A 72,089-nucleotide genomic window follows, 5' to 3' on the forward strand; every position below is an offset into this window, starting at 1 on the left:
GGCACTCAGAGAGCAGAGGGTTAAGGTGTTTGGTTGGGTCCATCGGTTACGCAGACAAGGTGAGCAGGTTTATTTTTTCATCCACCAAACAAGCCTGAAATGACCATCCAGAATTTCTCAGCAGTTTTTTTTTTTAGTCCAGTCAGTTAGTTTCAATGAAAATGATGAAAATATAGTTTGTTTTAAAATAGGTGTGCACATGTTTTCTCAGGAAAGAACCTCCTGTTTATTGTGCTGCGTGACGGAACTGGTTTCCTGCAGTGTGTTCTCACAGATAAACTGGTACTTTTGTTTGTTGTGTGTTTTTGTTGATATTTTACAAAATTATTAGTCCTACCAATCCTGCTGGTTATCAAAACAGGTAGTTATTTATACTTAAGGCTGGGCAATTCCCTAATAATAATAATAAAAAACTAAAAACTAAATGATAACTAAAATTATATAATTTTTTACATTTTTTATATATATATATATATATATATATATATATATATTAGGGGTGTAACGATACGCGTATTCGTATTGAACCGTTCGGTACGACGCTTTCGGTTCGGTACGCGGTACGCATTATGCATACCGAACGGTTCGTTGGACTAATTAATTATATTTGAAAAAAAAAAAGAGAAATATAATGATATGCGTTCAACAAGGTAGCCCAATAACCCAAACGACGTAACAGGCAACGCCCCTGACACTCCCGAAGAAGAAAAAAACACCAACTTATGTTTATGTTATGTTATGACTCAGTCAGGCGCTCGCTCACTCAGTACGCGCTGAAGGCTCGTTGCAAAATGGCCAATGCGTTTAACAGACTAGAAAAAGAAGATGACTCTCAAACATATTGTTTGAGATGCATGATTCCATCTATGAGCTGCTCGATCAGAGTGACATGAGAGCCCCTCCTTAGAACAATATTTGTAAATCCATGTTATGGTAAGTGTGCACGTGAAGTCTTTGCACACTTTCTGAAATCCACACTGTGGTAAGTTTGCACACTACACTAGTGCTCTGCATTCTTTCTAAAATCCTATATAGTGAGGGCTTCGCGCGGTTGCTTCATTGCTTTAAAAAAAAAAACACCAGCGTGAATACTTGAAACATGTCAACTCATTTACGCCGACATCACCTTATTGTGTCAGTATCTGGGAAAAGACGAAAAAAATGAGAAACATGCACGCAACAAACTATGCCTGCAGCATTTAGACACCAGTATTAGCTTACAGGGAATCCAAAGTGCACCCAAACACCAGACCTGTTGGTTATTTTAGGATCTTATATTTCTGGTCTGTTAAATGCATTAGACATTTTGCAATGAGCCTTCAGCGCGTGCTGAGTGAGCGAGCGCCTTAGGGTCCGTTCACATATCGCTCCTAAAAACGCGTGGAAAACGCTAAGCACGTCTTTCTCCTCCTTTCCAAAGCGCTCGGGCAGAAGCGCTCATGAGGCGTCTGTCTTTGCTAAGCAACAATGACGTGCTCTCTCCATGAGACGCGGAAATTTCAGCGAAGGATAAATGGATTTGCAGCTCTAAAAATCGCTTGCAGTAGCTCTGCTACTAAATTTATTTCAAAATTGCAATCCATATACAACTATAATCAGCTGTTCCTTCATCTTGGCTGAGTTTTCAACGTTGTTATGGGAAAGGATGAAGCTGATTGGTTAGTTCTTGTCACATGACCCGCGGTGCGCTTGCGGCATTCTGAAAAGTTGAGATGTTTTTGCATTTTGCTGTATCTAAAACGTACCGAACCGAACCGAACCGAACCGTGACATCAGTGTATCGTATCGAACCGAACCGTGAATTTTGTGAACCGTTACACCCCTAATATATATAGACAGTACAGTCTAGCTAAAAAAGTCTCTGAGATGACTCTGTCTTGTTTGCAGTGTCAGTGTTATAATGGACAGGTGTTGTCTACGGAGAGCACTGTTGCTCTGTATGGAACCGTGAAACCTGTTCCTGAGGGCAAACAGGTGAGAAAAAATGTAACTGATTAAGTAATTAATATTAATATGATTTTAATTTAATGTGAGTAATATTAATAACCTCTAGTTCATCTAGGAATTAAGTTTATCTCAATATTTATTTATCCTCAAATCTTCATCATTCCTATATGATATCTAAAACTAATTTATTTTATTTTTGTATTATTATTATTTATTGTTTTCTGAAAGGCTCCAGGCGGCCATGAGCTGCACTGTGATTTCTGGGAGCTGATCGGTCTCGCTCCGGCGGGCGGCGCTGATAACCTCCTGAACGAGGAGTCTGATGTGGACGTGCAGCTGAACAACAGGCACATGATGATCCGTGGGGAAAATGTCTCCAAGATCCTGAAAGTCCGATCTGCGGTCACGCAGTGTTTCCGGGATCATTTCTTCAGCCGGGGTTACTGCGAGGTCATTCCTCAAGCTATGTGTTAAAGCAGCAGTTCTTAGTCCTGGTCCTTGTGATACTTTACATGTCTCTTTTGTTTAATACACCTGATTCAGTTACCAGCATGTTAGAAGAGAGTTTAATGAATGAATGAACTGTGTTCCGATTGGCAGGGTCCCTACACAGTTTTCACTGCTCTCTACTCCCTGCACAGAAGAAATTGGCTGAAGTTTACTTTACTTAAGAATACGGATTAGAACTACACCACTGCCCGCAGTGTCTTAACACACAGAAATAGACTTTAATTCCCTAATGAACCATCTGCAATCTCATTGGCTGGTGTTTCTCTGATTTCAATTTGAAATAACACTGTGGGCAGTTGGCAGAATTCAGTAAGGAGACAGCTGTATGGAAGTCTGCTGTTCTTTGTCCAGAGGCTCCTGAACTGCCTCCTGGAGGGCAGGAGGTTTAACAGTCTATGGTCAGGGTGAAAGGAGTCCTTAAGAATGTTGTGAGCTCGACTTAGACAGCATTTCCTCTGGATGTCCACAATAGCAGGAAGTGGTGTCCCTGTGATGAGTTGGACCTTGCGGTCAGCAACTGAGCATTTCCCATACCAGACTGTGATACAACACTAATATAAGTGCTCTCTTTCACGCATGCTCCACTTCTTCAGTTCTCATATAAATGTCAGTTTTTAGGGCTCAAATACACACACAGCAGTCCAATCGTTTAGAGTATCTGTTACGATCGGAACCCAGAGAAACGTAGTAGACGAGAGATCCAAATGCAGAGTGGTATTTAATGGGTAATCCAAATCAGAATCCAACAAGCTGGGGTCAAAACCATAAATCCATCCAACAATAAACAAAGGTAATGACTATCAAGTGAAGACACCTGAGTGCAATTAACAGGAGTGCAATTACTGTGATGAAGGGACAAGGCTTTGTGGGAATTTTAGTGCCTGCGGTGAGGTGCCTATGGGCAAGTGAGACCACTAGGGGAGACTCAGGGAAACAGAGACCTGACAGCGTGACAGTATCTTACGTAAAAACACTGGGTTATCGATTAAGTGAACTTAAACTTGTGGGTGAAAATTGAACATGTCAGTATTACATTAATGCCTTCCATCTTAAAGGGACAGTATTCCTATTTAAGTACCTATCCTTGTCATTATTGTTAACCAACAAAAGATGTTAAATAAATTTACAAAGGTTAAGTAAACATAATGTATCTGAAAAACTAGTTTAATTTGTATCTCTTTCGTATTTGTCTTATTGTGCTTCTTTTTCAAAATGTATAAATTATTTTTTATATAATCTATATTATATATGAACATCTATAATTTTTATAAGTTGATCCCTTTTCACTACTGTTAAACAGATAATTCATACAAAAAATGAAAATTTATTTGGTTAAAAGAGAGAATAATTAATGACTATTTTTGCTTTTAAAAAACTACATATAAAATACCTACCAAAATAAATTTTGGTAAATGCATCTTGATTAAATAAAAAAAAGTATTGAGTAAAAGTTGACATTTCGTAGACTAAAACTAGACTAAAACTATGAAAGATTCAAATGACTTAAATTACTAAGTGACTAAGACTATTAAGCATTTTTGTCTCAAGATAAAGACTAAGACTAAATAAAAAATGCCTGTCAACATTAACACTTACATGTGCATCCATATTAAGATGTGCCTAACAGGGCTCTGGAGGGTGAATAGAGGCCTCCTGTAGCAAATCCATTTGTATTTGTAAGGAAAATTTATATATTTCAAACGTCCTTTTCTCTCACTTCTGGTTACACATCCTCACATCCTGTCATATGCAGAAACCATTCCGGCAGATGACATAGGACGTATGTGTAGTGTACGCGCCTCTGAGATATGCTTGTTTTGAGAAACATTCATGCAGAAATATAGAAAATTCTAAAGGGTTCACGAACTGTCAAGCAGCACTGTTTATATTTCAGTCTGGCGAGTAAAGTGAAAAATGTACTAGCCAATGGCAATTATATATAGAGGGTTGTATATGGTGCTTGATTTCTGCATATTTCTCCCCTGATTCAGACCAGATGACTTTTTCATTGGAGGAAGTGATATTATGGATGGAGGCCTCGTATTGTTGGGTTAGAAGTTAAACCTCCAAAATGGTGGATTTGTTTCTTATAAACACAGCTTTTGGCTTCACAAGATTTTAACTGATGGACTGCAGTCATGTGGATTATTGGGATGTTTTTATCAGCTGTTTGGACTCTCATTCTGATGGCACCTGTTAACTACCGAGAATCCTTTGATGAGCAAGGGATGTAATGCAAAATTTATCAAACATCAAAGAAACAAACATCAAAATCTTGGAAGTAAATTGTTAGCTAATTTTCATTTTTTTTAGGTCAACTGTTTTTATTTAGGTATTGAAAATTCTCATTCTGAGCCACAGGATGCTTATTAAACACAGGTTTTTCTGTTGTCATCGTCAGATAACTCCGCCCACTCTGGTGCAGACGCAGGTGGAGGGCGGCTCCACCCTCTTCAGTCTCAACTACTTTGGTGAGAATGCGTATCTCACACAGTCTTCTCAGCTGTACCTGGAGACCTGCATCCCTGCACTCGGCGACACCTTCTGCATCGCCCAGTCATACCGCGCTGAGCAGTCGCGCACCCGCAGACACCTGTCTGAGTGAGTCTGGCACCATTGACAATATTCATTCAAACAGGCAGAATTATGCAAAAGAGTAATGTGCCTCTGTGTATGCATGTGTTTGTGTGTTTTCAGGTACACCCACATTGAGGCTGAGTGTCCCTTCATGACGTATGAAGACCTTCTGAACAGGTTGGAGGATCTGGTGTGTGACGTGGTTGACAGGGTCCTGAAGTCTCCTGTCGCGCAGCTGCTCTACGACCTCAACCCGGTACAACCCCTGGCACACAAGGGCATCATATGTTTGAGCATCACAGTCATGGAAAACCTGGAATTATCATATTTATATTTTTAGGCCTGGATTATGTTGTTCAGGCATGTAAAATTCATGGAAATCAAACTCATTATAGAGGATTTTCATTTGTATAGTTATTGTAGAATATATTGATCTTGTGTCAAGTAAAATCATCTCACTAAATCACTCAAACCGGTTCATTAATTGGTTTGATTTAACTGAAAAAAAGAACTCATATTATTTTAGTTTATTCAATGTACTATTACAGTGTTTAAAATGTTTAGAAACATTTTTTTAAATTAGTTTTTGAGTTCCAAAACCTATTTCATTTTAGGAATTTTAGCTCTTCTGCTGTAAATGAATATTAGAAATGTTACCATGGCAGCTAACTGAAATAATGTTGTTGGTTTTTTTGTCTTTTATTTTATTTCAGTTTAGATTCATTTTATTTTAACTAATGTATATATTTTTTTGTTTTAGTTCACGATAACACTACTGTCACAATTGACAGGATAGGTCATGGAAATTCATCAAAATATGGAGGCTCTGGACATTTCGTTTTTATAAATTTTTATTTCAGTCTTTCAGTCTTTTTTTCAGTAACATTTTAGCACTTCAAATTAAAATAAGTAATGTTGCCTTTGGCCTCTGACTAAAATAAAATAATAAAGTGGTTTAAAAATAATAATTAAATTCGTTTAATCGTCTTGTTTCAGTTAACCCTTATTTTAATTTATGTAAATATTATTAAAATTATATTTAGTTTTAGTTAAGTATAACAACATTGTCACAATGACTGGAAGGGTCAGGGAAATTCATAACCAAGTATGGAGGCTCTGGAATCTGTACAATACAATTTCTTTTTTTTTTTTTTTTCTCTAGGACTTCAAGCCTCCCAAACGACCATTCAAGAGGATGAACTACACTGAAGCCATTGAGTGGCTAAAAAAGCACAACATCAAGAAGGATGATGGGACATTTTATGAGTTTGGAGAGGTTTGTTATATTGAGGCTCGTACGTTATTGCCAAGAGTGCTCACTTACAAATGCTTGGATAATTGGCTATTGTGTGTCATTGCTAAAGGATATCCCAGAAGCCCCTGAGCGACAGATGACTGACACCATTAATGAGACCATTCTGCTGTGTCGTTTCCCTGCTGAGATCAAGTCCTTCTACATGCAGCGCTGCCCTGAAGACCGTCGCCTCACTGAATCGGTCAGGAATTGTCGTTAATCAGCCACAAAAAAAATTGCAGTAACAACAGTATTTTTTATGCAATCACAGTCAATCAAAACATATATTTGGTGTCTAATCATTCAGTTATGTGGACCAATGAGATTCCACTGATGTAAATAAATATGCAAAAGGACAAAAGCCCTGTAACAGTCTCATAATTAAGAAAGAAAACATTAACAATTTTTTCTTACTTTAATTAAATATAAATAAGCCTTTAGGAAAATGTTTTCACATTCCGGCTGATTTTATCCAGGTCTTTATAAATTCATCTGTATGAGAGCAGTATTCAACAGAATTGTGTTATAATTGGCTCATAAGTTTTTGTTTGTCAGGTGGATGTGCTGATGCCCAATGTCGGTGAGATTGTGGGAGGCTCTATGCGTATCTGGGATGCTGAGGAGCTCCTGGAAGGGTATAAGAGAGAGGGAATCGACTCCACACCCTACTATTGGTACACTGACCAGGTAACAGCCTATTGGCTATATTTCATATGCATTGCCATTCAAAAGTTTGGATATACGTGTTTTATTTATGACCACTTTTATTCAAGATGCAAGGATGCATTTAATTGATCAAATGTGACAGTGAAGACTTTTATGAAGTAAAATATTTCTATTCATCAAAGAATCCTGAAAAAACTAAATGTATAATGGTTTCCCCCAAAATACGAAGCAGGACAACTGTTTTAAACATTGATAACAATCTTAAATGTTTCTTAAGCAGCTAATCAGCATATTAAAATGATTTCTGAAGAATCATGTGACACTGAAGACCGGAGTAATGAAAAATCAACTTTGATCACAGGAATAAATTACATTTTTATAATAATGTAGAAAAGGGTCATTTTAAATTGTAAAATTAGTTGTTTTTACTGCATTTTTGATCAAATAAATGCAGCCTTGCTGAGTAGAATATATATATATATTTTTAAAAACCTTAAAATGATCTAAAAAAAAATTCAAAATAGACAGATTCAATCTAATATCTAAAATAATTGATTCACAAGTAAACTGTATTAAAATAATAATCAGATAGTCCATAGTCATGTTTTCAGGAAGAATAGTAAATAATTTTATTTTACATCCACATCCACCAGTACAATACATAGAAATAAGCAGCAATATATACATACATGTTTTTACTAAAGTATTTTAATTTCGACACATGACATTTTTTGTGATGATGCAGGCATATTGCTCATTAAATAAACTGAACTAAATGAAATAAATTGATAATTGAAATAGTTTGAAAATGCAATTGAAATGCTAACATTTATCATCTTGGATATTTGATATATTGCCTAGCTCTTTGTCATACCTTTTATATATTCTTTGTCATATTCAGATGTTCAGAATGTAAGCATGTTAATGTTTGTGTGTTGCAGAGGAAGTTTGGCACGTGTCCTCACGGTGGATATGGTCTGGGACTGGAGCGATTCCTTACCTGGCTGCTGAACCGACACCATATCCGTGATGTCTGCCTGTATCCTCGCTTCATTCAGCGCTGCCGACCTTAATGTGTGGATGCACACACACACACACACACACACACACACACACACACACACACACACACACACACACACACACACACACACACTATAAAATCTAATCACTCTCTTTCATAGCCAGAGACCTAATTTTATATCATGTTCAAAGATCTAATCACAGAGACCTAATTTTATGTTTAATAAAGATCTAATCAAAAGACAGTTTGAATGATGATTTAGTGTTGAATTATATCTCTTTAATACTAATCTGTGGCATAAGTAGAGTGCACTGGAAACTGCTTTTTACTCTACTAATAAACTTTAATAAGAACAATAAATGAGTCCATGTTGTTCCAAAAGATAAAATGTGTGTCTTCAAAATCTTTTCAGAATTTAATAACCTTCTCTTCGAAAGGACCTTTCATTTTAGCTGATAGCAGCAATTCATCTTACTTTTCAACCACATTTCGTGGCAACACTGGCACATTTACTTGCAGTTTTCCTGATAACAGTGGAAACTACTTAAAATGTGCCCATATGCAATAGCATTTTTTCAATAACCAAGTAATTGGAATTATAATTAAATTTGTTTTAAAAATAACTAACTGGGTGATGAACCCCATCCATCCAAGTTTGAAGGAGACCTGCCCCGATCTGACTTGAGTCCACTTGAGGCATGAAAGGTTTGTCAAACTGTGGTGCCACTAAGATCGGAGCAGAGGAGAGCAAAAGCTCTATATTTTCAAAAGCTTGTTGGGAACCTGGAGTCCAAACAAATTAAACGGAACATTTCAACAGATTAGTTAAGGGGCCAACAACAGACGACATTGAACACTACCTCCTGCTGAAACAATTAGGGCAGAAAGAATTGCATTGAAGGCAATATAAATGGAACTAATTAGATCAGAACGGCTTTGGAAAAAGAGAAAAAGGAGACAGAAAGCTTTGAATGGATAGTGGAACAAAGAGCGACTAATTTTCAAATAGTTCAATTATATATTAGTCCATCAGTACAATTACAAACAATTCAACCACATATACCTCCTAACACCACAGTAGATTTCACAATGTTGCAAAAGTACAGTAAGAATAGAGAATATATTTTCAGCTCATATTTCGATTAGTTCTATCAGAATTAGCTTGTTAATGCATGCAATATTTTTTTTTTTTTTTTTTTTTTTTTAGTTTAACATGCATAAAATATTGGTAACACTTTACACTAAGGTTCCCTTTATAAAGGGTTCACATGCTTGCCTAAGCTGCTACCAATTGGCCCCATGTGTGCAGGGGCCTCGGATTGGTCAGATAATTTTTTATTATTATTATTTTAAATTTACTTCATTGCAAAAAAACATCCTCACTGCCCCAAAATAAATATTAAAGTAGGATTAATTGCAGAGCATCTGACAAAATGTATGAATTGTATTGTAAAATGCATGCTCAGAACCGCAGAGAATTGGTATGATCTTTAAATTAAAACCGAAACTAAAATGCTCACATGCCTTCAAACCTATTTTTCAAGTTTTGAGAGCTTCCTGATGCACTGGAGCGATTCCTTACCTGGCTGCTGAACCGACACCACATCCGTGATGTCTGCCTGTATCCTCGCTTCATTCAGCGCTGCCGACCTTAATGTGTGGACGCACACACACACACACACACACACTGCAAAAGACCCACTATAAAATCAAATCACTCTCTTTCATAGCCAGAGACCTAATTTTATATCATGTTCAAAGATCTAATCACAGAGACCTAATTTTATGTTTAATAAAGATCTAATCAGAAGACAGTTTGAATAATGATTCAGTGTTGAATTATATCCTGTAATAATAATCTTTGGCATAATAAGAGGGCACCAGAAACTGCTTTATACTCTTATAATAAATCCATCTGCATATCAAGATGCTGATTAGACAGCATGATTATTACACAGCCTTTGGCTGGCCACAATAAAAGGCCACTCTAAAAAGCTCAATGCCACAGATGTTGCTAGTTTTGAGGAAACATGAAATTGGCACGGCCGTGAATTTAATGTTAATAAGATGTAAAATAGGCTGGACTGGTGCCTAGCAGATTCAGAATGTTAGTTTAACAGAATAATGCAAAAAAATAGAAATAACATTTAAATAAAACTTTAAAAATAAACACAAAACAGCGAGGCAGCCCCTCACAGACGACTGCAGCACACAAATAAAACCAAAACACAAAATAAACTCCAGGCCTGGTCCCCTCTCATCCTTCACTGTCATACAGTAGCTCCTCTTTTATCCTTCCGATCTCCTCTGTGGGACTCGAGACCGGTGAGTGGCACAGGTGTCGCTCATTTCCAAATCACTCCACTGGCCTCACTCTGTTCCCACAGCTCTCGGTCCCACACCACTCGTCACATACCCCCATCGCCCCTCGCATCTCTACTTCAATCACGGCGGCCGTGGGTACCTAGGGGTAAGGACAGATAGACGAGGCAAGAGAAAAGGAGATGGAAGGATGAGGAGCGACAAAGATGAGAGACGGGAGAGAGGAGAAAAAAAATTAAACATTTGCTTTCCGGTTCCCAGACACACTGCTGCTCGGCCCTCCACCAGCTGGGTAAACTCTTCCGCATTGCCTGGCGGCGGCACTGGATGGCCCTTGGTGGAAAGAACGACACTCCTCCGCCAGATGGCTCCTCCAGTTTCAGGCAACCAGCAGGAGTCCCCCATTCCCTGCTCCTTCCCATCATGGCGGATGGCAGCAAGCTCCAGCCCCAAGCGAACTGGGGTGACTCCTCTGCTCCCTCACGGATGGCAGCCGCCCCTCCATGTCTCGGGCAGCCAGCAGCGAGCTCGTCCGTCCCCCCAGCAACTCTCTCAAACCCACTGCTTCATGTGTCCACGGCGGCAGACTGCTTCGACATGCTCGATGGCACCACAGATTCACCACAATGGCGAGGGATCTTTGGCAGCGTGTCCATCCTTCCTCTCTGGTTTTGGCACCAATGTAACACAATAAACTTCACAATCACGGGAAGAAGGAGGCAGGATCTGCCGGACATTTAAATAAGACTTTAATGATAAAATAAAGACAAAACAGCACGACAGCCCCTCACGGACGACTGCAATGCACAAAAAAAAAAAAAAAAAAAAAAACACAAAATAAACTCCAGGACTGGTCCTCTCTCATCCTTCACTGTCATAGCTCCTCTTTTATCCTTCCGATCTCCTCCGTGGGACTCTAGACTGGTGAGTGGTGCATGTGTAGCTCATTTCCAAATCACCCCACCGGCCTCGCTCTGTTCCCATGGCTCTCTGCCCCACCCCACTCGTCACATTGACTTTTTTTCAACTTCTGTCTGTCTCCATAAAATATAAACTTCCTCTTTCATCAGCGGAGAAGGCCAATTAGGCATTTCCTCTTCTCTCTGCAACTGTGTCTCTACTCCCCCCTTGAGAAGACTGCAGTCTGTTTGGTCACATCTGAATCAAGAGCACTCAGAAAAATAAAAATGTACTTTTGTGAATTCTGACCACAATGGTGTTTGAGCATTCAGCTCTTCATCCAAATTCCAATTCTTAACCTTGTCTACATTTTATAATCTCAACTGGTTGACAACAGCAGTTCTCCATTCTATTTTAATTAGCAGATCTTCTTTGTAGAAAAAAAAGAAAGAAAATTGCTTCTTAGCAAAAATGGAGAAAACAGCAGTAAATTCACTAATTAATTCATACAGAATCATGTATATGGTGTAATAGTAAAGAATTATTGGTATTTCCTGTTTATTAGAAACAGATTTTACTGTGAGATTGGAGGAAATTCCAATCAAACGGCGCTGCATACACAAAAGACTTCTTCAGTTCGGGTAAAAGGAACAGAAAAAGTATAAAAGTTTTGCGAACGAAGAAAATAATAATTGATAATTTTCTGTTGCATAAAGACAACAAAGATAAGAAGGCCACAATCCCAAGATGGCTTCGTAAATAATTAAGTACCAGTGCGTTTTTCTTCTGGTAGACAGAGAAGGCCAACCTACTCTGTGATACAAGGTGCAATGATGAGTTGAGGATTTACAATTTGATATAAACCTTAGAGCACCATGATAAACGACATCTAAGGAAGAGAGAAGATAAGAATGTGCAAACTGATATACAACATCACCGTAATCAAGGACAGGGAGAAAAGTAGCAGAGACTAATTTCTTTTTTACATACAGTTTATTCTTCAGTTGAGTGACATGAGAGCTAAAAGATAGGGCATCATCAACTATGATGCCTAGATATTTGTACTCTTTTACTAATTCAATCACTGTACCTTCAGAAAGGTCTGAAGAGATACTAAATTATTTTCAAGTTTTTTTTTTTTTGGATTGGAAAATAACAAGAAAATCTGTGTATAGGGAACGGCGGTACTGCGCATATCGAAGCTATTAGCACTTGCCTTTACAATAATTTGGGTTAAAAAGAACTTAAATGTTTTATTAGTTTGCTAAATACTTACTTGTTAATTCTGATGATTGATTCAATGGACGAGGCGAACTTGAGCAATGAGCACTATTGAGGGACGAGAAAGTGATGAGGGCACTGATTTTTCTTTTTTTTTTTTTTACATGATTGGTTTCCGAGGGGAAGTGGGTGTTTCCTGGAGCAGTGAAGGACTAAAATTCAGTCCAATATGTACCTTTTTTTATTTATTCGTTTTATTATTATTATTATTATTATTATTATTATTATTATTATTATTTTATATATATATATATATATATATATATATATATATATATACGTATATATATATATATATATATATATATATATATATATATATATATATATATATATATATATATATATATATATATACGTATATATATATATATATATATATATATATATATATATATATATATATATGTATATATGTGTATATATATATATATATATATATATATATATATATATATATATATATATATATATATATATATATAGGCGCTAGGGGCGCCAAAGGACGACGTTCTTCTGGAGTTCAGCTGGTTTTCGCTGGTTATCAGGCTGGTCTCTTCTCCTGACCATGACTAGCTAAAGTGGTCAAAACTCATCTAAAACCAGGTAAGACCAGGCTGCAGGAAGACCATCCAAATCTAGTCAATGCAATGGGATGAAGGATTTTTTTTTTCCTTTTTTTTTTTTTTTTTTAGCAGGGAAATTATGATAAAAGAAATAATCCTTGTATTTAAGTTTTAATGACATAATAAAAGCAGGTGTATCATCTACAGCATGATCAAATATAATTTAATAGTTTTGCCCTTTTTATTATTACAACGATTGTACTGTATAGCTATGAAACTCGGTTATGGGATGCTCTTTGATATTTTTTGTCATTTTTGTTGCATCTTTCTGGGTTAATATTAAAGAGATCCACTTTAATTTGCAATTTATGAGATGTTTCTATAGTCCACTCTATTTTGCTCCTCTTGATTACAAGACACAAGCACATGTGTCCACAAACAGTCTGATATGTGTACATTGGGTGTTTGATGAACAGCTTGGAGCTTCTCTGTATGGTTTCATAGGACTTTCTAATTAAAACCAGGGATTTACATTTACATTTAATCATATTTGCGTGATAGATTGTGCTCATCTGTGTATGTCCAGTCTCGTTACCTAGTCGTGCTGTTGTCAAACCTTAAGACAAAGTGTTTAAACTTTAAGACTCGGACAGTTTAATAGTGTGGCCAAGCAAAGACCGAAAATGGTCGAAGAGACTTAAGAGCTTCAGCACCACGGACAGCACACCAGTGACGCCACATACTGCAGCCACCGGTCAGTTTGGTGTGTTTGTCCTGTCATCCTTTAGATGGGAAGAGGGTTTGAGGGGGCATGATGCTGATGTGTAAGAATGAATAGGCAAAATTAAAATACGTGTTAAGCAGCTGATACGTCAGTGTTAGAACTATTACAAGTAATACAGGGAAACACAAGAGGGCACAAGAGAGAAAGACTTTAAAAGAGAGGGTTTCTTTTAGGTTTAAAATATTTTTAATGTGTCACACGGGCTCATACACGTGATGTAAAATATAATAATAATGACAAAACAAATAAATTGATTAAAATGCAGAAATAAATCTTAAAAGGAAACTGTAATAAACTGTAACTATCCCAAACGCATTTCTAGTAAATCTCACAAACAGTTTCAAACAAACAGCGAGTAATGCATTGAATTAAACGTCAAAATCCGAAGTAGACTGACACATTGGTGGTCACATTGTCAAGTATTTTGTTACACGTTTAACTGTAAGTTAGAACATGCACGTCAAAACTATGACAATAAATAAATAAACAATCAAATAAATAAATAAAGTAAAACATTTATGCTAAAGAGAGTGAGTGGGTCAAAAGCATATACTTCTTCGAACTTAAAAACACACCATGTCAGCAACAACCAATGCTGAAATAAAAATATTTTACTCTTTATAATAGTTTAAACTGTTTTAGTGATGTAAATGGCGTCACAGTGTCACATAATTCTATATTAAGCGTTTGACTTGCACCTGTTTAAACATTTGAAGATATGATAAACACTTATAGATTTAAGGAATCTTCACAAAGCATGGTGTCTTGTCATCTTTGTTCTAGTATCTCCCTGATCAAGTGGTCCTAAACATTTCACAATTTTGAGATAGAACTGTTGAACTGTTAAGAACCACTTCACCAGAGAGACCAGAAGAGACCCGACGGCATCCACATCTGAAGCTGTCCAGGACCTCCTCTTCAGCTACAGCGAGGCTGTCCACACAGGACGAGTTCCTTGCGTGTAAAAACAGCACCACGGAGTGGAACGGAAACTTTTAACAAGTGTTTCTAGGAGCTAAATTGTGTTTAACGTAAAAAAATAAAAATAAACTTCTCAACATCTTAACGTAACTTGCGTCATAACTTCGCAAATGTATTTCCTCTTTAAAAAGCAATTTCTTAATTCAAAATATCAAGTGGAGCACCTGGTTCACGTCACCAATCCGAAATAGGCGTTCCAAGACGATACAAGACGGATCCAAAAGAGCAAACAGTTCTACTGGAACGGTCTCAGGTCGTCGATTGACAACTTGGGTGTGCTGTAAGCTTTTTATACCTAAGGTGCGTGTACAATTCACACTTTTCATTCAGACTGGAATGACGACTCTTCAGGTCTGACCGGCTTTTCTGGGTTCTTGGTCAAAAAGAGCAATCAGCGCCGCATCGTCCGTTTTACCTCGTGCATGAATGTTCTTTTAAAACTTAATTTTAGTCGATACATAGATCCTCACTCTTTAGTGGCCCCAAAAGGTATTTGGGAAACTTAAGCATCATTTGAATGTTAGAGTATTATTAAATAACAAAATCCAAAACCAAAAGTCAGAAAACTAAATATCAAACCAAGTAGCAGCAAACATATCACACTACCTTTTGACAACCAGGATGTGTTCAGATGTGTTTCTATTGTTATATAATTTTAATCCTAAAAGCAGTGGGCCTATATATTTTTTGTAAAATATTCAGCTTAAAAAAGTGTGCTATGGGTTATATCATGTAAAGCCCAAATTATGATATACACTCGAAATATATATATTCCATGCTATTCGGGTCATTTGAATTATCAGTAGCATTCCGTAAGTGTAGGCTGTTATTTAGATGTGATCAAAGGATAGAAGATTTCAATCAAATTGAGTCATTTAGAGATATGAGACATCATAGTTTTTCTCATAACTGAGATTTGAGAAAATTGTAAAATATAATTAGATTTAAATTCCAAAATATAATTTAAGTAAATAACTCTGAAAATGTACTTTTAAAAAATATATGTATGTGGTATGTGTGCTTAAAACATGCTCTAACTTTAGTGTATACAAATAATGTTGAAATTAGAAACTGAATTTTCTTTAGTAAATAACTTTGTACTTCACAAACAGCAAACAGCAAAGCATATTTAAAACAACTGACATCTCACTAGATTCATATTCATTTTGGTTAACAAACACATTGTTTTTGATACTAATTAAAACTGATTATTATATATTTTTTAACTACCATTATTACTGTACATGCTGTACAGTCAGGTTTTTAAAATCTGCAGTCACAATACTATATAAAATTCCCTGAAAGATATGCTTTTTATTTAAAAAAAAATATATATGTTTTTATTATTTCTTTAAAGTGAACATCACAGCGCGTTAAAATCCAGCTATTGTTGCAGAGAGATGGGGAAAACAATAGAGATTGTGTTTTTTTTACTTTTTAATAAAAAAATAAATAAATTTAAGCTAGTTCTGCTAAAAATGTTAAACTGGACAGACAATAATGACAGGAAGAGACGGTAAGCATGACATCCTCCTCAAGATCTTGTTGGACAAGAAGTGAACTTGATTAACTTGCCGTTCTAGAGAAAAGACAGAAAAAGAACATTATAATCACACTTCTGAACTTTTAAGGTCAGCATGACTGCAGTTTAAGGGTTAATTATTTGTTAATTTACTGTTCTTTTTAATAGTAATAATAATAATAATAATAAAAATGTAACAAATGTGTGTTCAATAAATATTTTTCTTTTCTTTTTCTTTTTTTTCTTTTGTAATAAAAGCATAATAATAATAGCTTGCTCTATTCTTTTATTTTTTTATCTATCTGTTTTCTTTTTATTTATTATATTAGTAAAAATCCCATGCTACGTGTACTGTGTTAACCTAACTGAGACTTGTTATAGCACTTATATATCATTGCTCTTTTTGTTGTTTTTGATTGCTTCCACTGTCTTCATTTGTAAGTCGCTTTGGATAAAAGCGTCTGCTAAATGAATAAATGTAAATGTAATACTGAGAAAAACCACTGAAATAATTGAACTTTTTTAATCCTAAAAATGCAATGAATTTACATTTAATTTCAAACCCTAATTATAATTTGCTATATATAAAAACAAGAAGTCTGAATTCTGAATGTTTATCTAAATGGTCTGATTCATGCTTGTGTGATGGTAAATTCAAATCTCAGTTTCTTTCAGGAAGTCCACAGACTCATTTTGTCATTTACCTTTAGTCTTTTGCCTGAAAAAAAAAGCAAAATCCAATAAAAAGACTATGAAAGGAAGCATGAATTATCTTAACATACACATTTGACATTTGCTTTGCACACACAGAATACACATTTACATTTACAAGCATGAAATGTAGACAGCTTCATGAATGAAATAACAATTAAATCGGTTGAAGTCGGTTGAACTTTTTGGTGGAAGAACTGATTATGATTATTATTAATAATACCCTTCAAGCATTCTTGCTTTTTATCATATTGTCATTTGATCATTGGTGACACATTACGGCTGACTAACTAAAAAGACACTTGTTGCTATGATTAGGTCCAAATTCCAGGAATAGTTTTGCTGTTTCAATGTAATGTTGTCTGGGAGCATTTTAAAAGTTCATGAAATTCCCTGAACGACTGGTCAAACCTGAGTAGACGCCACAGAAGGGGGCAAGATTAAATGTGTGTGTTTTTGTGTGTGATAGAGAAAGAGAGACCAGCGCAGCTCCATTCCAGTATCCCGCAGCTCATCACAGGAGAAGTGCGCTCCAGACTTCCTCAGCACCTCCACAACACAACTACAGACATCGAAAAGTGACATACAGAAAGACAGATAAATTATATGAAGCCTTATGAGTCACCTGTGGTCCTCTACCATTGAATCTGTGCAAAAATACATACATTCTTACATTATTCATAGAATGTGAGTGGTGCTTGATCATGCAACAGTTGCTATCATGGCACTGGGTGAATTTGGAGAATCTGGCTCTCTCTTTAGTTTCCCAGTTATTCAAAAATCCCTTGTTTTGATACATGATCAGGTTTTTAAAATCAAGACTGGATTGAATCACCCTGATCCACACTGGAAGAAAAGAAAAAATAGATCTATCTATCTATCTTGAACAACTTTATTGTGATGTCTTTTAAAAATATGCATCATATTTTCTGTTATGTATTAAAAAGAATATTCCACAATAATTTCTGCACTCAGTCAAGCCAGTATGTGTTCTGCACAGTGGCACTCCGGTGTCAAATCCAAACTAATGGTTTCTTTTAATTTATTTTCTGTGTTGAGTATTAATGGCTTTTAGACAAACTTGAGACATTTGAGCTAATGAACTAATCTGGATTACCAGTGATATAGCTGAGACTGTATTTCACAGGCTAGGTATGTAAAGAACAACAGGTGGAGCAGTCAACAGTGGCTCACTTTAAGTGTTGTATTTAAAGACACAGAAAACAGCAAAAGCAAAAGATGTTAACATCCTCTGTAATTTTTAGATTCTTTAAATTCCCCTAATGTAACAAATAAATCCAGAAATATACATGCAATGAGGGGTGCAATTATACTTTTGACTGTTTCATGTCTGATGATTTGGTCATCATAATTAACACAGAGATAAATGGCAATCATCTTTATGTATTTATTTAGCTTTTTTTAATATACTGAAATGCTAGAAACCTAATAATCATTGCTAAAGCAGGTCACTGCATAGGTTTATTAAATCACTAACCATCGCACACCGTCAGCAGAAGTCTAGACACGCAGAGACAAGCAAGGACATCTGAGAAACATTGTTAACTCAATTTAATTGCATTTAAGCATCATTTTAATACCAGCCACAGGATAAGGGTACGGCATTTAAGAGAATATTAAAGCATGGCTTGTAAATTATTTTGGGCCTTGTTTATTACAGGCTTTATTAGAGCATTATAGCAAATTCAATACAATACAACTAGGTTTTTACATTTTAAAAATAATATGCATGTCAAATGTGTAAAATGGCTTGGGTCCCTCTTTCAATGTAAGTCTAAGGGATTTAGTTTTATTGTCCACCGAATGAAGGTCTAATCACTTAGTAAATTTGAAAATGTATTGACAAGGAATTAAACCTTCTTAGAGTCCTATTAATCTTAGTAGGTACATTATTTGTACTAATAGGAAATAATGCAGCAGTTTTAGGTTGTATCTGGGTGTAGTTGTTCACTTATCTAGACCTGAGTTTGGCCCTACCCAACCGACCTCTGACAAATCTGGTGGCAGTCACCCTTCCGGTTTGTTCTGTTTCTCTTCAATAGTCAGAGTATCTGCCAGACATGAAACTTGAATCAGGTAGGGCTGGTTTAGAAAACACACCTTTCTTTTCTCTTGTTCCCATTTAATTATTAATGAATTATTTTCTCTTGTTCCCCTATTAATTTTGACATATTTATTTATTTACTTTAAAAAAGCCCACCCAGAAATCCCATCAGGAAATGTTTCCCTGTGTCACTGTAGATTTAAAGAAAAGTGTTTCCCATCAGGCTCTAACAATTCAAAGCGAGACTGAAAGCTGCTCCCAGGTCAGTAGAACCTGTCATTGTTTTTGAAAGGGGGGACATGTTTGGGCTTGTACGGCAAACAGAAAAGACGTGGAACTCCAGCGCCTCAATGACGACTACATAAACACGACTCTAGTGGCAGAATGCTCATTTTGAGACCAGGACCACAACCAGAATTTTAATTTCATTTTTCTGTGAATTAACTCTTTTTTTTATTATTACTTTGAATGCAGATGAAGGCAAACATTTATGATAGACTTATGATAAACAAAGTCACAATAAATCTAGTGTGATTAATATAATTAAGCATTTCTACCCATTCTGTCTCTCACTATGTTCATTTTTAGACACCCTCTTAAACCCTCTCAAGCCCTTAAACTCTGGCTAGCAGTCGTAAAGAACTAGAAAGCTGACGAAGAATACAATAAAATGAACATTACCGGAAGAGCCGGTTTAGATGAACTGTAAAATTCTGCTAATCTGATTGAAGGTTTAAACTCACATAGTCTGAACTGTAAAGATTTTTTGAGTGTGTGATTGTGTGGAAAACACAGATTTGTTTTCCAAAAGGACGAAGGGTCACACCAGAAACTGCCAGATGTGGCCATCAGATGTGTTTATTGGGGATAACAAGCAATAAGTGCAGTCCTTCACTGGGTGACAGATATTATAATGGCTTAAATAACGATGCATTTTTATTACACAAAACTGTCCTGGTATGGACTGTGCAATGTAATGGGAACACTGCTTTCAGAAAGTGATTTGAAGAAATTATAAAGGCAATAAAGAAAAGCAAAAACATTTTTAAATATATATATATATATATATATATATATATATATATATATATATATATATATATATATATATATATATATATATAGTTTAGAATGTGTAGTAAGTAGAAGTGTAATCTTTGGAGTCATTTTGTTCTAATATTTAATATGTTTTTTTTTTTTTTTTTTTATATATATATGGCTTAAGTTATGGTCATACGGTTTGTTTCATATGGTTTTTATTAGATGTTTTAGTTATATATATTTTTATAAGATTGTAGTCATTATGAATGATTAATTATAAATTAATTAATTAATTAATTTGGTTAATAAAATTAATATTTTAGCAAAAACTAAAGTCCTAACAAATAATAATAATAAAAAATGACAAACTACCTAATAATGCTTTTAAAAAGTATTTCATAATTTTAATTATTATTATTTATTTTTTTAATTATTATTACAAATGTCATAAGGAAATGTTAAATCATAAATTAAAACATGCTTAGAAGAGGTGCATTCAAGTTACTGTAGGTATAAATTGCATGTTTGATTTATTTTTAAATAATGTTTGAATGCCTTGAAAATGAAATATATTGTTGAAGATGTGCAATTAGTGCTTTAATAGCTTTAACTGTGGTGTTACTTTAAAGGATAACATCTTCATGTCCCAAAATAACCAAGGCCCAGGGCAGGCATTTACAGAAAAAATTTAAAAGCTTTTAATAATGGGTCAGCCAATTGTCAATTTAGATGGAGCATAAAAATCATGATTGCTTCAGCAGGTCCTCAGAATTACAAGGAGGTTAGCAGCGAGAAGTAAGTGCTGTTTCCTGAATGAGTTGAGACCTTTATTTGTCGTATTTTTACACCTACACAAATGTGTCCAAATATTTGGGGAAAAGGACAAGTACAGGATTAATAAAAAGAGAGGGAAAACTGAAGAAAACTAATCATTCAATACTGTAATGGATTTATGAGCAACCTTTAAATGAAGTTCTACAAGGAAAAAATGCCACAAGTTGCTCTTTAAATGATGCAAACAAAACTGAAATGTTAACTGCATAAAAGGTGAACACTGCAGATGACTTGAAGCACAGTAGTGATGTCAGTCTGTGTAAAGGGAAGAAATGTGTTACATGATAAAAGACCTGTTATACAACATGCCCACACAACTCCACACCCGCACACTAGCTACGCAAAAAACAACAACAGCAAAGCATTCAGTTACATATATACATTTCATTTTAATGCATAATGCATTTAATGCTGTCTTACTCGACCCATTGTGAAGTGGTGTATTACCATAGACATATCACCAAAGACCCCTGGCATAGACGATTGCCCCTTTACTCAACAGATACTCCACCACTTTCAGATGACCCTCGAATGCGGCCATCATAATCTGTAATGCTAAGTTAACACAAGCTCAGAATTCAGCTTTTCCAACAAGAATAAATTACATTTTAAATCAAAATGTAAATGAATTTGAATCAAATAAATGCAGCCATTGTGAGAATACCAGAGTTCTTTCATCTCAGTTGTGAACTATAGGCTCATCTGAATAGTCAGAATTGGTCTTAAAACTCCTCTGAAACAGGTATTTGGATATTTGCTTGGAGGAAGTGGCTGAATGGCAGATGGTGCGACCTAACTGACAGTTTGTGTTGTAAGGAAATTTGAAGAATCACTAGGGCTTTGAAGCATCTTTAACAAAGACTTACACAGTACAGTCATTGCATAGGCATGCTGTGGTGTATTTGTATGTTACCGCAAACACCCAAATTCTTTTCATTCTCCGTTGGGCCCCTAAAGCCTCAATACAGATCTCATCCAGCAGGTCAGAGTGGTTCACAGAGGGTGTCTCCAAAATGACCCCCTCCATGGGAGCCTTCAAGAAGGCCTTGACTTGAGAATAAATCTCATTTAAACATCTGGAATATTAATATCAATGCAACATTGTTTCAGCTCAACGTGAAGCATAATGTATAAGCCATTTTACATTCACAATATAACATAATGAAACAAAATAATCAACAAGAATAAATGTTGGGTGGTCCAGTGGTAAAGCTTGTTTTCAAATCTACTACTTTTTTTGTTTGTTTGTTTATATCTATAACTTCCATAAATATATAAATATATAAACTACTGTCTTGGTAACAAACATTATATTAGTTATCTATTCAATAAAAGTGCTGTTTTATGCAATTGTTTTATGACAAGTATATTTAATTTGTAAATTAAAATAAATGTTGATATTTTAAGTACAATTTTTTTTTTTAGTGTGGTATAATTGTCCTGACATTACAATGTCAAAAGAGGCTTAAAATCATATAAAAGTTTGGCATAATTGCTTATTAGAATTAAATTTCTTAATTATTTATTTTTATTTATTTTTACAAAGCTACTTAACTGCTTCTTTTTTGTTTGTTTGTTTGTTTGTTTGTTTGTTTTGGGAACAGTAGTATAAAACAAAAAAACAACTGTGCAAATTAAAACCCATCCCACCCCCTGTTAGACTTTAAAAAAAAAGATAAATAATCAATAATAATATTAATAAGTTAAGTAATATTAATACATAAATATTAATAAAATATTGTTTACAAATATTTTAGAAAATATGACATAACATTAAAAACTGAAAGCCATAAATGTACAGTTTTTACATTAGATCCACATATACGAGAACTTGAGAGTGCCATCTAGATAATCTCAATGTCAGTGTTCATTGGAGTCAAGTAAACCCTCTGCAGATGAATAATTTGGTGGTTAGGTGTTTTAGAAGATGATTTAAACATTCGTCATAACTGATCTGAAAATAAAACCTCCTCATGAAGAACTTGTATTGTGAAAAACGCTATACAAACAAACTTGAATTGAATTTAACTGAATTAAAATTACGAATGTTAATCATGATAACATGATATCTTTTATGTGTTCAAAGAAAAATATGTTATTACTTTTAATTTGATTACACCACATTTGTACAGTCATTTTATATAGTTTTTCTAATTCATATGAAACCTAAATAAATGCAGAAGACTTTGGCCCTTGCATTTCAAACTGTATTTTTTAAATATTACCCCTGCTCGACCGTATGACTGTGTTTCAAGGTAAATAAGTCTCTTAAAACTGTGCTTCTTTGGTAAGGTTTCCTGTTTTTTTTTCATGGCCACTCCTATTTGTCATTTATCCACAAAAGCAAGTAGTCTATTATGATTTCATAATTTCATTCTGATTTGTGCGTAAACCTTAAACCCAACACCTAGCGTTTTTGTAAATAATTAGACATGCTCCATCACCCTGTCTGATTACATACAGACCAAATAACAGCATCTGACCAAATAATCCACTACTGTTTATTTGTGAAATGCTCTAAAAGCTTAACATCTGCATGTGAATTAAGCTCTCAAGAAATGTAACAGATTTCAGTTTCCTGCAAATGTTTTGTCACTAAAGATTAAAGATATTTGACATAAATATGTGGCATTATCACACTGCATTATCAGCAGTAATTTCTGGGAAGGGTTGCAGGAGTCCCACAGTGTGGTTCATGGTTCATTTGTGTGAATTTGGCAGTTGTGCTGGGTCGCCACACAGTGTCCCAGTTGATTAAAGAGTAAGAAATGCTCGTTTTCACACCAGAAAAATAAATACATTAAATGCAGTACATCAGGGAGTTGACATTAAATCACAAGCAATGGGGACAGTGTCCTGTAATGTGACATGCCACACTTATTCATGTAGAGTTATCAAAGTATGAAAGCTTATTCCACATGAGAAAAAAATCATGCTTTGGTAAATAGTAATTATGGAATAAAAACTCAGAAAAATTATGCCAAAAATGAACTTTATGACATTCATAATTGTGACTTTTTAATTACATAATCATTACTTTATATGTCATAAATATGACTTACCAAAGCTGTTTCTGTTGTGTGAAAGAAAAGGGCAGTTTGTCCAAAGTATATTGAGAACCTCTATGGAATATTTGTATGTTTTTGTAAATATATATTGTTTCACACTAAAGGGTGAGCTAAACAAATATTTTTCAAGCACTGGTAACTTAATAGACAGATTTCTGATGGCAAAAGTGCATTCTGTAAATGTTGGAAGAAATCCTGGAATTAATTAATGAATTAATGGAAGTCTCAATCATAAATTCTGAATTCAGCATAAATGGCGGCAGGTTTGGCGAACGCTTTAAAGCTTGCCTCTGTACAGATTATGATAACAATAGAGGCAATCTTGTGGAAAAACAGAGGCCTATTTTCTTGTTTCAATAATGTTTCAGTAATTGTACATGTCCTTTACTGTGTTTCATAGTATTTTTCCTCAGGTTCTAATCCTGTCAGTTGTGTCACTTCACTGGAACACATTTTATGGGCCGACTGAACGTGTATAGACTTGTCTGACGAGTGATGTTGTTATGTGTTTGTTCTGCCTGCATTTACGTCACTGAACAACAGACTTGACAAATTAAACTGTTAAATCTGAAAGAATCGGACTGTAGTTCAGCAGTTTTGTGTAAATAAATGTACATAGTTTAGATTTGTACAACACAGTGTTGGGTAAAATATTATATGCTATGCATTTGCAATAATGTGACAAATATTTGATTGTATCAGACACATCCTGCACTTACAAACGCCACAAAAACAACATTTCTGTGTACAGAAGCCTTTCACCTCGATGGTGACAAACTGTCCTGCGATCAACAGTGTCCTCAAGAGGTCAGTCCTCATATCAAAGATTAGTGTGTGTTTTTATTTAAGGCAAGGTCTTTTTATGTCTTTTTTAGGCAAAAATAAATGTAAAACACACTGTTGATGGCTGCTGTTTAAAAGGTTTTGAACCCTGAATTACAGTATATATAAAAGATTAACTGTACCTACTTTAAATGAAGTCTACCATATCATTTAAAATATTATAGTAAAAACATTTAAGTAAATATTTGAGACCCTAAAGACTTATTACGGTATACTACCAATTCAGTCATGATTAATAATTTAAGTCCTAAGCATTGACTTGTGGTTTGTTTTGTTGGCTTCTTTAATGAATTGTTTACAACAAATGTGATTATTATTCTCTACGATTAGGTAATTACACAGTTTAGTAATTTGGTCTATTGTTTAAATGTAATATTTAATTAATTTAATATTATTATTTTAAGGCAAGCCACCACAGGTGAATAGGGTAAATACATATCACCGTACTTGCACTAATTACCAAGTATGTATAATATGTGGGTGTGTGTGTGTGTGTGTGTGTGTTTCTACTTGAAATCAGCACATTCAAAGACTTCAAGATTAAGTAAAATAAACAATTGACAAGTCATCTTTATGAGCAAAAAAAAAAACAATCCATGCTGACGGTTTTGCAATCCATCCCCTCAGTTTATAAACCGTACTCACAAATTCTTAAACTGTTCCCTCGGGCTCCGTTGCTTTAGGTTTTCTCAAAGAAAAATAAAAAGAAAAAAAGAGAAAGGGAAGCAGGGGGACTTTAGTAAAAATTAATCAATTTCTTTAAAAAAAAAAAACACTGACCTCAAACTTTTTAAGAGTTTAAAGCAGAACTTTAGGAGGGACAATTTAGTATGTTCTGAAGCATGAGGAGCAATACCTCTAATAATTCCTGACTGTTTATTTAACCAATAAGGTTGAATTATGCAACTCGTTACCAAACAGAATAAAAAAAAAAATAATGACTTCTGTTTTCAGACAGATTTTCTGAACACCTCTAATCGGGCAAACGGATGCAATACTGAAAGAGCCTTTTCACGCCAAACAACCTCTGCGTTATTTTCCTATAGTTGTGTCTGAATAGTAGAATGGGACATAAGAATGTTGTATAAATGCAACAAATTAAACAAAACAAAACTGTGTTTACAAAGTCAGTATCAGACAAATAAAGTGTCTGAATAGATTAGTTAGTCTATGTCAGACATAGCCGTTCTTAATTGACTCTCTTCAAAACTTTACTTTTAACTTTACTGTAAAATGTATGTATTTTTAAAAATGTTGTCATTTTCTCTTTACACGAGAAGTTTTTATTTTTATTTTTCTTATTTACTTTTTTTTTTTGCAACAAAACATTTATTGCCTTTTAATGTCACAATGACACTATAAAAAGACAGTACATGCATGTGTCCATTTGCATGTTCAGGTGCATCAACACGCTTTTGTATTTTTTATTAATATAACAATTAAAAATGGAACAAAATCACAATTTCATTGAAACCTATTCTGAGGTGAAAAATAAATAAATAGATAAATTCATGACGAGGAAAAGTCCCATCCAGTACCTGCACCATCAGCACTGGAGCTCCACAGGGGTGTGTGCTCTCTCCACTGCTCTTCTCTCTCTGCACAAATTAATACACCTCTAAAGACCCCTCTGATAAACTCCTGAAGTTTGCGGATCACACCACGATCATTGGTCTCATCCAGGATGGTCCAATCTGCTTACAGACAAGAGGTGGAGTTGAATATTCCTCAAAACAGTGGAGATGAAAGTGGACTTCAGGAGAAACCCAAATCAGATATAAGACTATAATGGTTTGTCATGGCATTACAAATCTCTGTGCACTATAGAACATCTAGGCATAAAAACATTTTCCCCCATGATATCTTTAAACAGCTAAGACGAAATAACCACCTGTCTTCTGTAATGCTGTAATTTCTTAATAACTAATTATTGCCTCTCTCTCAAGAATTATGTTAATATATATACATATTTGTATTTATACAGCTGTATTTACAGTAAATAATGCACAAATCTGGTCATAAATATTCTGTTCCAGATGCATAACACATTATTATTATCTATTTTTAGTTTTTCCCTTAGTCTTATTTAAATTTTCTTCCTGTTCTCAATGTCATATATGTATGTACAAGAGCTCATTCTGATCGAAATGCAGAACACTGTTAGACAATGAGAAACAGGAGATGACATTACCTCTTTACAGCTAATGCTGAGGGACTTAGGGATGACCTCAATAAAGCGACTGTCACTGAGAGACAGCTTTGATCCAGCCAAGTCAGCTCTCATCTCACCACGAAGATTGCAACTCAGCATCTTATGAACAAAAAAACAGCTTAAATTAATCATTCATTTGAAACAGGTAAAAATGTCTCACAGGTCTTCAAAAGAAAACCGTATTAAGAAGTTGGGAGAACTGAATTACTGTTATTATTATCATAATCATTAACAACAACAAAACTGCTTCACTGTCTGTTTGTTTATTTATTTTTGAAAAACATATCATGGTGTTACAACCAACATGCAGAATACCAGTATCTAAAAATACTGCCCATTTTTGATAAGGCAAAATAAGTTCAGATTGTATAATAATAATCATATTTGTAACACTATTTAACTGATGGTTACAGTGCATGGCCATTTTTAAACATTGCTTAACATTTCTGAACTAGATTTTCAAATATTTTTCCCTCTTGTATGTCAAATGTAGTTTCAATCTAATTTTAAAATACTTTTTTTTTTTTAAAGGAACTATCCATTTAAGACGTGTTCCCTGTGAGCCGGTGAGGGTGACAGTCTTTCTCAGGTTCTCACACATGAAGGATAAAGCAGAGGCAGTGTAAGCCATTGTGTCTGTGCCGTGCAGGACGACAAAACCATCATATTGCTCATAGTGTTTCTGTCAACAAGAGAGAAATTGAAATTTTGATAATACCAACAGACAAATTGTTATCCTGTTCACAGACCTATCTTCAAGAAATTAGAAGATTATCAGCATTTACAAATTTGAAAAAAGCTAACTTTTTGTAATAAATAAAAAGAAAAAAAAGCATATAATAACTAATCATGATAAGTTCTTTAGACATCAGTCTTTACATTCAGTCATGTCCAAGCTTGTCTGTGCCACAGCGGCTGTGAAAAAAAAAAGTGAGTAGTGAGGGGGAGTATAGCTAAGACTGTATATACAATCCTCTTATACTGTCAAACCAAGCATCAGAATGGGGAAGAAAGTGGATTTAAGTGACTTTGAACGTGGAATGGTTGTTGTTGCCAGACGGGCTGGTCTGAGTATTTCAAAAACTGCTGATCATCTGGGATTTTCATGCACAACCATCTCTAGGTTTACAGAGAAAATATCCAGTGAGCATCAGTTGTGTGGATGAAAATGCCTTGTTAATGTCAGAGGTCAGAGGAGAATGGGAAGACGATGATAGAGATGAAAGGCAACAGTAACTCAAATAACCACTCGTTACAACCAAGGTATGCAGAACACCATCTTTCAACACACAACACATCAAACCCTGAAACAGACGGGCTACAGCATCAGAAGATCACACCGTGTGCCGCTTCTGTCAGCTAAGAACAGGAAACAGAGGCTACAATTCACACACCCTCACCACAATTGGACAATAGAAGACTGCAAAAATGTTGCCTGGTCTGATGAGTCTCAATTTATAATGGGACATTCAGAGGGTAGGGTCAGAATTTGATGGAAAGAACATGAAAGCATGGATCCATCATGCCTTGTCTCAATGGGTCAGGCTGCTGGTGGTGGTGTAATGGTGTTGGGGATATTTTATTTGGGCTCCTTCGTACCAGTTGAGCATTGTTTAAATGCCACAGCCTACCTGAGCATTGTTGCTGACCATGTCATTCCCTTCATGACTACAGTGTACCCATCTTCTGATGGCTACTTCCACCAGGATAATGCACCATGTCACAAAGCTCAAATAATCTCAGACTGGTTTCTTGAACATGACAATGAGTTCACTTTACTCAGATGACCTCCACATTCACCAGATCTCAATCCAATAGAGCAGCTTTGGGATGTAGTGGAATGGGAGATTCGCATTATGAATGTGAAGCCAACAAATCTGCGGTGGACTTCCTGTCAAAATAACACATGTGTACAGTCTATAATATTTTTTTCAGATGTGTAAAAATAAAACAAATAGAAAAAAAACGTACTATTTTTTGTTTTTTCAAAATATATGCATTAGTGTGTTTTTTTTAATCTCTAAAAATACCAAAAAAGAATTATAATTATTATGTGAGCAAGAAAATAATCACATAATTTTAATTTCAATTTCCTACACTGATGACAAAATAGCAGAATCCAACTTTCAAACCTGTATTTTGAACACAAATAGTTAAATATAGCTAGTGTCTGCTAGTGTGTAGGACAACACCTTTTGATCACATATTTGTATGCATGTGTGTGGGAACTTTCGGCAGCATCAGTGTGGTCTCCGGAGGTCTATAGTATTCATACAGTCTGGTTGACAGGACTTCAAACAGAACCTCTGGTTAGTCCATATATGATGGTTGATTTTCACAGAGCCTGTGTGTGTGGCAGAATGGAAGATAAAGGTTCTGGGTGGAGAAAGTCAGTGTTTATGGTATTTCATTTATGTAATACGGATTCTGTGCAGTTCATTACCATTTGGATCAATAGGTGCATGTGTTCCTGCTTCTAGTGTACATCCATTAATGGAGAGCTGCCATTTTGGTTTATTACAATTAAAAACTTGCAACTTCTTTGCTCTCAAACCAAAAATGTTGCCACTGGACTGGACAAGTCATACTTGAAATTATTGAAACCATATTCTTTGATAATCATTACTGACACTGTCAATTTAAAACATCAACCATATTACTGTATATAACAGGCTAATTTAAATTGGTATGTTGTAGCACTCAATATGACATCTAAATAGTTCTGTTATTTTATTTCTGACTTGAAAATAATCAAATGATTTAACACAGACTAAAAACAAATATATAATTATTTGTGCATTACCAAAAGGCCGTTATTGCAAGATAAATACTTAATCACAAAATAGTTTGATAAATGAATAAATAATAAAAAAAATAACATGTTTGTTTTAATACACTGATAAAGATAACATTTACTCTCATTATTATTGCTGCCCTTAAATGTGTGTTTTCGGACCACTGTGAGCATATCCAAACATTTATGGTTTTTTGAATGTTATGAGGGAGTTAGTAAATGGTTCTCAGAACAGAACTTTGAGATTCACTTTTGATGAGCCTTTTCTTTCTTAATCAGATCTTAATATACCTGTTGTGTGTTAGTTCTGTACATTCAGTGACTTTACTGAGCAGCAGCCCAAGGGTGGTGATATTCAGACAAACTTGCCTTTTTACTGTTTCTACTGTTTCATTCTCACAATCCATGATCGTTTCAGACTGTTCATTAGATCGATTGATAGATGTGACTTATTATGCAGGTTACATTGTTATCCCACTAGGTGGAGACAAGTGACTGTCTTCATAAGTCAGCTATGGGTCTTAGAAGGTTAAACAATGTTTATTTATTTATTTATTTATTTGGTGGACGTCAGTGTTCACCAAAATGTTTTTTTTTTACCAATAAACTTAAGAATATATTTTGTTGTATTTCTATGAAAAAAATACAGGAAAAGCAGTCATATCGTTTTGTAACTTCTTGGGGGTTAGGAAATATAGACAGATTTTTCACTTATGGGTAAACTATCCCATTATCATGCCTTTCATGAACTCTGTCAATGTTATTTATTTATTTTTTACCTTAATTCATAACAACCATTTTATAATTTATTATTATTATTATTATTGACATTTTTCCAGTTTTTGCTGATTATACAGGGACAACTTTGTCGGTATTGCTAATTGCCCTGTTTTCTATGTTTTAGTTTGTGCGATATTGAATGATATGTGTATTTTAAATGTGTGTTTAAAGCAAAGTCTAACAGTAATAGTGACGTTTGCCATGACCTTTATTATGAAAATCGGGCTGCAACTGCCGTTTCCGCTCGTTCGCGTTGACGTAGTCAGTTTCACACTGAATTCCGCTGATTTTAGGAGTGAACACCGGGGTTGAGACCGCTAGAGAATGGTGGGCCTCCGCAGGTAACTAAAACGCATTTAGTCGCTCTAAAATGAATGGAAATAATTTGTTAATGGTTACATTTTACATAACCTGTCGAAGAAATGTGTAAAAAGTGTGTGGTAGCGATTTTCTGTGGGTTGTTCGGCCGGCTAAGCTAGCAGGCTAAGTTGCTCTTTTCTGGCACTCCCTCTGAGCATCTCTTGTCTCTCAGGGGCACGTGAGACACAAATTCGAATTCAGGACGGTTGAAATCGACGCGGCTCCGCTTCAGACGGTCCAGATGACAGACCCACCGGCCGGCCAAATGAACGCGTTTCCGCCGAGACTCTGAACGACTTATCCGGTTACATTTTGGGGGAAGGACCTGAAAGAGCCTCCGAGACGGACATTCACACGCCTAGAGGAAGTCTCGAAAGACCGCAGGCTCTTAAAGAGGCCTCACAGCACTTACCAGACACAGGAAAAGCACTGAAAAATCGCTGCTTTTGTCGCGTTTCTGTGGATTAATATCGAGGTTGGCGTATTTCAAACTGTTACCACCCTACAACCGAAGCAAAAGCCCTGAAAATCGAACTTTGACCTTTTCAGTTCTACTGAAAGTTTTCAGTACTGTCGTTTAATCAGCAACCAAGTGACCAGAATTGGCTGGAACTGCATCTTATTCACTGTGACTTTACGCCCAGTTTCCTGATAACGTTATATACACGTGTGCTGTTTACTTCCAAATTTGACGTTCCAACTAGGAAGTCTTAAAGCAAAAGCCCCTGTATTTCACTTATCCTTATTAAAGTTTTTTTTTTCTTTTTTTGGAGGTTAGTAACCATTTATGAACAGTATACAAGATGGGGAAGATGCTGTCAAAGATATTTGGTAACAAAGAGATGAGAATATTGATGCTCGGACTTGATGCCGCAGGAAAAACCACCATCCTCTATAAGTTGAAACTTGGCCAGTCTGTGACCACCATCCCGACCGTCGGTTTCAACGTGGAGACGGTCACCTACAAAAACGTCAAGTTCAACGTGTGGGACGTGGGCGGACAAGATAAGATCCGTCCCCTCTGGCGACACTACTACACGGGCACGCAGGGGTTAATTTTTGTGGTGGATTGTGCTGATCGAGATCGCATCGACGAAGCCAGGCAAGAACTCCACCGCATCATCAACGACCGTGAGATGCGGGACGCCATCATTTTGATTTTCGCCAACAAGCAAGACCTGCCGGATGCCATGAAGCCACACGAGATCCAGGAGAAGCTGGGACTGACGCGCATCCGGGACAGGAATTGGTACGTGCAGCCGTCGTGCGCGACCACCGGTGATGGACTGTACGAAGGCTTAACTTGGTTAACATCTAACTACAAGTCTTAATGACACTGGCACTGACTGTTTAGGACAAATGAACTCAGTATGGAGAAAATTACACTCTCCACCGAATATTCGTGCAGTTCTGATTTAGAGTTAACATTTATTTTTGGTTCGTTTTCAAACGGCCCTCTTTGAAACAATGTAATGGGTTTGGCTTGCTTTTAGTTTCCTGACTACTGTGACGTACGAGTCACACACCTCGGACTATTGCTTAACATGATAAAGCATTTCTGAATGAAGAGCCTCTTTTTTTTTTTTTTTTTTTTTGATTGATTGATTGATTGATTGATTGATTTGTAAGTTTTCTATATATGATTTCTCTTCTTCAGCTTCTTTCTTTTGAGATTTTAGAGACAAAAAAATGGAGTTTGTCTCCTTCAAACAGTCCAATAGTGTGTTAAAGGCATTTTATACCGAGATGTATTGAAACTGTCCAGGCATCCACTGTAGCAAAGCACAGTTTTGCTGAGGAGGTTGTAGCATACTAACTGTAGGTAGCTATGTGGTGTAACAGGTTTTGAACCGTGCCATAGTTATGATATCACTGACATCAAATGATAATCAACATGTAAATGAATCCATGGAACATTTTATGCAAAAGTCGAACCGTGAAAGGCGGACTTACAACAGACATAACTTATATTCACACAGCATAATCGAACTGAGTGGTGTCTTGTGCTCTTGAAAGCATGAAAAACCACAGAAGGGATTTTGTCTGCATTGCAATGTAGCCCAAAACAAGTTAAACGTTAAAGAGACTTCATTTTGAAACATTGATGGATGCCTTTTGTAGCCTTTTTACCATTTAGGCTAACTACATTGACCAGATTGTCTTTGACTTACATTCATGTGTCTCTAAAAATGTGGGATTGTTACATTCTTGCATTTCAAGTGTAGTGCTTGCGGTGGACTGAATTGATCGTTTTGGAGAGAAATGTTTCATTCTATTCATTTCCTCTCTTTGCTTTAATCATTTTGAGAAACATGTATAGAAACAGCTATGTAATTGTAACTTCAAATTAAACTTAGTCATTTTAATGCTTTAAGTTGATTCTTGTTCTGAGCAATTCATGCTGTCTTTGATGCCTATTGATGCACGGGAGTTTCCACTGTCATTTACCAAGCCAAACCAAAGTCATATGGAAAATGAATTTAGCGCTGCTTAAAAAGTCCTCCATTTCATTTTAGTTTTGTTTTAGGTAGCGCACATGGAAAATCTTTCTCGCTTTCCCTGAGTTTGTAGCCCATATGTATTTGCACAATATTTCCCAAACCCAGGACTCCAAGCACTTTGGAATCCGTAGCAGATAAGATTCTAAAGAATGTGTGTTGGGTTTAATGTTTGACCTCGTCATGTGTTCGCACACAGGACTCCAGACACCTTTCTAACATATGTGAACTGGTACATTTTCAATGAATGATTTATTTAATCTTAAAACCTACCGTTCTTTTAGAGAACAGCATCACGGTGCAGTAACTCTTAGATCCTCCTTTAATGTCTTATCGCAAATATTTGTTATATGAACATTTTCGTTTAATCTCCCAAAATAAGCTGAGCCTGGATTGTGCTGTTTTGAAACAGGTCGGCCTCACACCACCACCCCCCAGCAAATCCCACTGAAAAAACAGGATGTCTCCCACTTGCTCTCTAAAGGCCGCACAGCTGCTAAACTGTAGTACACAGAGAAGAGTAATGGGTGGCCGGTGCTGGACGGCACAAATGCTGCTCTTGCTGACAAAGCTGTTAATAGCAAGTGCTGTGATCACTTGTTGCTTTCTGCGCCATCTCGAATGATTGTTAAACTGTTAGGCTGTTTCTTGATTCCTCACACGCCGGTATTCAGATCAGTCGAAGCCACAGGGGCCACATCAGCCACTCACACTGCCGGAAATGAGCTTGACTGCTGACATATTGATGGTTGCTTTGGTGCACTTCCTTTTAAAGTGAGAAACGCTGTACTTGTAGTACAGGAATGGATATAGATGTTCAGACTCTAAGGGATCAAGCAACTACTGCCAACTTGTTAAAACCTGCTGTTAAACCATAACAGAGATTTTTGCGTGTTTGTTAGACATATTTACAAGGTCAGAACTGTGTAAATTACAAAGCAGGTGATCGTCACACACCGTGTTTTATGGCGGTGTCTTTTCATTCTTATTTGGTTTGTAATTTGCTGCATATGAGTTTATGAATAACGATGTATGAAGGTCAAAAGTGTGAATGGTCAAATTCATTCCCTCTTTTAAATATATATATTATTATTATTTTGAAAGAAGTCTTGTTTTCACCAAGCATTTAATTGATCAAAATACCAATTATTGTTTCCATTTGAATATGTTTTAACATGTAATTTATTCCTGTGATAGCAGTTACTCCATTATTTAAATAAGTTTTATTGTCAGTGCTCAAACAGTTGTGCAACTTAATATCATGGTAAGTGTGATACTTTTTTTTTTTTTCCATAGTAAGCATTTATTCAAAATGATTTTGAACAATTAAATGTGTCCTTGCTGAAAATATATTCAGTAACAAATGTTTCCCATCTGCTTGTATCTCAGCAGTTTTTCCAACACATTCTCAGTGTGTGTATGTGTGTGTTTGCCTGCTCAGGAACTTTTAGTGCAGAGCTAGTTTCATTGTGATATCTAAAAGGGAAGTGGTCAGGGTGATGTCAGGCCTGACAGTATTATAGGAGTTTGGGTGGTGCTCGTGGCTCTGCTGATGGTGTTCAGCTAATGACACACATGCTATTATTAGTCTTCTCTTGTATGTGTGAGGCAACACAAAATCCACACCTCGAAACACTTGTGTAGTCCATCTGCCTTCATTATTCTTTAAAAAAAACTCAATTCACTTTAAATGTGGATTTAGACACTTCCTTTTCCTATGCACTGCTTTTACCTTTAAAAACAAAGCAAAGCTTATGAGCTGTAACAAAAAAAAAAAAAAAAAATGATATCCTTGTGTAGCCTAAGTTGTCATATTGCTCACCAATTACTCACCCTCGTGTCCTTCCAAACCTTTATGACTTTATTTTGTGGGATATAAAATAAGAATTCTCTTAGTGTTTCTCCATGCAATGGAAGTCAATGGTCACCCAGACTGCTACCAACATTTTTCCAAATATGGTGTGTTCCACAGTAGAAAGAAATGCATGTCAGGGTGTGTAAATGAAGAACTATCATTATTGATCATTCTGACCTAATTAAATGTGAGGGTAAGTACCTGATAAATGAAAATTGTAATAAATGTTATAGATAGATCATAACTTGTAACCATACATGCGTTTATAACTGAAGCAAACCAAAACTGAGTGGTTAATTGCTCCACCAATATTTTCACTGGCCCCACCTCAAAAAGAAAAAAAAGAGGGATAGAATAGGGGTGTTTTTTTTTTGTTTGGTTTTTTTTTGTCGATGAATAGATTGATGATGAAACATTCCTAAAAAGCACAAGATTACATTGTTCATTCTGTTCGTATTTATGGTCATAATTGTGTGTCCCTTTCGATAAGCGCATGAACCAATCTAACACTAACCTCTCGGTCATTTTATGAGTAAATATTGTTTGTACAGCTTGACTGTTGGCTCCTGCATGATATATTCTGTAGGACAGGTTTGGTAACTGCAATACTTCACTTAATTGGCATATATAAGGTTTGTACCATTGCTATGCATCTGTGTAAAACTTGTTATTTTTATACATATATATATTATGCATACACACACACATATTGTTTCTAAGTTGGCTGTTATTTAGTACTGCAGGGATGATGTATTTTTGTAGGCCAAACCCCGGAAAAGAGTTCCCGTTCGGGGGTTTGTGGTTAATGCTTGAAATAAGGTCTGTAGTGAACACAAGCTCAAGATATTTACCATTTTTATTCTACAACATAAAATACATCAGTATTAGCCCTTGAGATTTATGTAAAGCTTATACTTGTTTTGAAAAAAGTGGCTGTTTACAAAAGCTTATTGGTTGTATGAGACATTAAATGCCATTCTCCATACAAGTAAACTCGTCTACTCAGTAGTCCAAATAAAGACTGAAAGAGTTGAAGTTGAAATCCTGTGACTGTGGTGTAGTTTGTTTATAGCCTACATTTAGCTTTTTACTTAGGCTGATTGTTTCTAGACTTAAAGTCATAAAAGTTTTAGATTATCATAAACAAAATGTGAGAATCAAACTGTTGTTAACCACAGAGCAAACATTCTGCAATAATCCAAAAGCTCATGGAAAAATCCTATTGTTTCTTTTGTTTTTTGTTTTCTTGATCGAACCAGGGATAACTTCCGGCTTGCCCCACAAACAAAAATAAGTCATCACTGGTGGAAATCTTTGCACATTAATATTTGCTAACTTGGGAAGTGACAAATTGTATTTGAATATTTCATGAAGGCACTAAACAATCTTGGTCATATTTTGCAGAAGATAGGAAGTATAATGGCACTTTTTTTTTTTTTTTTTACAATTATTATTATTATTGCATATTATTATATAATCTTCTATGTTCTTACAGCAGGAAATTAGCTCAATGATGAATATTCACACTCTTATTCATTTAACAGAAACAGAAGTGTACCTCACATGAATGTTTGCTGAGTACAGTGGTGTGTTAGTGGTGCTGTGCAGTGTTTACATTCTGTGTACTCTGACCCCTGTGAACCTTAGCTGCAGATGTTCTCAGATAACAATGGATACAGAAAAGCAAGTGGTAGGAGAGGTCAAAGGCTGACCTCAAGGATCAATATTAGCAATGACGACAGAGAACTTCCATTAGCAGAGCCTCAGCTCTCATGAATCAAAAGAACGGTTTGTGACACTGTCCCCTAAAATATTTGAAGGCCAATTACCTGAAACCAAGGCCTTAAACTATTTTGATGGTTGTTATTTCAAAAAGCAAATCCGGTCACCATTCATTCCCAAACAAGATGGCATTTCCCTTTCATTATAGCCTTGCGGGGTTGGTCACATTATGCAGAGACTTTTCTTCTTCTCACAATTTGTCTGACTTATGATGTGCAGCTGGAGGAATGTTGGCTGGAGGAAGCATTCCTATGGGAATATTTGGAATTCTGTAGCTGGATTTCCTGAGAGGAAAATAAGCAGAGGGAAAGTAGATGAATGGGAAGGTGGAATGTGAGAATTGTTGTTTCACTGTTCCGACATGATGGATGGATTACGTAACCAATGGGGTGCCTCCCATGGTGACTCATTGATAGGTCTGTTATTCAGTGAGAACTGAACAGAGTCATACAATTGCGACTTTATATCTCACAATTCTGGAAAAAAAATAAAAATAAACAAGCTTCCATAGTTTCCTCTATCCAGCAGACTTGATTCATGTAAGATCCCATAACCAATATTTAAAGCTGGGCTTTCATTGAAACAAAAAGCCATTGCACACTTGCATCATTTTCCTTCCTCTCTGTCTACAGTCTTTACAAACATGATGTGTTCATACATATGTGTCAACTCACTGATCCAAAGTGTATCCGTTAATTCGGTTGGCGATTCTTTCAGTTGTAACACACTCTGGTAAAAGGGTGTAACCATGGGCACAGTGCAGACCCACCCATTGTACACTGTAGAGTACACCAGACAAAACTCATTCAAAGGCCTGTTTGATTTTCCCATTGCTGTGACAACAGTCTTACAAGACTCTTACTGTAAAGTGTGAGTATGTCTGAGTCAGATCTTTCTCTGGTGAGAGTGCTGATCAGGACAAACCTGTCTTATGTCACATGGCATCATCTGAACTGGAGCTTCATACATGCTTTAGATTGTGTAGAACTGTAATCTAATATAATTTATGCATTATATATGCATCGGGTAAGCTCTTTTGATAGGGAGTTAACAACCACATAGCAACGCCCTGGAAAACACCTAGAAAACCCATAGTGGTGGTGACTATAGTACAGGCAAGACCCGATCACGTGTTTTGTTTCGGAATGCAATTTCTTTCATTCGTGTTTCCTTTTAAGACACAATCTTGCTTTGTTTTGTGTTTTATTTCATTCCTGTTTCTGTAAGACCCTTTCATGTTTTGTGTTTTTTGTTATCTAATTCTTGTTTCTTTGAAAGACCCTGTGATGTTTTGTTTTATTCATTTCTTTTGTCCTTGTAAGACCCTACCATGTCTTTGTTTTGGTTTTAGTCCAGTTTTTGTTTCTTTGTAAGATTTTTATTTTGTTTTGATGTGTTTAATCTACTCTCTTTGATTCTTGTAGGCTTTTTCTTATTCTTTTTTTTATTATTATTCCAAAATACAGTCTAAATGCAATAGGTTAATGGCAAGTCATGTGCTGAAATATCTTATGTTGTGCCCCAGGTATTATTTCCTTTCATCTCAATAGGCTTATAGGGCCATATTTGAAACTTCTTTCTGAAGAATCATTGCATAAATCTGATTAGAGAAATCACTTGATATATCAACTAATTAGATAAATCATCTGTATGCCGACATGGCTTCAATCTGTTTTCAGAGTTAAGCAGAAAGTGTCTTACCCTCCACAAGTGCTCATAAACACTAGATACCATTGCTCCTCATTTGACACAGGAAGTGGTTTATAGTTAGCGCTCTTCCTGTTGTGGTTCAGAAGACTGAATGGAGCCATCTGTCTCACTGAAAGCCCATCGCAAGCCATAGTCATACTGAGCTGTTACTGATTTGAAAGAGCAGTTGGGGTAGATCTTTCACGACTAACAACTCATAATTACAGACCTTTAGAAAACTAATCCACATGCAAAGACAAAGCACTGAGATCATTTAAGCCCTCCATGTTTCCTTTCATGTCAGACTACTTCATGCAAATTGCACATTGCAGGTATTAAATTGATGCAAAGGATGCGTAGATCTTAAAAGGTTTAAAAAGTGGAAGAATTTATTAGGAAAAGTATTTGAAATTGTCAAAAATAAAAGATCTACCCATGTTTAATCTGCATTTTATACTGTCTGGTACCCACGTAAACATAGCCCAGTTTACAGAGATTGATATAAGCCAAAAGTCCTCCACAAAAAGCTTAGTTCAAACAGAAGCCACATGCAGGAAGGGAGAAGGGAGTTGACTCTTTGCACCGACATTACAGATGCAGAGGGAAAGACTTCTGACTGGATGACCTAGAATACAATATTTTTATTGAATTTGTTTTGGCCAGGGCCTTGAGAAAAACGAGCCCTCTGATGCCAAGTGTTTTTGGATTGTGAATGGAGAAATCCATGATAGTTAAGAGCTCTCCAATGAAAAATCTTTTTGAATATATATTGGTGACATATGTCAAAGTTGTAGATTTAGATTACACAAGACACTTAATGTATGACTTTTGCAGTTATTTTTCAAGTTTATTTATAGTGGACATATGATGTCACTTCCTTTCAAGCTCACACAGGTGTCTAGGCAGAGGAACATGTTGAGTATGTTTCTGTTTTTTATTATAAGTCTTATGAGACATTTTGTGAAATGTTCTCGAAAAGGTTGTATGTTAATTTAAATTTTTTAAATAAATGGTGCTTAGTTTGGTATATTTTATAACTAAACATTTATACGTACATGTTGCTTATATGTATCCACATCATTTTTGAGGCCACTGTAACTGTAAACATGTCAAGCAGTTCCACTTTGTTCTTCAATTAAAAAGCATTTTTCCCCACTATAATAACTAGGAAGAGAAACTTCTCAATAAAAAAAAATCTTCTTTCCCCTTTGGACATATCATGTAAATTATGTGCTGGCAAACCTGCAGGTGGATAAAAAGCTAATGATCTGTAAGTGCCTGAAGGAGAACAGTGATAAGTTAGTGTAAAAAAAAAAAAAAAAAAAACTCTTTAGCCGCTGCAATCGCGTCTCACTGTTTTAACAAGACTGGAAGAAAGGTTTTGTACAAAATGATCACACTGACAGCCCTAGTGTTCAGTAGCATTTCATAGCACAATTGAATTCAAAACTGGCAGTTGGAAATTACGGTTTTAAGGATCTATCAACCACTTCCTTCAGGCTGTGGGTTAAGTTGCATGGTTTGATTATAACTGGCTCATACACAGAGCATGATCGGGCTTTGACAGGCCACAACACACTTCCTAATGTTCGTTCACACACACACACACACACACACACACACACACACACCAGCAGCAGTCTGTGTGTGACAGGAGCTTTAGATCTGTCTGCAGGCCACCCACTGACAGGCAAATATAATGCCACATTACAGACGCCATCGCTTTGTGAAGTCGGCTGCGTTTTGCCTCACAGAACTCTGTAACTTTGTTAGCACTGCCTTAAAACTATTCATTGTGCTTGTCTAGAATGCACTGAAATTCCCCGTTTTAAACTTATTTGTTTCTTTGCAGGGCTGCTATTATGAAACTGACTCACCCTCTATTTTAAAGATTGTGTCCTGAAGCAAGAACAATGCATTAGAACATTTTCTCTACAGTAGACAATGGCTTCAGTGTTGTCAGACTTGCAGGTGGCTTGTGGCTATTTTTTTTTTTACTGCTAACCTAAGCCCAATGTAATTGTTTTGGGTAGAACTACAATGTTGCCATGTATGCATATAATAAGCTTTTTTAAGTTTGCTTATTTTCTGTATGATCTGGCAACACTGCATAACGGATAAGGGCCTGTTTGGGTGTGGCTACATTGACTGTGGTTGACAGTTTAAGTCAAGTTAGTGTTTGGGTGGATTAAGATCTTGATCAAAGCTTTTTCTCATGTTGTTTTTGAGGTGTGCTTCCTGCACACTTCACTCATCAGTTAGTTTATTAGTGCTGCCTGCTAATCACTATTACTTCACTACATTGTGAGAAAGAAAATGGTAACACTTTATTTTAGAGACCAATTCTTACTATTAATGCTTATTAGCATTCACATTACTAACATAGGCTACTGGCTGTTAATTAGTACTTTTAATTAACATATTAATGCCTTATTCCGTAATCTTGCCCCTTACCTAATTTACCAACTATCCCTGCTTAATAAACAGCAGATCATGAGCTCATTCAGGCAAAAAATAGTTAATAGTTAGTTAATAGTGAGAATTGGTCTCCAAACCAAAGTTTAAAATAAAACAGACACACACACATACATACAATATATAGAGAGAGTGAGAGAGAACTTTATAAAAGTAATTGTTCTATTAGAACTTGTGTATTATTTAAACTCTAAAGTAATTTTAATGGTCATTTCAGGAGGAAGAAAGCTGTAAAATCGCATTAACATGCAATGTTTATATCATGTGAAATACATATGAAATAATGAGTGAGGTTAATCATTTGGCCCCATTCACTTCCATTCCACTTCTGGATTTGTAATGTGTTTGTAAGATTAGATGTGTCCTTATGTCCAACAAAATTAATTGCTTGATTTTAATATTTTTTCTTTATTTTTTTGCACTGTAAATTGTAGGTCTGTATATTGTCACCCCTGCCATCAGCCAGTTTGCTGCAAAACAGAATAGAACCCTGACACATGATGTAACTCTGTCCACCAATCAGAGGACCAGATGGCCCATGATGTAAAACAGTATGTCACAGATCCTTTCCTGCTGTGCCGAGTAATCTCATTAGATGTCTCAGTGTCAAAGCCAGCCATCCTTTTGGTTCGTTATTAATCATTTGTTTCCAACATATCAGTTACTATCTTAATAGTCTCTGTTTGTATACACCATCTACGCAGTAAAGATCAATGCATATTCTGCATGCATGTAAAAGTATCTCTTCATTGTTGTGCTTTTTGGCAGTCAGCAGTCCTTCAGCTGAAGTGATGTGTAGCCATGAATGGTGTCCCATACTCTGAAGCTGTGCTCTACATTTAACCCATCCAAGTGAACACACACCCGGAGAAGTAGGCAGTCATTTGTGCTGTGGCATCTGGGGATCAGTTGGGTGTCTGTGCCTTGCTCAAGGGTCTTACTTCAGTCGTGGTATCAAAGGTGGAAGAGAGTGCTGCCGGTACAGAGACACAAGTCCGATTCTCTTGCAATTAGGCCACGAAATGCGCCAAAATTGTACAGCACCTTCCACAATTCTGGTAGTCTACCGTGTCCCATGCGTTGGATCCCATGGTTTCTGTAGTGAGAACTATAACATCAACTTATAAAATGCCCATAAAACTTAGTTTTTAATGTATCAAATGTATGTATGCAATTTCTCAAGGGAACTCAGAGTAGTGTACAGTATATATATATATATATATATATATATATATATATATATATATATATATATATATATATATATATATATATATATATAAAAGAGTTACAGGCCCCATTTCATACCATTTGTAGAAAGCTCATTTGACATCTGGCATGATTAAACCAGAGAGAAAGAGGAAGTGTGGATTTTCCATTGTAACTGTTGCAGGGGAAGTGAGCATCTTCTGCGTAAAAATGTGAGCTGTCATTGTTAAAAATGAGAACTAGTATTGAGCCATAGCCAATTACATGAAACCGGAAAATTGCACTCTAAATTTGACCTCATTTTAATTTTCTAAAGCAGTCTTCAGTTCTGTTACATGTAATTCAGAAAGCAAGTCATTGAATGTGAATATTTTTATTTTTTGTTTTTTTTTTTGTAGACTCCACACTCTTGAGGCGCACGTGCGCTACTGTAGTCTGTGCAGTGCCACCTGTTGGTGGCTTGGGGAAAAGCATGAGTATTGAAACATATGTATGGATTTAACCAACAAGAGGTGGATACTCATCCAGTATTTATTTATTAATTTACTTTTTTTTGTTTGTTTGTTTGTTTAAAGTATTTATTAAAATAGTTTTGTGTGTGTGTTTTATTTTATGTATGTGTATGGTAATGTAACCATAAAATCTCACTTATTTAATTAAATAATTCACCCAAACATGAAACTCATATACTCACCCCAAGTTGTTTCAGTGCAATATATATATATATATATATATATATATATATATATATATATATATATACCAAATGGTAGCAATTGACTCCCATAGTATGGAAACTAAAACTATGGAAGTCAGTGGCTACCGTCAACTGAATTTTTATCTTTGGGTGAACTATGCTTAATGTTTTAACATTTAACAATGTTTTAATTTGCTTTTTTTTTTTTGTGGATGCACATACTTTTGAACTAAATAAGAACTTCTGTATACATGTCTATAGATAACCTGAAAGGCTATGTTTATGGGATTACCCAGAGAATCAGCTGCAGTGACAGCACAGATGGCTCCACATGGGCTTTTAATGGGGTTTAACCCTAGCAAACTTCATGACCTGCCAGTCCTCTGCAGGGTGCAGGGAGAGTTATTAACAGCTGATGTCCAGCAGTAAGAGCAGGAAGGCTGACTGGTCTGCAGCAATGTAGAAGGCTACTAACCAGTGCTACATCTCAAGGGGCCAAAAATGGGTGGTGAAATCAGATTTTTTAATGCATATTCTATGAAACCATCACATAACCAAAAGCACAATTTTAATGCATAATATTAAACAAAACCTTTATCATTGATATATTGGTACCCTGCTCTGCAGTTCCTGTGATCTTTCCACCTAGTTTTCCCGAAAGTGCATTTTCGAGTTTTAACATAGTCACTAATGATTGTATTCTGAAATTAGTGATGGCAAAGAATACAACTACATGTACTCTTGACCCAATCCCAACATCTGTTCTAAAGGGGTGTCTCTCGTCAATTTGTCCCCTCATCTTGAACATTGTGAACACCTCCCTCACTACTGGTTCAGTTCCAAAAGCCCTTAAAGTTGCAGCTATTACACCAGTCCTTAAAAAGCCTGGATGTGATAAGTCAGATCTATCTAATTACAGACCTATCTCAAACTTACCCTTTATTGCTAAAGTTTTGAAACGTGTTGTTGTGGCACAACTCCACTCACACTTGTCTTCCTTTTCAGTCTGGGTTTAGAAAGGGACACAGTACAGAGACAGCCCTGGTTCGAGTTATGAATGATTTGCTTTACTCAGCTGACTCTGGACCCTCCACCACCCTGGTGTTGTTTAGATCTTAGTGCTGCATGTGATACAGTGTGCCATTCTATCATGATAAACAGGCTGGAGAGATGGCTTGGTATCACTGGTACGGTACTTAACTAGTTTAAATCTTACCTCACTGATCGTACCCAGTTTGTTGTTTTGGGAAACAACAAATCTGAACTTGGACAGGTCTGTCATGGTGTTCCTCAGGGATCTGTAATGGGTCCTATATTGTTTAGTGTGTATATGCTTCCTTTGGGACAAATTATTAGGAAATATGGTTTGGGGTATCACTTTTATGCAGATGACACGCAAATTTACATCAGCTCCAAGTCTCATCCTACTCTCACCTCAACAGTTCTTTCTTTCAGAGTGTGTGCTGGAAATAAAACCGTGGATGCACCATAACTTTTTAAAACTGAATTGTTCTAAAATAGAGGTTCTACTCATTGGCACACCAGCGGCTATTCACAAGAGTAGCAATCTTAATTTGATTATGGATGACAGTGTAGTACTTCCATCTGCTCAGGCTCGTAACCTTGGAGTGATTTTTGACACTCATCTGACACTAGACTCTCAAGTTAAGAGTATTACAAAATCTACTTTCCGTCACCTCAGAAACATTGCAAGAATTAGGCCTTTCCTCACTCCACCTGACGCTGAAAGGCTTATTTATGCATTTGTTACTTCCAGGATTGACTACTGTAATGCACTATTCATTGGCTTACCTGCTAAATTAATCAAATGCCTGCAGTATATGCAGAATTCAGCAGCTCGTATTCTCACATATACTCCATCACGTCAGCATATCACAGGCGTGCTTTATAATTTGCATTGGCTTCCTGTACAGGCACATATTGTTTTTAAAACTCTAACATTAACATACAAAGCTATACATGGAACTGCCCCTTCTTATATTTGTGACTTAGTCACACGATACATGCCTTCTCGTTCCCTTCGGTCTGCTGATTCTCTTACTCTTCAACAACCTCCCTATAGATTAAAATCTATGGGGGTGAGAGCTTTCTCTGTTGCTGCACCCAGGTTATGGAACGCGCTTCCCATTGCTGTTAGAGACGCTCACACAATAGCCAGTTTTAAGAAGCTGTTAAAAACTCATCTTTTTAAAATTGCTTTTATAGATTGTCAGTAATACTCTACTGTGTTGTTGACATATAGCCCAAAATATTTTGTGATCATAAATATAGGCTGTCTATTTCAAGCCATTGCAAAAACAATCTATTGGTGGTTACTTTTCTAATCTAATAAAATTCTGTGTTTAAATGTTATATGTCACATTAAATCAAATTAATATCCTAAAGAGTAGTTCCAGCAGCTTAAACACTAACCTGGATGTTTCTAGTCAGTCTGAAGACCTTGATTCCTTTGGTTGGTGTTGAATTAATTAGTGTTGGACCTTAACTCTTCAGCAAAGTGAACAGGTTTGTACTTCATACCAACAGGGGGCTCGATTGATGACCATTGATGCTCCCCTGAAATCTGACTCGTATCTGGTAAACCAAGGAGACGCACTGATTGAGACTCATATTACAGGTGAGCACAGCTGACTGCTTGTGACTGGATCACAAGAGAAGGATCTCAGTACCAGATGTAAACAACACTTGAGTGCTCTCAGGTTACTTTGATGCAGCGTCCATTAACTGTTTAGTAAACTACTGTCCTCTAGTGTAAGTAAACCGCAACTACAGTGTTCCATTCCAATCAACTCTCCACAAGATAAATGGAGTAAAATACCAATAATTTCAAATAAACAAATACAGGCCTCTTCCATGAGTCGCCGTCTGACTGATTTCATTATCTATAATCCTTTGTCCTGATGTAAATATGGGAGCCGCCATTTGTAAATTCTATGGGTCTAGCTTCCGGTCTCATTTGCGTCAAGCTATTTTTAGCTGTACAAAACAGTTTGTTTTGCTGCTTGATATTGACAATTGATGTGTCCTATCATATTATTTTAATCTGTTATCTTAATTAAGAACACGCTGGTTTGTACTGCAAACAGTTTTACTGTTTACAGCACGTTGTTATTCTCCTCGTTATAATGAAACGGAAGTCTTACTCATAGGCTTACTTCCACACTGAGGAAAAAGGTGGATATGATGAGAGACAAATCCAGCATCCAGCATTAAGCCTAAGCTTTCCTTCAGAAAATCAAGTTTGTTGTTTGCTTTTTTGCTGAGAATTTACTTTGTATAGCGTGTTTCGGGCACATGTATCAAGAAGTTTATGGAATTAAAAAAGTGGAACTGAAATCAGACATTTGAAAGCATAAAAAATAGCCGCTGAATGAATTAAATGTATATTTTATTATTGTTTGGTAGTGTACATTTCACTGTTTGGTGGCTGCGTACCACTTGAGAACATACTGACTTAAATTTGACCATTGAGTAACATATGTAGTTTTTTTTTTTTTTTTTTTTTTTTTTTGCAAACAATTTTGCAAACATGACCTTCTGATTGGCTACATACTGAAATGGGTATTGGCAAAGTTTCTTTATGTAAATGTCTGATTTGAATCATACACAAAGTTACACCGAACATCAGAACAGAACATCAAAAACCTAACAAATAAACAACAAAGGTAACACACTGATGATCAAAATAAGGGATGTAGAAGAAAAAGAGTACAACTAGCTTGGTTACTCCAAATCCATTTGAGTGGTTACAGAGGAGAAACATCTAGATAGGTAAACTGGTAAAGATAGGTTCAAAGCGTCACCAGACCATGAGCTGTTACATTGCTATTTGAGCAAGACACTTATAAACTCAGAAATATATCGATCCAGGATTCTTTTTACTCCTGTGGGATTCAGTCTTTGTGAAGATGGACAGCATGAACTTTGCAGACTCGTTAGGATTGAAAGTAGATGGTAAAATGAGATACTCTCCGGGTTCAAGCTTGAAGAATTTCATCACATGTCTTGCATCGATGAAGTTTCCACTATCTTCCACGGAACGTCTGAAGTAGAAGAAATTGGCCGGAAACTTCTCATCTTTCATCTAAAGAAGAATGAAATATTATCCATTTATTTTACAAATATCATGCAATTTAGTTACTTACAAAGAAAAAACCAATGTGATTGTGGAGTTTAATACTTTTGAGCTTGAATTGTATTGTACTTACCCATGGTGGTATCTGTTAAATTAGAAAAACATGGATGATAAGAATAAGTGGAAAACAAAATGAGTGTATTCAGAGAGGTTTTTCTGTGAGCCCAGTACAGTTTTTGTTAATACTGACCAGATAAACACTGAAGCCGATGGAGTAATTAGAAGCAAGACTTCTGTATCTGTTCTCATGGATCTGAATGAGGGACACCAGTATGTTTTCAAGACACTGGCCACTAGCACATTCCTCATCAAGCTTCTCAATCCTCACCCGAAACTGAGGGTTTGTCCAGAAAGAGTCTACAAGACATCCATTGAATCAGATCTTTGTGGTACATAGAGTATACACATATACATGATGCACACATACACTCACACACAATGCATATGACCAAAAGTATATAGACACCCAAAAAGCACAGTATGTTTGCTTGTTCAACATTTAAACAATACACCATGGATCATGAATTTCATGTTGCATATGCAGGCTGTATCTAATACTTTTATTAATAAAGTATGTGTACTGTATGTGATTGTATAAAATGAACACTTGCCTCCCTCTCTCTCTATACATATATGAGCTATACCTTTATTATTGCTGCAGCCACCAGCTGTAGACCCACATTCCCAACTGCCGTTGTAGCATGTTGTTGACCAGCTGCATTTAGAAGAGCTGTCCAGGAAATCAGGACTGAGGCAGCAAATATCAATGTCTTCAAAGTTTTTGGTGAAGTCCTCCATTGACATCCTGCGGTAAAATATGTGTTATCTTATTAACGTTTCATACGGCAAGAGGTCACATTTGAAACTATAGGTAATGCCATACCAGAACTCTCCATCATTGGCCAAAGAACGACAACTGGTTCGCTCCTTCTCACTCAATTTGTCCCACAGTGAAGAACTGAAATTTGTGCAAAGCATATTCAAATTTTACATGCGGTTGTGCTAAATAAACAAACAGTAAATTAGTAATGAGTTAATAGCAGTTTTTATTTTATGGTAGTATTTTTATAAAAGGATATAGCTGGCTTTTCAATGCACAAAAATAAACAGCATGCAAAAGAAAAAAGAAATGCAAATAAAGTTAGTAATTATGTCTGCACCCTGTTTGTACATACATGATACGTCATCAGCGCATTACAATACGCTTTTGCAGACAAAGCAAAGATGTAAGGCATTTTTACGGTAATATTTTGTACTTTGTACTGTACTGTTTTCTCACCATTGAATGAGACATGAAGTTATCTGACAGCATAGCATTCAACTCTCCACCAAAGCCATCCCTCATTGTGTCACCAGATAGCCAGTTGTGCACATTCATGTGTTTTGGAGGAGGCGTGGCTTTGGAGAGTGATTTGCAGGTATCTTATGCTTTTTCCATTGCCATCCTGTCTGAAATCGCCTACCCTACCTATAACCCCCCAGCTGTATTACTTCAAATGGAATAGAGGAGGAGATGGGGAGGTGGAGGTATAATAGAGGAATTGTCGCTGGACGGCTCAGTTACTGCTTCTTATCTACGATTAAAATGATGATTGACAGGACTGAATGATTAGGCTCCTCCCAAAACTTATTCTTATCTTAAATTATCATACAGAATTTTGTCATTTTAACAGGCTGGAAATGTACATTTAAAGAGCCCATCCCAATACTATGCAAAAACTATTTTGCTCATCGTGCTTTTTTTCCACACAGAAAAAATGATGTCAGTACTGAACTGGCTTTTGTTTGATAAAGGGAAAGCCTATTACAAAGGAATGACTCAATGCAACTTGCCACAAAAGATGACTAATAGGTAATTCATTTATAATATTTAATTAATGATGGTTGGCAAATTCCAATGATATGAATGATAGTGACCGTTGGTGATGTAACTTGGTGACGTTGATTTTTCTTGGTTGGTTGGTTGTAACGACAAATTTCAGGTCTTCAATACACACAAAACTCAAGTATTGTCATTATTAAAAATTTTATAAAATTGTAATATTGTGAAGGAGCCATAGAAAAATGAATTAATTTGAAATTCAGATTTGTATACATCGTATTTTATCTTATATATAATACATATGACAGGGACACGAAGATCGAAAGCTACATTTAGTTTTAAAGATCTGCTGTTTGTAACCTAACCAGCTAGCTTTAAGTGGCTAAGCATTATTATTATCATTAATATTCATATATTCATCAATTATGCAGTGTTATAAACAAACAATGTCACTTGATCAGTGTTGATCAGTCTATATAGTTTCATGTGAATCTTACTTGTCACTCCAGGCACCGTTCCACTCGCCCATTCCCCACGGATTCAACACTCTCACCAGCCTCACTGGTTTTCCTTGGCATGTTACCTGTTACACCATGACAAGACAAATTTAATTCAAACTGCTTTTGATAAAACTCTTTAAACCCTTATCATGGATTGCTATTATTCTGTTGGATGTAACCCAAACTCAGAATACGACATATAGGTTTTTTACCAGGATCATTATGAAATAAACTTTTACCGCAGGGCTAAACTGCCTGCACACAATGCTTTGAGTTAAATTATGGACAACAAATTATTTCAAGAAACTACTCTTGCACAATCCCAAATTTGACAAGATATACAAGTGAAAGAGTACAAAGGACATACAGTACCAAAGGGTGGAGCTCATATGTAGCTTAAGGCAATTAGAGCAATGATTAAAAGAAGAACAAAGCGAGCCTGTCAATATGAAAGGATTATACTTTTTATAGAACAAGAGTATTATCTGTGTAACTCAAAATCAAGATCAAAACAAGACAGGTTTCAGGACAGAGCCTTGGGGACACTACATGGGAAAGATAAAAAGTTAAAAGTTTTAAAACAAAATCTTTAAGTTGTCAAGTAAAACAGTGATGTTTCTATGGTGGACAAACTCAGAATATATATATATATATGTACAAGTATTTTTGTCATGGAATTGTCAAAGGAATCTTTCTAACTAGAAACTGACATTAAAAGCTATGAAATCGGATGGCACTTACCTTAAAAACCCCCGTCACTGTATATGCATGGCCCTGAACAATACCATTAGGTAATACATTCTCAGATTTTTCCTGATATGTTATGAAAAAAAAAAGATGCATTGTATCAATAATGCTGCCAAACTGAAATTTGTAGCAGGAATTAAAAAAGCTTTGTTTTATGTATTATTAATGCTCAACACTGTACCTGTTCAGTATGATACATTGTAAAAATGTTCACTGTATTCATTTAGATTTAGTTAGACTTCAAAAATCAAATACTGGTTTAGATGATCAAGATGATAATATCTGTTAGAGTAATGATAGATCAAGCCTGAGGTCACAGCTTACCCCCGCATGGGTATTGCAGGCCATCAGAGCCTTTGCTTTGTCTGCACGGTCCATCATGCTCCACAAATCAATAGTTGCTTTTTGTAGATCATAGCACACATGGACGCCACCGGTGAAGTCTAGCAGAGCCTCAGACACTTGACCAGCATTCATGTCAGCATAGGAGCCACACACCCTATTAAAGGCATTCTAAATATTAAGTATACAGTACACTACATTGGACCAAACATGCTGATGGAATACTCAAATTTTTGATGATTATAAAATTACTGTTGTATCAGTGACAATGAAAAATTATAAATGCTTCCATGTGTAAGATAACTTTAAAATGAAGTTACATAAAAAAGCCATAATGGTGAAATCATTTCATGTTCAACAAACAAAAATTTGATGCTATAAAATTTTTTTAAAAATTAAAATCCACAACGTACTGGCACCTACTTGGCATACGCTTTCTCCAGTAAGGCAGGCCAAAACTCATTAGATGTTTTTGAAAGAACAAAAATGAGTTCGCCATTGATTGTTGGAAGTTTGTCATCAATGACAACATCGATCCATTTCCCAAACCGCCAGAACTATACAAAATAAACACAACCTTAGGCTGAAGGACTGATGTGATTTTAAACAGTATTCAGTTATACTGAAAAGACCAAAGTACTCACTCTGAAGTGAAATATCCCTGCATAATCTTTGTCAAATGACTGGTCAGTTGGCATGACCTGGTCCATGATGTCCTTTTGAAATGTTAAAGCCCCAACTGAAGCAAGAAACCAGCAGTTACCTGAAATAAAAGCACAAACAAAAATAGATCTTTCAATGAGTCTACCAAAGGCTTTCTGATGTACATACATTGACATCATTTACAGGGTTGATAACATGCCTACTGGAGTATGTATAGAAATACATAAATAAACTTACCTAAATAACATCCTTGGGAATAGTCAAACCTGGAAACCCCCTGGACAATAAGCTGAGGGTCTGTTACTATTTCCTAAACAGTGAAAATACAATGACATTTGGGGAATACTAGAAAAATACTTTTAGATTCATAAAATGCACTCCGGGTCTGCTTTCAAGACACCTGAGATATCTTTACACTATTGTAAATTAGAATTGTTTGGAAATACGACAGGTGAACCTGTTCTGATGAGCCTTCAGAGATATCATGCAATATTTTGGCAATGATTCTTTCAAACAACTTACTGAAAGTCTGAAGATAGAAAGTCAATAAAGTAACTTACTGATGGCCTCAACCATTTGATTTGGTGCAGATCCAGTTTAAGTTTCTTCTTCGGGTCAATGGAGCTGCTGTCTGGAGGGAACTTGTCATCATCAAATCTCTTTTTTTTGGTGATGCAGCTCTTCCGCAGCTCCTGGTAGTCCTGATCCAAGAATTTCAAAGGGTCGTGGAGAGTGCCCGTGTTGTCTTTTGTGGGTAATTCATATCTTGGTTTCTTGTTTGCATGAGGTGGAGGCATTTTTTCGTTTCCCCTTTTTTCAGTTGTAAAAATCTAATTCTTATGATCAACTATGATGAAAAACAGATAAAGGTGTCACGTCTGGCGAGATGTCACAGCACTGTCATGCTAGGTTTTGTTTTCAAAGACCTAAAAGATAACGGACTTGTTTGGCTTGTTTGGGAGTGTAACCTTGTCAATTTGACAGACATATCTTGATAATTATTCAGAGGCATACAATAAAATCAGTGGATAAATTCAATTTTGAAGATACAATTAATATTCTTTACCTTCAAAGGTATAACAACTCACCTAAATGAGCAGCCTTCTCCCACTAGATTTGACTTGTTCTGACTGGATTTCTGTTCTCAGACTGAATGATGTTTTCAGGAAGTGTGCAGTGTTTTGTTTTGCACTGTACGTTACTGCACAAATATATAATCCATTGCGTGATCTGAAGGAGTTCCAAAATTCCTCCCACCACTGTTACACAACTGCATAACAGTAAATTCAGCCATACATAGACTATAACTATATATACAGAAACCCAAGCTGTTTATATATTCGCAATCCTCATTTTCGAGGAGTCTTGATACGAGCCCATAAACCACCAAACCCAGTCTATGTATCAGTCTAAATGAATATGCGGTTTATTTAGATCATATTTAGTGTAGAAGAGATCTCATTCAATGTCATGACAGGTGTATTATTTCTCCTGTGGGATTCAGTCCTTAAGAAGATGGACAGAATGAATTTTGTAGACTCATTAGGATTGAAAGTAGATGGTATAATGAGATACTCTCCTGGTTGTCTTGCTTGGGTAAATTTCTCACTAGCTTCCAGAGGATGTTTATTGTATATAGGGGTGCACCGATATATATCGGCCGATGATTAATGCGCATTTAGTCAGTAAAGGTTCATCAGGTGCATTAATTCATATAGAGTAGCCGTTACTACACAGAGCCGTTGTTAATTGAGTAGGTGTGCAAATACATTAATTATCACCATTGATTTGCGCAGCTTCTCAGTTAACAACGGCTCCGTGTAGTAACGGCTGCTCTATGTGAATTCACGCACCTGATGGTGTTTACCACTGATTAGAAAACCGGCTTTACTGAGTAAATGCGCATTAATCATCGGCCGATATATATCAGTGCTCCCCTATCTACAATAAACATCCTTAACACATGAAGATTTCACTCACTCTCATTGTAGATACATACATTTATTCCTGGGACGCCCACCAGTTGTAGTCCCAACATCCCAGCTGCCGTAATAGCTTGTGGAAATCCATCTGCATTTAGAAGAACTGTCCAGAAAATGTAGGACTGAGGCAGCGCCCCTAAAGTTTTCAGTGAAGTCCTCCATTGACATCCTACAGTAAAGTATGTGTTACTGCCTAACAGAACTTCCCCTCAATGGCCAAAGAATGATATTTGGTTTGGTCACTTGCACTCGCATTGTTCCATAATGATGACCTGAAAATTATGCAAAAACATATATTCCAATATTATATTGGATTTTCTCATATAGCATAATCATACTGGCTGTGCAGATAACTCAATCCAGTAGTGTGACTAAGAGTATATTCTCTACCAGGGATATATCACTGGAAATAAAATGACACCTTTGAACCTGAATATATTTGTGTAGTAATTTAAAGGAATGTTTATCTAACAGCAAGGATTGATGGACTGAGAGTTTGCTTAGAACAGTCCATTTAATTATATTTAATTTTTATAATTATAATAAAGACTGTTTTCATTTTAGCAGACTGTAATGTTTTACACTGACCATGCTACAAAACATCACATAAATACATATGTTTTATTTTTAAAATATGATGTTTGTGCTTTTGTTCTATTTTTTCCCCACCAAAAACAATGATTTCTTAGAACGATGATGACACTAAAGAATTGTCCTTTTCTCATTATAAAGGAGAGGTTATAACAAAGACTGACAAAGGCAACCTGTAAACAAAAGACAACAAAAGCTGAATGCTGATGGTATAAATGACAGTGTCGTCGGTGATATGACTCATGCAAAGAAACCAACAAACACTGTTAGTGTGAACGCCTTTTAACAGAACTCCAAATCCCAAAAAATAAAAAATTAATAATAATAATAATAATAATAAACTGATTACCAATTATTCATTATTATAATATTAATTAACAAAATAAAACATAACAGAATATTTTCAAATAAAGTTTAGAGTCAACATGATGTCAAAAATGTGAAAACTTTGACCCACTGTTCACTTATTTGTGAAAAAAATAAATTCATAAATTACCTGATTTCTGAGCTTTAAGGAGTCATATTATGCAATTTCAAGTTTTCCTTTCTCTTTGGAGTTCCAAAAGAGGACACAACTAAAAATCAGTGGTTAAATGGTTAGTTCTCCCGAGGATGAAAATTTGTCCATCTTCTACTGACCCTCGAAGCATCCTAGGTGGATGGGACTTTCCTCTTTCAGAATAATCCAATCGAAGTTATATTAAAAATTATCTTTGCTCTTCCAAGCCTTTCAGTGGAGGTTAAGCAGGTGTTTGTTTTCAACTATTCAGAAGACGTGAAAACAGTGCACACATCTGTAATAAAACATCCCTCCGGGGGGTGAATAAAGTCCCCGTTTGTTCTCTTTCCACTCGTCACTAACCATGCAGAGCTGATGAACTACAGTACATGCATGTCTTCAGGTTCCCCACAGTCAGCAGAAGTGAGAAGAAAGTGTTTATTACACTTGAAATCTGGATATTTATCTTACAAATAAATGTATTGGATGCAGGGTCTTTATTTACCCCGAGAGCCATGTGACAGACGTTTCATTTGATGCGCACACTTTATTTCATGTCTTCTCAACAGTTGACAACAAACACCCACTTACCCCCAATTAATTTCCTGCAATAATCTGTATAGAAAATATTATAAGCTATAATATTCCCCATTGTAAATTGGGCTTAAGTAAGGCAATAATTTTGAACACTAGCTGGTTTTTGTACTTGCTCAAATATTGATTTTGGATCATTTTTAACCAAAAAGGTTATGGACTGCAGCTTTAAGTTTTAAGAAATTGTGAAAGATTTCCATTAATCAAAAACAGTTCCACTATAAAATGCAACGACATACCATCCCTAAAGTAATACAATCAATGACTCAGAATGACAATGGGCAAAACTATTCCTCCTGTAAAGGAGGCTGAAACAACACAATCAATCACACAGTCAATCCTTGCCAGCTCTAACAGAAGAGCTGATATGATGGTGGAAACTGCCAAAACAAGACATGACCATACACCGCCGCCCAGCCCAAATCCCAAGAAAGTCAAATCAAAGGCGAAAGACAAAGTTAAACGAACAGACGAAATAACAAATGGAGTGATTTTCGATGCAGTTCAAACTAGTCAAGAGATTTGACGAGCAATATCAGCGACTGAAAATAATTGAAAAGACAATGGAGGAAAACGCTCACACAGTTATTAAGAATAAACGGCAAACTGAAAAAGAAAGTTGCTGACTTGAGGAAATAAGAAAACATCTCACTGAGATAGTTGTGTTTGTAGCATGCCAGGTACAAAAGAAGATCTCAGACTGATCAGTCTTCCGGAAAAGGAAAAATAAGACACAAGAGAAATGGTGATTGGAATTCTTAACCGGGTGATTCCATGGTCAATGGAGAAGCTCCGGCAGTCGGTGGATACCATACAAACAAGGCCAGTGATCATCCAGTTTGCAATGCGTGCTGTGCGTGATTAAGTGTGGCAAAAATCAAGAGAGGCAAGAGTGTTTAAAGAGATGAACATCCAATTCAAAAAAGACTTTTCACTGCGAAGCTCTTGCTAAATTGTGGCCAGCAGGAGACTGTCCATTTTTGCCTGCTGCGTTCATTTTTCTTTTTGATTGTTTGAGTTGTGTATTGTGTTTAGTTGTTGTTGTTTTTTTGAATAATTTAGTTGCTTGACTTATTTGTTGGTTTGAGGTTTTCTAGTTTGTGGGTATGTTAACTAAAACTGGGTAATTGATCGTTAGAACTTGGATTGGAGCTGTGATTGCTGGTCTGACATTACCCCCAGAGACTAGTTAAAATAAACCAATGAGTCCTGTTAGACTAGTTCTGGGAATAGGAGGTAGGTAAATATTTGTATTTAATTATAGTTCTGTTTTGTTAGTTCTAGGTAGGGAGTGACTGTCATCCATGTACTTTTGTTATTAATTAGGGTAATTTATATTGGGCGGTGGATATGCTGAGGTTTGCGGTTTTATTTCTGCATTTTCTGTTTGATAGTTAGATTAGTTGAATTGGGGTCAAGTTATCAGGGTTGTTTGTGCTTTTGATTATTTCTTTGTTTTGGCATTACTCAATTGCCCTACTTTTTCCCCATAGTTTCTTAAGTCATTTTCTGCTAATCTGCACCTCTCAAAATAAATAGATTTAGCCTTTGAAGATCATTGCCTATTGTCGGATCTTGTTGGATTTTCATGGTTTGCCCCAGTGCCAGTCGTTTCTCATTTAAATGTTACGAAGTTACGAAACACCCAAAAAAAAAATCAAGCACATAGATTTTCTATGGGGTTAAGGTCAGGCGAGTTTGCTGGCCAATTAAGAATAGGGATACCATGGTCTTTACACCAGGTATTGGAAGCTTTGGCAGTGTGTGCAGGTGCCAAGTCCTGTTGGAAAATGAAATCTGCATCTCCATAAAGTTGGTCAGCAGCAGGAAGCATGAAGTGCTCTAAAACTTCCTGGTATACTGCTGTGTTGACCTTGGACCTCAGAAAACACAGTGGACCAACACCAGCAGATGACACAGCACCCCAAACCATCACTGACTGTGGAAACTTTACCCTGGACCTCAAGCAACGTGGATTGTGTGCCTCTCCTCTCTTCCCCCAGACTCTGGGACCCTGATTACCAAAGGAAATGCAAAATGTACTTTTGTCAGAGAACTTCTTGAAGTACTGACTCCAGTTGCAGTCCACTCTTTGTGAAGCTCCCCCACATTTTTGAATGGGTTTTGTTTCACAATCCTCTCCAGGGTGCAGTTATCCCTATTGCCTGTACACTTTTTCTACCACATCTTTTCCTTCCCTTCTCTTCTCTATTAATGTGCTTGGACTCAGAGCTCTGTGAACAGCCAGTCTCTTTTGCAATGACCTTTTGTGTCTTGTCCTCCTGTTGCAAGGTGTCAATGGTCGACTGTCAGGATCTTGGTAGGGGAGGAACTCAGGTGCAGACTGGGATTCTCAAACAAAGGGTTTATTACAAAAAGGGGAAACAAAAACCCACAAGGGGGGAAACACGGAGCAAGGTAAAGACTAAATAACTAAAACAGGACTGGACTGACAAGATAAACAAGGACTCTAAATACTAACTATAAACAAACACTCACGGTAATACAAACACTTCTTAAGGAACAATCACAGAGTGGAACGATCACAATCACAGGTACAATCACGAATAATGAACACATATGAGGTACACAAATCACAATGAACCGACGCAGGACAGAGCACACTAGGAGATCTAAATAGGGGGAACAATTAAGACACGACAGGTGTTACAGATAGGACAATCACGACACGACTAGGATAACAAGGGGGGCGGGGCAAGGGAACGAGACAACACAAGCACATGGCCCAAAGACAAGGCCATGCGCTTGTACACAAAACATGGGTCTGTCATGATCCTGCCTCAAGACTAGGAAAAATCAAGGACACGAGGGCAGAATCATGACAGAACCCCTCCCTTAAGGAGCGGCTTCCAGACGCTCCTCAAGGGAACATCAAACACGGGACACGACTGACATGACAGACTGGGACACAGACACAAACCAACAGGACATGACAAATAACAACAAAGGCAAACATGAGTACACAACGGCAGGGTTGGGGTGACAAATCAAAAAAAACAAACAGGGAAGGGGAGGGGGCGGGACCACAAAGTTCATGGGGGACAGACCAGGGCGGGTGGGTGGGGTAGGAATCCTAGGAGGACAGGACGAAGGCTGACGGCGGGGGGTACGGGCAGGTCTGGGTGGTGAGGGGCGGGGAGGGGTCTCGGGACAACTGACAGGGGACATGACAGGACCAGACAAGGGACGCGGGACAACACTTACGGGACGCGGGGCAAGACTTACGGGACGCGGGGAGACGACATCTACTGGACACGGGGCAACATCTACTGGACACGGGGGGACCACAGGACACGGGGGGACATTAACGGGACACGGGGGGACATTAACGGGACACGGGGGGACATCAACGGCTGGACACTTGGGACTTCTGGGGACAGGGTCAGGGGACAAGACAGGACTGACGGGGATTTCTAAAATTTGGACAAGACGGGACAAATAATCAGAAAAGGCTTTAGCAGCTAGGATAATTGGCATCTCCTTATGAGATGAGACCGACTGTACAAGAGTCTTTGCTGCGGAGTCAGCCGCGGCTCTCTCCTCCGCTCTCACGACTGCCGACTTGAATACGGCTTTCTTCTTTGCCGCCTCGGGCACGCCAGCGCTCACCGCCGCTGGCTCGGGCACGCCCAACGCCGCTGGCTCGGGCACGCCAGCGCTCACCGCTGCTGGCTCGGGCATGCCAGCGCTCACCGCTGCTGGCTCAGGCACGCTCACCGCTGCTGGCTCGGGCACGCTCACCGCTGCTGGCTCGGGCACGCTCACCGCTGCTGGCTCGGGCACGCTCACCGCTGCTGGCTCGGGCACGCCAGCTCTCTCCGCTGCTGGCTCGGGCACGCCAGCTCTCTCCGCTGCTGGATCGGGCACGCCAGCTCTCTCCGCTGCTGGCACGGGCACGCCAGCTCTCTCCGCTGCTGGCACGGCCACGCCAGCGCTCACCGCTGCTGGCACGGGAGGAGACAGGGTCACAGGACCGGCAGGCCCCTTCTTCCTCCTCTTCCTCCTCGGGCGCGGTGCAGAGGCTACAGCTGGGTCAGAGGCGGGTTGGGGGAGTTTGGTCTCGGGCAGGGCAGCCTCGGACGCCGAAGACTCTGAAGCTGACTCCCATGAAAACCGTCTCCCTCGCTTGTTGGGGAGACTTAAGGTAGTGGGAGGTGCCTCAGGATCTTGGGAGGGACCTAACTGATCCCCCAGGGTTGCCACGGCCAGGACACGACCCTCCGGGATCGCCGGCAGCTGGGTAGGTGTGGGGGACCTCTGTGGCTCCTCCTGGGAGATGCTCTCCCACAGCCGGGCATAATTCCGAAGGATCCACTCCCCCTCGGGCGAGTATGGGAGGGTGACCCCCTTCCTGTCGGTGGGGGATGACATCCAACATTGTCGACGGAACTCCAACAAGTGTTGGAGCTCGGGGGACCTCCTGTCTGCTGAGTTCCTTTTGGGTCGGTTCATTCTGTCAGGATCTTGGTAGGGGAGGAACTCAGGTGCAGACAGGGATTCTCAAACAAAGGGTTTATTACAAAAAGGGGAAACAAAAACCCACGAGGGGGAAAACACGGAGCAAGGTAAAGACTAAATAACTAAAACTGGACTGGACTGACAAGATAAACAAGGACTCTAAATACTAACTATAAACAAACACTCACGGTAATACAAACACTTCTTAAGGAACAATCACAGAGTGGAACGATCACAATCACAGGTACAATCACGAATAATGAACACATATGAGGTACACAAATCACAATGAACCGACGCAGGACAGAGCACACTAGGAGATCTAAATAGGGGGAACAATTAAGACACGACAGGTGTTACAGATAGGACAATCACGACACGACTAGGATAACAAGGGGGGCGGGGCAAGGGAACGAGACAACACAAGCACATGGCCCAAAGACAAGGCCATGCGCTTGTACACAAAACATGGGTCTGTCATGATCCTGCCTCAAGACTAGGAAAAATCAAGGACACGAGGGCAGAATCATGACATCGACTTTTGGACAACTGTCAAGTCAGCAGTCTTTCCCCATGATTGTGTAGCCTTCAGAACTAGACTGAGAGAGCATTTAAAGGCTTTCAGGTGTTTTGAGTTAATTAGCTGATTAGAGTGTGGCACCAGGTGTCTTCAATATTGAACCTTTTCACAATATTCTAATTTTCTTAGATACTGAATTTGGGATTTTTCTTAGTTGTCAATTATAATCATCAAAATTAAAATAATTTAACATTTGAAATATATCAGTCTGTTTGTAATGAATGAATATAATATTTATTGAATTATTGAAATCAGCTTTTTGATGATATTCTAAATATATGACCAGCACCTGTATAATGATACTATGTAGAATTTTTGTTAAACTGTAAATGTGGTTGATTACTGGAGGATATCTAACCCAGACAGTATTCACTATACATGGTTTAATTCCTCAGAAAATGAACAATGTTCAAGATTAGATTATTGTCTTATTTTTTGTGAACTATGTAAAATTGTCACGGAATGTGAAATTACAGCTGCCCCACTTACAGATTACTGTATGGTTACACTGTCTTTACCAAGTTATTAGAAACCTCACATTTCTCCTAATATATGACTAGTTAAAGAACGATACATTTTATCAACAGGTGTTGGCTCACACTGAGGAGACTGAATAAGCTAGATATGTCTAATTTAAATAAATGGGAATGGTTTAAACAAATAGCAATTGATATAGTCAAATATTTATTTGAAAACAAAAATAAAGGGAACTGATGTGAGAAATAAACTCACTGGCAGTTAATACACAAGAATCACCCGAAAATGCAGCAAAATTACAGTCACTGCAATCTCGTCTTTATGAGTTGTATTCAAAAAAGCAAATGGTACTTATATTCGAGGGCGAGGTGGACTGAAGGATAAAAATTCAATCATTCAATCTTTTTCAGCCTTGAAAAAATTTTCGTTTTGTTTGTTATTATATATATATATATATATATATATATATATATATATATATATATATATATTTATACATACATTTTTGTATGATTGAAATGTGATTGGAAAAGTGTATATATTTTTTCATAAGCATTTTATATGTATTGTATATATTAGGTGAATCGTCACTCTATTAAACCCGTCAGACAGGTAGGCTAATATTAAAGTCATGACAACTTACAGACACACATTTGTAGTCTGGTAGTATTTTACTTGAGATAAAACAAAAATCCAACATGAAAATAACAGAAAATTGTAATACAAAGCTAGCTAACATTAGTAAGACTTTTGGAAACCAGTTCATCATGAAGCATCTGATGTCAAAACCATTGCAAGTCAGTGGACTTTAATTTCGATGGAGTTAAAATATTTGTAAAAATATTTGCTTATTGGCTTATTTTTTATCTGAGTATTTTTTTAATTGTTTATTAGAATTGTTCCATTTAAGCTAATAGTCTCCCCCAAAAGATGGGCCAAATGAACGTTTAGTATTGATTTGAGGTCCGTTCAGAATTTCCCACACCTTTGTGAAATGCTTGATAGTAGCACATCATCAGACAAACAAAGTCAATGCTAGTTTGCTGCAAACGAGTAATTTTATTGTAAAGCTTCCTTTTTTTTTTTTTTTAATCATGTGCAGACGGAGGATTTTTTTTATAGCCTACAGCAATGTCAATATATATTTGTGACACGTAAATGTATATGTGTGAACGGTTTTGTGACTGCTGTAAATTAGTGATGTATGGTGATGATCTGTTGATGTTCCTCCATATTTTGTAATCGTATAAAATGCCACTAGAAGGCAGTGCAGACTCATTCATACAGGTTTGTATGTTATGCAAAATTTCCATTTTAGTTAATTTTTTTCCCCTACACTAATATACAAAGGAAGTAAAGGCAAATTTCAGTCAGAACTGAGCTAAAATTGGGTCTATTTGGACTACAATTTGACCTGGAAAATTGAATGTGAAACTGATATCAAATAATGCAAAATGCAGGTGTCCCTAAACAGAATCTTCACTACACAGGATCATCACATCACCACGTTTCACATCACATCTGTACTTCTAACCTGGACAGGTAAGTTTCAGAATCACTATACCGGATCCTCATTTGCTAGAAGAAAGAACATTTTGCTTTTTCAATGTTTTCCCAAAATTCTTTACAAGAGAACAGGGCCATAATCACTATAATTTCCCAACTCCTGTGCAATTCCAAAACAAGCAAAAATGGCTTTTAGTTTTTCAGTCACCTGGCTGCTGTAGAGAGAAGAGAGAGACAGGATCTCTGTGTATCCAGAACAGCATTTGAAATCGGATACCGCCAAGACATTCCTGTTTACAAAGATCCACTGCTATTTTCTCCCATGTTCAGCAGGGTAACTTTGAGATCAGCAGTTCCACGCTGAGCTGTCTGCAATGCTTACAATGTGCTGCTTTTCTCTACATCATTATTGCTTACCTTCTAGCCACTTACATTCCTTTTAAGGTTGTAATAGGAGAGATTAGTGAGGCATTTTAGACTTATAGGAAAGCCACATCTTGCTGGACCTTAGATCAACAACACCCTTATTGTCAGGAGGTTAGACACTGTACTGTGACTATTTTGGGAACATATTCCCCTTGATCAGTGGTTTCCAAACCCTGTTCTTGGATCTCCCATGAACTCATGCATGAAACTGACCCAGGCATTTGAGTCTGCCTGCTAGGATGGCAGGGTGCTGAGCGAAGCTTTTTCAGAGGATAGATGTTTCTTTGGTGTCAGCTGTTTAAACGCCTCCTCGATTGTCACTTGTGAATCATCTCCTGTATCAATATTAAAGTTAAGTGATTTCTGACCTTTTTTCATTCGTGCATTGCAATGCTAAATAAATGCAATACAAGGAAAAGTAATAAAGATTAATAATAATAATAACAATAGCTTATTCATAAAGAAGAAGAGATAGAAAACAAGCACAACTTTACAGGAAACATACACTTTAAAAGATGAGTGTAATTTTAACTGTATAATATTGTAAAATACTACAAAAAGAAAACGTAATATGTTAACATTAAGTTCCTGTACTATATACAGGGAAACATTTCATGTAATTTTACATTTCATGCAATTTTACAGTAAAATGCAGTTAATTGTAGTAAAACGTTTTTTTTTTTTTTTTATCAACGTATAATTTACATTCCAAAACTGTAAACTGATATTCCCAGCCAATTTCCTGTTTGGTACTCCACATTTGAAATTATTTTGTTTAAACAATAATGTTTCTTAATTTATTTTTGTTAACATTTTTTTTTTTTTTTTTTTTTTTTTATACATTGAAGTGAGTAACATTGATTGTGTCATTATATTATAAGGGCACCTGTCAAAGAGGGGGATAATTAGGGAGCAAGTGACCAGTTTTGAATTTCATGTGTTGGAAGCATGAAAAATGGACAAACAAAAAGGTCTGAGTGACTTTGACAAGGGCCAAATAGTGCTGGCAAGACAACTGGAACAGAGCATCTCCAAAACGGCTTGTGGCGTGTTCCCAGTATATGCAGTGGTTGGTACCTACCAAAGGGATGCAAGGAAGGACAACAGGTAAGTCGGCATTAGGGTATTATGGGCCCCCAAGTCTCATTGATGCATGTGGGAAGGGAAGACTAGTCCATCTATTCCAATCCAACACAGAATAGTGTTGCACATGTCAGACTTGCCAAGCCTAGAAAACACCCAGTAAACCACCCCTTTAAGAAAATGTTTTTCCTGACACAAGATCAGTCAGGAAAATATTGTAAGCAAGTAAGAGCTCGTTTTTAGCATTTAGAAATAGATACATATTACCCAGATATTGAAAGGGAGTATCAAATAAGCCAGCTAACATTCATTTTGGCTCATCCCCAAAATATGTAAAAGGTGCTTCGGCAACAGGCTTTAATATACAGAATTTTAATTTTCAATGTTCTGAAAACAGTTTAGGCAAAACATTTGGATTAAATGTGTGTCATTGCAGACAGGACAAATTTACAGTAGATACAAGAATTTATTAATTGTAATTTAATATGGACAAAAATTACAACCAAACCAACGCTCAACTTCAGGTTGCATATTTGAAAGACACTTTAATCCAAAGTGACTTACAGTATATTGCAATCTAGGTATACATTTCATAAGTTCATGCATTCCCTGAATCAAACCATAACATTAAAATTGTGAGCACCACGTGCTACTGTATGACCTCAAACTCTTAAGCTTTATTGACACATTTTTTAAACAGACATATGATCCTCTGAATTTATGTGGCTTCCCTAAACAGATGGCCAATATTTAATATTAATTTGCCTTGTTGTGTCACTCTAATAAATTCTGGATGCTAGATCGAGGTTTTAGCTTTATATTTTTTACTTATTTGGATTTATTAAATTAGAATGCTGTCTCCACATCCTGAAAGAAGCTGCCAATTATTATTTTTTTAAGTTTACTGATTATTATTCTTGTGCAAGCAATATCCTGTTTCGGTAACACTTTAAAATAAGGTTCCATTAGTTAATGTTAGATAACTACTTTCGTTAACATGAACTAAACGAGAACAATCCTTCTACAGCATTTATAAGTCTTAGTTCATGTTAATTTCAACATTTACTAATGCATTATTTAAATCAAAAGTTGTGCTTGTTAACATTAGTTAATGCACTGTGAATTACCATGAACTAACAATGAATAACTTTATTTTCATTAACTAACATTAACGAAGATGAATAAATACAGTAATAAATGTATTATTCATTGTTTGTTCATGTTAATTAATACATTAACTAACATTAACTAATGGAACCTTATTCTAAAGTGTTACCCCTGTTTCTTTGAAGAACAATATTAAAGAAATATATGGGAGCTTTATTTTTATGTCTGCAGCAGTATAAATTATTTTGGAATGAATGAAAAGAACTGATATACAGTGATACCACACTTTCATCCAAAAGTAGAAGCAAAATAATGCCACACCCTCATCAAGAATGTCTTCATTCTACTCAGGAGTTTCTTGAATATGTCTGTTGAGAAAAGAAAAAAAAAAGATCACAGAGCTGTAATTTTAGTTTACTCTATACCAGTGGTTTGTCCTGCAATTTTTCTGTGTCTCCCTCATCTGTCACACCTGATTCCACTCATCAGCTCATTAGTAGAGACTGACAGACCTTAAAAGGTTGTGCCAGACATAGGGAGACATGCTAAATGTGAGGTGCTAGGGGTGCTTGCAAGACCGGTTTGAAAACCACTGCTCTGTACTGTACGCCTTAAAGGGATAGTTCTCCTAAAAAGGAAAATCTGATATTTATCTGCTTAACCCCAGGGCATCAAAGATGTAGGTGACTTTGTTTTTTTCAGTAGAACACAAACTGAGATTTTTAACTGAAACCATTGGAGTCTGGCACCCTTATAATGTAAGTGGATGGGAATCATAAAAAAACATACAAAAAACAAACAAACACATAAACAAAACCAATTTAAACCCTGCGGCTCGTGACGATACATGGATGTGTAAAGACACAAAAGGCTGGTCTGTGCAAGAACCTGAACAGTATTTATATAGGTTTTTGTTTTTTTTTTTTTTTTTTTTTTTTTTACCTCTGATTCACGCTATGTGCAAACTGTTAGAACTCTCTAAAGTGCGTCCTCTTGAGTAAGGCTGTGCAAAAAATCATAAGTCATGCACATCTAGTCAATAAAGGTGCTCCTAAAATTAGTAGTACTGTATATCTCCAGCATGTGCATTCAGGTCAGGATTGCCAGGTTTTCAAAACAAAACCTGCCCAATTGCTTCTCAAAACTAGCCCAATCGCGTTTCGTTCCGGGTGATAAAATAATTTTTTTTTTTGGTGTGGTTCCCTTGGTAAAATTCGCATTTTAGGGGCTAAATATCACGTTATTGGGATTGGATTCATTTCAACCCATGGACATGAAAAACAACTGCAGACTTGGCAACACTGGTTGGCATTTACTACACAGAGCCGTAGTTCACTGACAATCTACACAAAATCGATTTTAAAGTCGCAGGCGATTCTTTGCCGATTTTGTGTAGCTTGTCAGTGAACTACGGCTCTGTGCAGTAAATTCCGCTCCTCCTGAACCAGTGTTGCCAAGTCAGTGGTTGCTTTTCATGTCCGCGGGTCGAAGAAACCCCGATGACAATAATGTGATTTTTAGCCACTAAAATGCGAATTTTACCAAGGCAACCCAGCCAAAAAATGTATATTTTAACCCTGGGACAATGTTTTTTTTTTTTCGGGGAACCATCTGGAAACACGATTGGGCTAGTTTTGGACTAGTTTTGAGAAGCAACTGGGCAGGCTTTGTTTTGAAAACCTGGCAACCCTGATCTGAACGCACGTGCTGGAGATATACTACTAAAACAGGAGCCCTTACTGATGAGATGCGCATGAAAATTGCAATCGATTTTTTGCACAGCCCTACTCCTGAGCACGATTTCAAGCTGGCAAATCACAGACTTATAAGTGCATTACTGCCACCTATCTCTCAAGTGGATCATTGACACTCCTAATTGAGATTGTAAATAGAGTGTCAATCGTCCACTTGAGAGATAGGTGGCAGTAATGCACTTATAAGTCAGTGATTCTCCATAAAGCAAGAAGATGAACACGCCTTACGCGCCTGCTTGAGAAAGTGCTCAGGACAGAGTTCTAACAGTTTGCACATTGCATGAATCAGAAGAAAAAAAATCGTTTTGTTTCTTTACACATCAATGTGTCGTCACGAGGAGCTGGGTTTAATTTGGTTTTGTATGTTTGTTTGTTTTTTTATTATTGTATGTGTTAGCTGTGATTCCCATCCACTTAAATTATAAGACAGAAAAATTGCAATGGTTTCAGTTGAGAATATCTGTTTGTGTTCTACTGAAGAAACAAAGTCACCTACATCTTGGATGCCCTGGGGGTAAGCAGATGAACGTCAAATTTTCAATTTTGGGTGAACTATCCCTTTAAGCACAGATTATTTAAGGACCTGGCCAATGCTTTAGACTGCTTCACAACTTACTCTAAGTGTGTCTCATTCTTTGAGAAAACAGACAGGATGAAAGAGGCCGTTTCACCAGGATTTTCTGTGCACGGTACAATCAGGTACTCTCCCGGCTCCAGCCTGAAGAATTTCATCACCTCTCTGAACTCTACTAACTCCTCCGTCTGAGCCACAGGCTCTCTATCAATGAAGAACTCAAATGAAAACCTCCCACTTTGACTTCTCATCTGAAAAAGAATTACAAAACATGTCTTTATTCTATTTAAAAGAATGAATACATACAAAATAATGAATAAATAAATCTCCATAAGACCATAAGAATATAACATTTAGGTTAATTTTCACTTGCCTCTATTGGTATCTGTGAAAGTAGAAAAAGAAAAAAAGATAAAACTTGTATCATTACAGGGATATAGCAGTTTATGCATAAAACATGTCAGTGCTGAAAGTGCTGAGGGTATCACAACTTTCAAAAAGCAGCTTGCACTTCTTCTTATAAGTACATACCGACTCCACAACCTCAAAGCGTGGCACACACAAAATCCTCTTTTTCTTTACATTTCACCTCTCCTTTAGCTTGTTTTTTAGTCTGGCTTTCTAATAAACCTAGCATTGTACACTACGAATATCAATGACTTTGTGACTAATTGCTCACATTTCTCAATTGTAATTAAAGTCACTTTGGAAAGAAATGCATCTGTTAAACAAATAAATATACTGTAGAGAAACTCTAAATTATATCAGATTCAAACATATGTAAATTCTATACATTATTTGCCATATTTACAAATGTAAACAAAAAATACTGACCTCAAAAACATAGAAGCCAATATTAAAATTATCTTGGCTATTTCTGTGTCTCTTCTCATGGTTCTGCATGAGGGACACCAGTATATTTTCAGGGCGCTGGCCACTAGCACATTCCTCATCAAGCTCATCAATTTTCACCCGAAAATGAGGGTTTGTCCAGAAAGTCTCTATAAAATGTCAAAATAATATTTGTAATTTTTTTAATGCATTTATTCCAAGTTGTATTTGTCTTATATAAACCTTATCTATATACTTATCTATGTATCGTTTTGCAATGCTTGCTGATTGATACCAAGGCTTTATGTGCAAATATAGACATACTGTATGAATACAGTAATAATACCTGTCTTAATTATGTCACCACCTGCTGTAGTCTCATCATTCCATCTGCCAAAATGTCGTTTTGACGTCCAGTGACATTCAGCAGAGCCATCCAGAAAATCAGGACAGAGACAACATATGTCTATGTTTTCAAAAATACTGGTAAAGTCTTCCATTGACATCCTGCATTAAAATATGTTTCTAAGTAAAATGTGGTTTCATACTTTGTATATGAAGTAGTAATTTCTCACATCAAGTGTGAGAGGGTGGTGTGTTTCCAATATGGTCCTGCTCACCAGAACTCCCCGTTATTTAAAACTTCATGGCAAATTTTGCGGACTTCCTCGCAAACTGTGTCCCATAAAGGTGATCTGTAAAATAAATAAACAAACCATTGGTGCTTTAATTTAGCAAAATACAAAGAAAATAACTTTTAGCATTTGTGAGATGATATGTCATGATGTGTCCAAGCTATAAATGAAGCTGTTTCTGTAACCACTACCCATCGCTCCAGTCTCCTTGCCACTCTTCTTGGCCCCAAGGGTTTAACAATCTCACTAGCTGGACTGGATTTTCGTCACTCATCACCTGTTGTACAAAGTCAGGAATCAATGTCAGTTCTTTTTCTTTGCAACTTACCTCTGCTCTAGCTTGTTTCTTAGTTTGACTTTTAAATAAACCTGGAATTGTACACTATAAATATAGATGGCTTTGTGACAAATTGCTCACATTCATTTCATTTACACATTGCACCAGCCATCCAAAACAGAAAAATCACTATGAAGAGCTCATAGTCAGTTAAAATGCTTCAGCTAAAGCATTTTTGCTATTATTTTATCAGTTCGATTTAGGGCAGGCGAGAGTGTGGACGAATGACAAGCTGACAGAGTGTACCAAAGTGTACAGTCTGCAAGGCTGGTGTGGTGAGCACGCTTTTCTACAGTAGTGAGTCATGGACCCTGCATGCTCAGCAAGAAAGTAGACTCAACACCTTCCACTTGTGTTACCTCTGTCACAACCTGGGCACCATTGAAGTACAAGATCTCCAACTGCACTGTTTTTGAGGGAGCAAGGATCTCATCCATGTACACCCTTATTAAGTAGAGATGCATGTGATGGCTGGGTCATGTTGTCCAAATGGGTGATAGGTGCGTTCAGAAAGATCTCCTGTATGACTAGCTGTCAAATGGAATGCGACCAATAGGTAGAGGTTTGTTAGGTACAAAGACTTGTCAATGGCATCTCAAGGCCCTCGGAATCAAACCAAACTCTTTGGAAGCTGCTGCCTCAGACAGAATACAAATGGAGACAGATAAAAAAGGCGTCTCTAACTTTGTGGAGACGCTCAAATATCAGTCTCATATTAAGTGGCTACAGAGGAAGGCCAGGACCTCAATTCCACTTTGGAAGTATCCTATTAACAAAAATTATAATCTGAGACTAAATGAAATGGCCAGATGCTTGCGTGGTCTTACCTCAAAAACCCCTGTCACAGTGTAAGCATGCTCTGCAATTATGCCATGAAGTAACTCAATTTCTTCAGGGGTTGTCTAAGATTTAATGCAAAAAAAAAAAAGTGTTAACATTTCACATTAAGACATAGCAGGCCATGTACAGTATCCAGTTATTAAAAGAAAACGTTATTATATTCTTTGACATTCTCTTTGACATTCTGACATTCTGATCTTCAACATAAACCAGCGGGTGGTGAAAACTGCTCAACGGATCACCGGCACCCAGTTAACATCCATCGAGAACATTTATTAGAAGCGCTGTCTGGGCAGGGCAAGAAACATCATCAAGGATGCCTCTCACCCTAACCATGGACCTTTCACCCTCCTTCCATCCGGCAGGCGTTACAGAAGCCTACGCTCTCGAACTAGTAGACTCAGGAAGAGCTTCTTTCCTGAGGCTGTGACACTCCTGAACGCCACACCACCAATCTAACCTGCACCTGCTCTTTTACTGCACTGGTCACAGTACTTTACATACATGTATTGCACTACTCATATTTTGCACAGACTGCACATGGTTAAATCCATTACACTATAAACTGTCTAAGTGGTTAATGTACTAGCACAGTAGACTATTTCTACAAAAAAATCATTGCACTACTGTTATTTTGCATATAATAGATTGTTCAACAATACTTTGCACACTCATTCAACTGTATTTATTACCACTGTTCTCACGTTCCTGCTATTCATAATGTATATATAATCCTTCATTGCTCTGTTCATAATGTACATACAATATCTACATTGCATTCATATTTATATTCTGTATATACTCTGCTCAATACTGTATATAGCAACTCCACTGTACATTCTGTATATCATAGCTTTACTTACTCTGCACTTTTATGTATATAAAACACTATATTCTTGCACTTCTGGTTAGATGCTAACTGCATTTCATTAGCTCTGTACTTGTACTCTGCATAATGACAATAAAGTTGAATCTAATCTAATCTAATAATAGTGCCCAAATACTGCCTGCATTTGCCTTAATTTGACAGTACAGTCAATGTTACATGTTAGATGACTGCAAGTGAGGCTATGGCTCTGATTTGTAATTTGTTTTGAGCAGACTGAGTTTGAGTGTTGTTGTGACATAGTAAAAGATCAGATCAAATTCAGCTTTTTTTGTTATGTGACTTAACAAATATATGACAATGCTGTGGAGCTTTGGATCCAAGATTTGGTAAAGCCTTTCTTACCGCTGTATTAGAGCCGCAGCCCATAAGCGTTTTCGACTTGAATGCACATTCCATGATTTTCCACAAATCAGCAGGAGCTGTGTTCAGTGTATAATACATATGTGTCCCACCAGTGAAGTCCATCAGGGCCTCCGATATGTAACCAGCGTGCAAGTCAGCATAGGACCCGCAAACCCTGTAAAAACGGTTTGGGTTCACTCCTCAGCATACTTGTAAGTCCATTTAAATTTCAGTTATTCTAAGAATACATAAAGAACGGGACACTTCTTTCTCAAAATAATGGTACCAACTTTGCATAAGCTTTCTCCAGTAAAGCAGGCCAAAACTCATTAGATGTTTTTGAGCACACAAAAAGGAGTTCATCATCAAAAGTTGGAAGTTGGTCATCGATAACAACATCAATCCATTTCCCAAATCGCCAGAACTGTGATAGATTACAAACATGGTAAATATGACTGTATTGTGTTGAAGAAATTATAATGTGAGAATATTCTGTTTAAATATTGAAATATTGAACAGCTATTATATTCACCCTGAAGTGAAATATCCCAGCATAATCCTTGGTGAATGACTGTTCAGCTGGCATGACCTGTTTTATGATATCCTTCTCAAAGGTTAGAGCTCCAATTGCAGCCAAGAACCAACAGTTTCCTAAATAAATTAAATATTACATATCTGAAGTATGTGCAAAATGTGTCAGAAAATATTGTAGTTTATTACTAGTTTCCCATCATATGGTGCATGATGCCATTTATTTTAATTGTTAAGAAGAGACATGAATTGATTTCTGTGTTGAGAACAAAAATTGGCCCTCAACACATTGTGTAGTAGACATAGCACCTATGGTATGACACCAGAATCTACTCAAACTTACCTAATACATCTCCCTGTGCGTAGTCAAACCTTGACATATCATCTACAATTAAATTAGGATCTGACACCAATTCCTGATAAGAGAAAATCAAGTGCAGTTTCTTCAGTAGCGAAACATACCAAGAAGAGATTTGTAATTCATAATTCCATTCCAAGCTGTAAAAGCCCTTATG

The 72,089-nt window shown here is 36.7% G+C and overlaps 4 protein-coding genes across 9 annotated transcripts in view; 2 read left to right on the forward strand and 2 right to left on the reverse strand.

Annotated features, from left to right (window-relative positions):
• The window catches only part of LOC113060504 (asparagine--tRNA ligase, cytoplasmic-like), a 17,365-nt gene extending 8,962 nt beyond the window's left edge, over positions 1–8,403 (forward strand). Inside the window, exons 6-16 of one of the 4 annotated variants that reach the window (XM_026229460.1) lie at positions 1–59; positions 212–282; positions 1,888–1,974; positions 2,176–2,397; positions 4,859–5,058; positions 5,155–5,290; positions 6,197–6,310; positions 6,399–6,530; positions 6,884–7,015; positions 7,936–8,114; positions 8,151–8,403. The exon at positions 1–59 is cut by the window's left edge and continues 20 nt beyond it. In XM_026229460.1, the coding sequence (XP_026085245.1) occupies positions 1–59; positions 212–282; positions 1,888–1,974; positions 2,176–2,397; positions 4,859–5,058; positions 5,155–5,290; positions 6,197–6,310; positions 6,399–6,530; positions 6,884–7,015; positions 7,936–8,067 (1,285 nt within the window). In that variant the 3' untranslated portion in view covers positions 8,068–8,114; positions 8,151–8,403. Of the gene's footprint in view, positions 60–211; positions 283–1,887; positions 1,975–2,175; positions 2,398–4,858; positions 5,059–5,154; positions 5,291–6,196; positions 6,311–6,398; positions 6,531–6,883; positions 7,016–7,935 lie in introns of all 4 variants that reach the window. The other 3 variants (XM_026229462.1, XM_026229461.1, XM_026229463.1) reach the window with 3 other exon arrangements.
• Positions 8,404–30,921: 22,518 nt separating this feature from the next.
• On the forward strand, positions 30,922–33,461 carry LOC113060505 (ADP-ribosylation factor 6). Its single transcript, XM_026229464.1, has 2 exons — positions 30,922–31,063; positions 31,255–33,461. The coding sequence occupies exon 2, from the start codon at positions 31,886–31,888 to the stop codon at positions 32,411–32,413; it is 528 nt and encodes a 175-aa protein (XP_026085249.1). The 5' UTR covers positions 30,922–31,063; positions 31,255–31,885; the 3' UTR covers positions 32,414–33,461.
• A 12,208-nt stretch (positions 33,462–45,669) lies between these two features.
• On the reverse strand, positions 45,670–53,154 carry LOC113060506 (calpain-1 catalytic subunit-like). Of its 2 annotated transcripts, XM_026229466.1 has the most exons (13): positions 52,606–53,154; positions 52,078–52,364; positions 51,755–51,827; positions 51,499–51,617; positions 51,278–51,411; positions 50,837–51,011; positions 50,507–50,578; positions 49,763–49,848; positions 48,327–48,401; positions 48,088–48,248; positions 47,634–47,800; positions 47,517–47,528; positions 45,670–47,392 (listed from the first exon to the last, which is right to left on the reverse strand). In XM_026229466.1, the coding sequence occupies exons 2-13, from the start codon at positions 52,312–52,314 to the stop codon at positions 47,159–47,161; spliced, it is 1,545 nt and encodes a 514-aa protein (XP_026085251.1). In that variant the 5' UTR covers positions 52,315–52,364; positions 52,606–53,154; the 3' UTR covers positions 45,670–47,158. The 2 variants fall into 2 exon arrangements, with proteins under 2 accessions (XP_026085251.1, XP_026085250.1); XM_026229465.1 differs by lacking the exon at positions 52,606–53,154 and having other exon boundaries at positions 52,078–52,588.
• Positions 53,155–64,957: 11,803 nt separating this feature from the next.
• LOC113060507 (calpain-2 catalytic subunit) overlaps positions 64,958–72,089 on the reverse strand; it is a 10,730-nt gene continuing 3,598 nt past the window's right edge. The window contains exons 3-14 of one of the 2 annotated variants that reach the window (XM_026229467.1): positions 71,918–71,990; positions 71,576–71,694; positions 71,334–71,467; positions 71,044–71,218; positions 69,800–69,874; positions 68,827–68,912; positions 68,621–68,695; positions 68,347–68,507; positions 68,004–68,170; positions 67,543–67,554; positions 67,212–67,420; positions 64,959–65,209 (exon numbers count right to left, since the gene is read on the reverse strand). In XM_026229467.1, coding sequence (XP_026085252.1) covers positions 65,185–65,209; positions 67,212–67,420; positions 67,543–67,554; positions 68,004–68,170; positions 68,347–68,507; positions 68,621–68,695; positions 68,827–68,912; positions 69,800–69,874; positions 71,044–71,218; positions 71,334–71,467; positions 71,576–71,694; positions 71,918–71,990 — 1,311 coding nt within the window. In that variant the 3' untranslated portion in view covers positions 64,959–65,184. Of the gene's footprint in view, positions 65,210–67,211; positions 67,421–67,542; positions 67,555–68,003; positions 68,171–68,346; positions 68,508–68,620; positions 68,696–68,826; positions 68,913–69,799; positions 69,875–71,043; positions 71,219–71,333; positions 71,468–71,575; positions 71,695–71,917; positions 71,991–72,089 lie in introns of both variants that reach the window. The other variant, XM_026229468.1, reaches the window with a different exon arrangement.

This window comes from Carassius auratus, chromosome 42 (genome assembly GCF_003368295.1).
Source record: "Carassius auratus strain Wakin chromosome 42, ASM336829v1, whole genome shotgun sequence".
Lineage (NCBI taxonomy): Eukaryota > Metazoa > Chordata > Actinopteri > Cypriniformes > Cyprinidae > Carassius > Carassius auratus.

What these genes read in the sequence shown, in the direction of transcription:
- LOC113060505 (XM_026229464.1), top strand. Translation starts at nt 31,886, where the DNA reads ATGGGGAAGATGCTGTCAAAGATATTTGGTAACAAAGAGATGAGAATA.
- LOC113060506 (XM_026229466.1), bottom strand. Translation starts at nt 52,314, where the DNA reads ATGCCTCCACCTCATGCAAACAAGAAACCAAGATATGAATTACCCACA. An exon ending in GCCAATGATGGAGAGTTCTG is followed by an intron (nt 48,249 to 48,326) that starts GTATGGCATTAC and finishes ATTTTACCGCAG; the next exon opens with GATGTCAATGGAGGACTTCA. An exon ending in TGGCTGCAGCAATAATAAAG is followed by an intron (nt 47,801 to 48,087) that starts GTATAGCTCATA and finishes GATGTCTTGTAG; the next exon opens with ACTCTTTCTGGACAAACCCT.